The following is a 72089-nucleotide window of genomic DNA, read 5'->3' as shown; positions in this document are numbered from 1 at the left end:
ATATCAACCATTATTATATATAATTACAAATACTCATATAGATTATATGTGTATGTATATTCATTTTATATAAATTATTTTTTAAAGAGATAAAAATTTCCATAATCTCTTAAACACACAATAACTTCACAGTACAAAAATGCATAAATGTCTCACCAGGTTACATCTTTCTGCATAGACTTTTGAAAAATTTTGGCTATCCTTTGCATAATTATTATAATTATGTCATTTATTAGGAAAATATGTTAAAATTCTACTTTTTTAAAGATAAGTAATATCTTCCTTTGTCAAGTTCTCTGTGTGTAGTGCCTTAGCATCTACTGAGTGAGCATCACAATAGCACATACCAATAAAATGACCAGGGATGATGCTAAAAGTGTATGTTTGTAGACTGTTTTTGTGTGTGTGGCCAAAATATACTAGGTTGGGTCTTCCATCTAATATTCAACAGACTCATGAGGTAAGTGACATATTATTTCATTTTGTACAAGAGTAAACCAGTGTTTGGGGTTCTGAAGTAACTCTGTCTGAATAACTGATAACTCCTCCCCAGTAGTAACCAGGGTTGAAAACACTACTTTACACACCATGTTGTAAAACTGTTGACTGAAAAACACATTTTTTATTAATAAACACATTTTTTTAGTTTATCACATTAGTTATTGCTTATCTGATTTATACATTTACCAAGAGGAATAACTGCCATTGATAAATCATTGAGTGGCTTATCTTTAAGCTCCTATTTCTGTTTAACTTATAAATACGCTGAGAAAATTTAAATTTGTATGAATCGACTATGTCTACTTCCTGGGAAAGGTCAAAGACAGAAACAGATGCCAATGCTGATGTGACTTACAACAGAATAAGCCTCAATGGAATGAGCCAGGTGGAATGTCAGAACAGTATAAATTCACTGGCAGCTTAGAGACTTAAAGATAGAATTTTAGGAAAAGAAGGGATGTGGAAAAAAATTTGAAGACATGTCAAAGTCAAGTTTACTTTCTTTGAAAATTTCTTTCAGTTGGTTACATACTCAATGAGCTTTGGAAAATGCATATGTATCACTTTTAAAAATACAAAAAGCAGAGCTGAGAATGTAGCTCGGTAGCAGAGTGCTTTCCTAACAAGTACAAGGCTCTGGGTTCAAACCCCAATATCACAAAAAAAAAAAAAAATTAATCAATTGATTAAATTATAATTTAATTATAATATAATTTCAATTTAGAAAATTTCACTCTGATTCTTACATCATGTCGATTATTTCAGTGTTGGTACTCTTTGTAGTCTGTTAAATTTAGAAACACAAATTATTCTTCATATATCCTTCCACATTTAATACTCAAGCTCTTTGTGACAGTGTACAAATAAACAGAAAATGTGGCTTACCAGAATCCACAGTGGATTAGGAAATATTTGCAGAAAATTGATAAGTGAATTCTGATTTCAAGGACCAAGTTTAAATTCATAATGGAACTTCCAGTCTAATGATCTCCAAAGATAGCATTAATATTTATAGTAAGTCATTTCCAACAAACTTCTTTGCTAGCACATTTTTGTTTTGTCCCATCTAGAGTAGAAATTTGTATGGATATTCCTCTTTGATTGGAGAGTGGAAAATGAGAACTGTTCTAAGTGGAAGATGTCTTGACTGAGAGGAAAAAGTATCATGTATCATGTTGTTGCAATAGTTTTATTGGTATTTACTATATTCTCGTATATTAAGTTAAGGTCCTTTTCATAGATACAACCAGAAACCATTCATAGAATTCTGTCTGGGACTTGAAATCCATGAAGGTTGGGTAACTCACTTTGGAAATGGGCAGACAGGTAGGCAGCTCTAAAGTTTGGGAAGCAAGAACTGTGACAATATCCCAAGAGCAGACTGACCATGACCTTACCATGATATTACCACTTGGAAGGAATGGAAGTCCATGTTTTCAGCTAATGGTTCTGTAAAAGATTACTGTCTTTTTCCCTTTGCTAAACATTAAATTCTGGAGAAAGACCTGAAAATTTTAACTGGGGTTATCCATGCATTTAAAGGGAAAGGAAGGAGACCAGTCTCTTGATTATAGTTCCAGCAGACTCTAGTCTGTGGGAATGAGAAATTTCCCTAAAGCTTATTGGATTCCAGTTGGGAAATGGACTCTGGATGACCAAAAGATCCAAACAGCTTCTGCCTGAGGAAACACAAGCTATGGTAAAGTAGGGAATATGGACAGAAAAAGCCAACCTTTCTGCATGCTTTGATGAAAGTTTTGGTTATTTCTTACTATGAGCATTAAAAATAGAGCCTACAGGGCTGGGGATATAGCTCAGCTGGTAGAGTGTTTGCCTCGAATGCACAAGGCCATGGGTTCAACCCCCAGCACCACAAAACAAAACAATAATAGAGCTTACAAAAAAGGATGGGCAGTAAGGGCTCTATTCATACTAAACCAACAATATAGAATTACCTGGGTCATGATCTTGTTCCAAGAAAAACATAAAATCTATTAAAACCTGAGTAATTTAAAAGAGGTATACGATAAAGATGACTCTTATCACCATTATCAGAATTGCTCTAGAAATTCTGATTAGTAGAGCACAGTAAGGAATATGCATAAGAATCATTATTAAATCATTATTATTGCAAAGGAGATAAAACTTAGCATTATAGATAACATCAATATCTATAATGAAAACCTAAACAAGTCAAATGGAAAGTTAAAATAAACTTTATTATATACCAGCAATAATGTTTACATAAAAACAAAATGATTTCAGAAATTTATTCAACATTTAGAAATAATCCTAGGGGAATATGTTGGAGCAAATGAACCTCATTTGCTGTAAAGGATAAAAATCTCTCAAAGTGCTTTTTTTATTTTAAAATTTTGACACACTGGTCTCACAGGTAAATAAATTCAAGGTAGTGTTTTAAAAAGAAGTGATTAGAGACAACTTGTCTTACCACATACTAAATTAAAAGGTCACTCATAAAGTTTTTATATGTATTAGAAAAACAGTCTAGCCAGATCAATGAGACAAAATATAGTTCTGAAACAGACTATAATAGATGAAAAGATTTAATATATCCCCAGAAGATCATCAAATTTGTGAACAGACATGTATAGGTAGGAGTGTGCATTTTAGTTTCATTTAAAATTGGCCACCTTGCCCTAACTCACTTGAGCAAAAATTGCTATTATTGAATAAATTCAAATTCCTCATGATACTTAACCTGAAACAAACCATGTAAAGTCTATGTAAGAAACAGTTCAATTGCAGATCAATGTATATAATTTAGAATGTTTCCCATTTCCTATTAAGGCACATTTTTGGAAACCACTATTTGTTCCTCTTTTTTTTCTTTTTGTAGATACTGTTTTAGTAGGCATGGTGTGTATATTCTGACCTTAAAATAAGTTACCTTGTTTTATTCTGGATATATTTTGAGTCCACCATGCAAGATATAACCTTAAAATATGGTTAAATCCTTTCAGACATTTTCATGGCCTCAGTAGCAAGTAACAGACAGAACATAATTTAACTGTTATTATTTAAGAAATTAGAAACAACTGAAATAGTAGATGATAGGGAAATGGTTATAAAAATCCTTATACACAAAAAAGATACATGCAGTTGTCCCTCAGTATCCTTGTGGTATTTGTTTCAGGATCTTCAGCAGATACAAAAATCCATGGATGTGACATCTCCTATATAAAATAGCATAACATTTGCTTATTATCTGTGACATCCTCCCATATACTTCAAATCATCTGTAGATAACTTGCAATAGCTAATACTGTGTAAATGTTATGTAAATGGTTACTATATTGACAACTATAATAATGAAAAACCAAAAACATCTATAAGTGTTCTCTACAGGCACAATGTTCTTTTTCCACAAAATTTTTGAACTAAGATTATTTCAATCTGCAGATGCAGAACCTGAATATATGGAGGGCCAACTGTACATATATGACAAATTTCTATATGTAAATGTGACAAAATCATTCCAATTTGTATCCCCAAATATAGTCTTATAGTTTCCACTACTGAACCACTTAGTAAGGTACCACTGTCAACTCATGGAAGTTCACCTAAGGGCAGGAGAAGTTCTTTAGAAGAAGAATTCTCCTCCTCCTCCTCCTCCTTCTCCTCCTCACCACTACCCGCCTTTCATGTTGCTGGGGATCAAACTGGAGCCTTGTACATGCTAACCAAGCACTTTTCCACTGAGCTACAACCTAGTCCTAGGAAATGTTCTTTAAAATGTAGGTCCTTAAATACTAGGTTTTCAAAATTTGTGTATGTATCATAAGAAGGGCTAAGATCGCATCTACCATGTTCCATATAAGAGATGATAAGCATAACTTGGCTCACCATAAGTACTTTGACTCAAATAACAAAAGATCCATGTAGTTAGTGCATTTGGTTGTAATGTTGTGTTCATGAACTGGATCACCAACCATTTTGCAATAATAAAATTATTGTGGATTTGATTCTAAAAATAGCTTACACCTAAATGAATCTCTTTGAAAAATTTTACCAAGTAGAATTGTCTTCAATGCTCTTCTGAACCAGGGATAGAAAAATGCATAAACCATTGGATTAAAAGTAGAGTTCAAGTAGCCAAACCAAATGAATGCATCATTCAAAGGGGGTAGAATTGTGTAGTTCAGGAAAGGATCCATGACTGTGCACACAAAGAAAGGGCTCCAGCATATCAGGAAAACACCCATCATGATCCCTAATGTCTTCGCAGCTTTTCTTTTTTTGTTTTGTGAAATTCCATTTTTCTCTTCTAATCCAAAGTGAAGCTTCTGATTTGTATGATTAATTGATCTTGCTTGCCCTTTAGCTATGAAATATATTCTGTAGTAGACACACAACATAACAGACCCAGGTATATAGAAAGAAGTCAGAAAGGCCAATACCCCAGATGTTTTGCTAAAGACAACCGAGCAGCCCCCTGTGCAGTGAAAATGTTTATAATATATCTCTTCAATTCCTTTGAAGTTTAGCTCCAGAAAGATCATTCCAAATGCAAAAATAGCAGGAATGCTCCAACTAATGAAGATCATCACAAGAATTACCAAGATATTGATCCTGGCTTTGTATCTCAATGGGTCACACACTGCATAGTAGCGGTCAATGGAAATGAAGGACAAGTGAAAAATGGAGGCTGAACTCAGCATAATGTCAGTGCTAGTGTGAATTTTACAGAAGAACTCTCCAAAATACCAGCAGTGCTCAATTGACCTCACCATGCTATAAGGCATCACCAGGCACCCCAGCAGGAAGTCCACAATGGCCATGGAATGAATGAGCCAATTAGTAGGGGTGTGAAGTTGCTTGAAATGTGGTATGGAAATAATGACTATCAGATTTCCAACCAGAGTGATCAGAATTATCAGTACCATTAAGCTGTACAATGAAGCACGAACATGGCTTGACCAGTTGCTTTTCACACAGGAGATATTAATTATATTGTTGCAAAGGGGCATCATTCCTGACAATTCTCCACCAAGTTTATTTTTCCCTTTGTGTGTCGCATAATCTTTTTCCAGATCCATAGTTCCTTCTCCTTTTATTTGCACATACCTATCCCAGAAAGATGGGGGGGGGGGAGAGAGAGAAAGGGTAAATCAGCAATTTGATTCCTTGCATTTTTAACACACTTACCCATAGCTTCCTATTGATTATTCCTATTGAAGAATAATCATTTTGGAAGAAGCTTTATTTCCAAGTTCACTTCAATTCAATGATTTTTTGAAACTGCTAGTTGGATCTGGACATTTTGCTAAAGCAGAAAGCTGAATTATTAGGTTTAACTATATGAAACCTTCATGTTTACAGATCAGAGGTCAAATGATGATTATCATCATACACTTTGATATGGACCCCCCACACTCACTCTTTCCCTTTTTTTCCTTCTTTCTTTTACTTATGCTATTTGTCTAAAAAGCCAGAATCTAGTGGTGATGCTTACATTCTAAAGGGCAGATACAAATTGCTAGAAAACTTACAAGTAAAATATATTAGCAAAAAGAAACAAATGTTTTAAATGTGTCTGTTATGTAGAATTAAGACCCACTAGTGCAGGCTTTTTGTGTTTAGTCATATATAAGATTCTTCTGATAACTGATTATAATGAAAGAAGCTTGCATAACTTTGTTTCCAGTTTGCAAAGCAATTCTACATATATTCCAGTCATTATTTCATTTAACATCTTGTTTACTTATCTGTAATATCAACATCATTCCTTGTGAGAAAGACATGGTATGTTTTGTTAGCCTTATTTCCCTGGCAGGAAATTGAGGTCTAGTTCATAAAAATCATAAAAACCGGAATGTGATCTGAGGTCTTATTTCCTAGTTCAATCTCTTTTTTCAACCTGTAGAGTTTTTCTTTGCATTGTAGAAGGGATCAACTAAAATAAACTAAAGAATATTGGGATGTAAATTTTCATATGAGAATTTATGTCTTAAATAACAAACTAACAATTAAGTGATTTTGTGGTCCTATCTATTAAGGAATGTTAATATGCAGATCAATCTGTGGTGAGAAGTGATGCGTCATGGACAAAAGATCCCCAAGAGGACAGTAGGTGAAGCTGACCTTTGACACGGGCTGCAAGCAAGTCTCCCAGACCTCTTTTTGTTTTTATGTTTTTTTTTTAAAGCTCTGAAAACCTTTACTTTTTTTCATGAAATCCCAATGTATAAAACAGGTAAAAGGAAAACTTCATCAAAATAGAGATGTCACCTTCTGCTAGGATTCCTCTTCAGAGATCTTATGAGACTTAGTTTGAAAATGTCCCTTTTGTTTTTATAGAATTATGTTATTTTAAGCCAAATTCTGAATGCACAGGGGGAAGAAAGAAGAGGGGGGAGGAGAAAGGAGGAAGGGAAATAATAGAGGAAAAGAGAAGAGAGGAGAGGAGAGGAAAGCTCCACAGGAAAAACATGAATTTCTGGCAATCACTGAAGCCCTACAACCATAACTATGTTGTGAAAGTGCTAGAAAATTGCAACAAGTCTCAGAATTCCAAGGGTATGCCTTTCTTTTCATCTCTTCCCCTCTCTCTGGGATGATGGTTTAGATCAACACCACACAGAAATTTAAATTTGCCCAAACTAGAATTGGAGGAATACAATATTTAGGTATAAAATTCCTATTTAATAAATTTGAAACTCCTCTCTCCCAATTCGCTACCATCTTCTATTCCTGGAAGAAAACATATTCATACAAATAAATGTGTAAGATTTACTTAAATAGACACACAGGCTTATTACAAGACAGAACAAACAGCTAACTAAAACTATTAGATCATTTGAACTAAACAGTATTTGAATTATAACTAAAATTTAGATAAAATAATGATGGCTCTTTTTACCAGGAAATTTAACTAAACTCAGTTACTCAAATTATATAACTTCTATTTAGACTCTCTTTTAATGATGCTATTAAAAGAGTATTCTAGTATTGTATTTTTTAAAAAAGTAGGGTTTTATATCAGTGGTAGAATGCATGGTTGGCAGGTATAAGCTATGAGCTGGATCCCCAGCAATGCAAAAAAATAAAATAAAAATAATTTAAAGAACTATGTGAAACCCTAAATTGCGGTTTAGAAGTGCTTGCTAAGCAACATGGTATTGGCAACAAAACAGGCATGAAGATTAATGAAATAGAAGACACAGAGACAAACCCACATAAATACATTATCTTATACTAGACAAAGGTGCAAAGAAATATACATTGTAGAAAAGATAACCTTTTCAACAAATGGTGCTTGGAAAGCGGGAAATCCATATGTAGCAGAATGAAATTTAACCCCTATCTCTCACCTTGCACAAAATTCAGTTCAAAGTGGATCAAAGACCTAGACATAAGCCAAATAGCCTGCACCTACTAGAAAAAAATGTAGGCCCAACACTCCAATATGCCAGCTTAGGAACTTCCTGAAAAAGACCCCTAAAGCACAAGAATTAAAATCAAGAATCAATGAATGGGATGGTATCAAACTAAAAAGCTTCTTCACAGCAAAGGAAAGCCTTCCAAATGGGAGAAAATCTTTACCACCCACACCTCAAACGAGGCTTTAATTTACAGGATATACAAAGAACTCAAAAAACAAATAAAATAAATAAATAAATCAGCAAATGGGCAAAGGAACTAAACAGGTGCTTCTCAAAAGACGATACATAGTCAACAGATCTATGTAAAAGTCTTGAACATCTGTAGTAATTAGAGAAATGCAAATTAAAACTACACCAAGATTTCACCTTACTCCAACTAGGAGTTTACTCATGCTATCTCTTTATTCAATTTAGAGTCCAATATTTTTTTGACATTATCTTAAACTCTCTCTTGTGCAGCTGAAGTTCTCTGAAGAAGCTGCATGTATCTGAAGATTCTGCCGACTGTTTAAACTTGGCTGAGTTGAGCATCATGGTTGGAATGTTGCTTGTGCAGAGCCAAAATCACCTCAAGCTATCTTAAACCCTTTTAATAGCCTTTTCTTTCATCTTCTGCATCTGATCTAATATCCTCATGACTACTAAGTAAACCTCTGGGAATGTATCACTTGAGCTTAGCAGGCTGCTAGCCCCCCCAACCATGAAGCTAAGATTGCTATAACACTTCAAACCTATTGAAGAGATTCTCCCACTCTGCTGCAATCACCTGATACTCCTACCCACTTATCTACCAAATGTATTGATTTATGATTTGGCTTGTTTTTTGGCTACGAAATTTCATGATGTAACCTCTTACAGTGGAATGTGCCTTTCAGGGTCACTTGAATCTGTGTTCCCATGCCATGGTCACTCATATTTGATTTAGGACAAAAAACAAAACTAAACAAACAAACAAAAACAATTTTCTTATTTCCTTTAAAGTGGAGTTGCTATTTGATGTCAGCATTCAAAGACAATCCCTCCATTTTTCCTGAGTCCCCTATCTCTTCAGTGGTTCCCTTCTTGCAAACTATTTTAAACCTACATCTCCTCCTGATTATCACCTGTTTCTCTCCTTTATTATAAAAACATCTTTGAGTCATTTATACTCTCCATTTCCAATTCTTCTCCTCCTATACTTTTAAATCTACTTCAATGATATTTTTGTCTTCAACATTCCACCCCAACAAATCTTAATAATAAATTATTCTAGATTACTAAACCCAATGGTGAATTTTCAGGCTACATCTTTCCTGGACTCTCAGGTCCTTCTGAAACAATTCCTTTCCTTGGATTCCAGGTCAGTACCCACTACAGTTCTGCCACCTCTCAGACTGCAGTCAGGCGCCCTTCCTGGTTCTGCATCTCACCTGCTCTAAGACTTGGTCCTTGATTCCCTTCTATAACTACTCCCAAGGTGATCTCTTACTGTCTTGGCTTTGAATTATTCTCTATGCTGATGAGTCTCACATGATCCTCCAGCTTTGACTTCACCACTTAATGCTGGACTAGGGTTTCCTGCTTGCTAGAGGTTACCACCTCCTAATGTGTCTAAGCATGCCCTTGAGCTCCCTCCTAACATGTGCCTAGCTCTGTAAGCTTCTAGAAGATAGCAGCTCCATTCTTGCAAGTCCTCTTGAAGACTTTACCTCAGATGTAACAATATATCTGATCTATCAGTAAGCCATTTTGGCTCTTCATGGACAATAGATCCAGAATCAGTCCACTAATTATTTCTATTATGACTGTATCCAAGCCACCAACTGTCAGATTATTTTAATAATCTCTCCAATAGTTTCCTCTCTTCTTCTCTTCTCTTCACAAAGACTCTCCCCAACACAGCAGCCAAAATTGTCCCAGGAGCACATATATTTTTTAATGTCAATTCTCCCAGAAATAAAGGAATAATAACACAAAATACATTCTCAGAGCCAATACTGGGGCCTGGCAGCCATATGTCCCTATCTGGTTGGAGGCCAAGGAAAGCTGCACAGTGATATGCTATATCTATTCCTGCCAGTGTGAAGATCACAGGTCTGATGCAGTTTCCCCTATAACTTGATCTCATCCTACAATGTGTTTGTGTGTGTGTGTGTGTGTGTGTGTGTGTGAGGCTTCATCCTGCTGATGTATAATTTTACATATATCAAGCTTTGTATATGAGTATATATAGCTTTTTCAGTTATAAGTGACTTTATTTCAACATGAATGAGCTGCTACTGCTATTTTTATAGATAAGGCCACAAAGAACTAAGAATCTAGAGTTCTGTGATTTGTGCAAGGTAGGTAATTTTTTTCACTGATATCTAGGGTACAGGGTCTGTAAAATAATTTTGAACTTACAGGAAAAACCAAAAAAGCTATAAATAATGCTTCTGAATGTCAGGTATAATTATTTTTAGGAAGACAACTTTACTGGATTAGAGACATATAAGATAAAAGAAAAGGTTTCTCTGAGGCTATATATTTGACCAGCTGAAATTGCTTATTCCTTCCCCCTTCTTTTCTAGTTTACTTTAGATTCTTGACTTGAGGACACAGTTCCAAGACAAGAAGGACTGTGTTTGTCCTAGCCTCATCATTCTTTTATGACAGGTGAAGGCTGGGAATGAATTTCATGGAATCTGAAGTCAATCCTATGTTAATGTGGGTATTGGGGTCAGTGGCTGGATAGAATTTACCTTAGTGTGACTGCATTATTAAAGAAATGTCTCTTCTGAAATACACTGAGAAACCTGTGCTCATAAGTCCTAATTTTGCAATGACCTCAGTAGACAGTGTCATAAGTTAACCACATTGATTTTTCTTTCTTGACATATTTTCTAATTGACTCCCTTTGTTTCCACCTATTTGTTCTCAAGGTTTATTTTTCTCTAAGTTACTCGATTGTTCATAAATTGTAATTCAAAGAAATTCTATATTGGGGCTGGGGATGTGGCTCAAGCAGTAGCATGCTCGCCTGGCATGCATGAGGCCTGGGTTCGATCATCAGCACCACATACAAACAAAGATGTTGTGTCCACCAAAAACTAAAATAAATATTAAAAAATTCTCTCTCTCTCTCTCTCTCTCTCTCTCTCTCTCTCTCTCTCTCTCTCTTAAAAAAAAAAGAAAGAAATTCTATGACCCTACTATGTTATTGGTTCACATTTTACTGCTCATTGCTAACTACTATCTAACAAGGACCAGTTCATAGCTCAAAGGAAACCAATTGCAAACAAATGTCCTTGATCCAAACAGAAGCTAGATACAATACATGGTTGGCTTGTTTGAACTTTTGTGCTGTACTGTGTGTGTGTTTAAGTAACACTGATTTTCTTCTGTGTGCTAATTTTGCCAATACCGCATAATACAAAATTTGAGACAAAGATATAGGGCATGAGGTCTTATACAAGGATTTAAATTTTTGTTCTAGAACTTTTTTAGCTATTCTGTACTTGCTTTCATAAAAAAATACTATAAAGGGTATGACATCATAATTGATGTGGTGTTGGGGGGCATTTTATGGGCCAAAGTATTAGGAGCCAAGACTGAAACTAAAGTTTGTATGAACCCATATATATTGTTTAATGATTTCTTATTGATCCTAGATAATTACAAAAAAAAAAATATGGGTCTACAGAAAGTATTACACTCACACTTTTGGTAAACTTAAAGTTTGAGTTGGTTTTGTCCATTGGTAGCCATTGGAGCATCATAAAGGAAACATTGGCCACCAGTGCAACTCACTGAATCTCTGATGCTCAAAGGAAACAAAGTATACTAGAAAAAAGTCACACACAGTAGATGAGTCTATCAAATAGCCTAGAATGGAAAATATTTGTTCAGAGACACCTGTCCCTAGCTGCTTTCTTCCTGCAGATGGTGCTGGAAATCCGTTGACTGAATTTTGTTCAGAACAAGGAAAAGCTCCAGATATTAACATGCCCTTACCTGGAAGAATAAATGTTAGCACAAGATTTCCTGAAAAGGTGTTTCAAGTCCCAACTGAAAGAGCAGTGGTAAAGGCATGGCTGAACTTGCAAATCTTGTAAAATCCTACCCTGGATGAGTATTGTAAGCTGCAGTGTATACATTTCAGTGTTGCTGGGGAAATGCAGACTGCTGAAATGTGCTGGTCTTCCATGCTCTGTGTGGCTCTCTTGCTCTCATCTAATGAAAGACAGCTGGTATGTACTTTCACTTGAAGCTATCACAATCTGGAATTTAACTTTACAATAGGTATAGTTTAACCTCTTCCTGCAAATCCATACCTCCAAAGTAATGGGTAACAGGAATGCAAATAGACTGAATAGAACTTCTCAGAAACATGGAATCCTTCAATTTAATGGAACACATTATACAGATCAAGGAGAAAGTGTTGAAACTGTAGGATGTTAAATGTGGAAAACATGTCTTTGGTGACTATGAACAACAGTTCCATATATTAAGGGATTTATAAAATAGAGCACTAAATGTTCTTTTTGAAAAAATAAAAAAGGTTTTTAAGAAAAGTGTTGGTTGCTGGAGAAAGGTATGGGGATTAGGATCTTAAGAACTGGGAAGCTTAACCATAAAAAGACCATAATCAGATCTATGCAAATCAAACATAGAACTGGGTTTCAAAAGGAATATGACAATAATTCATGTGATATATACAATGCTTATTAAATATAGGTTTTGAGGGGTGGTAAAGCACTTGCCTAGCACGAGTGAGGCACTGGGTTCTATCCTCAACACTACATAAATAAAATAAAGGTATTGTGCCCATCTACTATAATTTTTTTTTTGTAGTTGGACACGATACCTTTATTTTACTTATTTATTTTTTTGTGGTGCTGAGGATCAAACTCAGGGCCTTGCACATGTGAGGCAAGTGGCACTACTGCTGAGCCACAACCCCAGCCCCAACTATAAAAAATATTTTTTAAAAATAAATAAATAAATAAAGGTTTTTAGTTGAAAAAAGTAAATTTAAGGAGACCTTAACATCAGCCTGGAACTAGAGCTTTAATCATCTCAGTACCCTCCAGTTGTTATCAGGGTTGGTGAAGGCTCAATAAGTTATACTTCTTCTTTGAAACTCAAGAAATTACAACTAAATTTTGGCCCATTGTTCTACCAGCATTTTTTTAAACTTTAAAATGCTCACACTGAGTGACTCAGCAACCATTCAGTGTGGTGGTTTTTATTAGAATAAAAGCTAAAAGTGCAATAATCTGAACTTATATGTGACATAAATAAGTACATATTTGGTACATATTCAACAAGATGTTGTATAGTATAAGAAACAACAGAAATATGTCAATGATATCTTAATAAGCAAAAAAAGATACATATATATTTATATATGTATGAATTTTTTCCTAAACATAAAAAATATGTATCAAGTGGTATACTCCAAATTCTCATTTCCTGTTTCTATAATACAAATTTGAAAAGAAAATGGAAATGGACTTAATAATAATTTTATTCCAAAAATAGTTTGTAGGTCTGTAACTTAGCCAGTATTTTATTAAAACATTAAAGGCACTTTTGGGAAAAAAAAAACTTATTTTTAAAGAAGAAAAGAGATAAAGGGCAGGAAAAACAATCTTTTGCCAAATGCTTAAATCATGATTCTTTTTATTTTTTTTTAAGAAGAATATCCTATGATTTATTTGTCCTATACTCTCCCGAACTGTGAAGGTCAAGGTCAAAGACCTAAGGAAATATGAAATCTAAATGTAATATAGAATTCTAAATGGAATTCTGAGACAAACAAAAAGGACACTAGCTAAGAGCTAAGGTGATCTAAATAAACTATAGAGTATAATAAGTTAATAATAATGTATCAATATCAGTTCATTAATTATAATATATTTACCTTCTGATGAAGAAAAGGTGAAGAAATTGAAGCATAAAAAGATTAGGATGCTGAGGGAATAAAGTCCATCAATAAAATATTGTGATCCTGGCATCATATTTTAAATCTGGATAATTTCCTCCATCTCTCAGACATATGAAGGTATAGTAGCAGCTCCAACAACACAATCTTTAGACTCTCAAAATAGTTCTTTTGATATTTCACTGGGAGACAAGGGCAGAATAGAGTATAGGACATTGCAGGATTACCTTTATAAAAGATGGAGCTACTTTTTCACACATGTGTAAGGAGAGGATAATTCTGAAGATACATTCTTTTCATCAGGCTCCGTTTCTGGGGCAATTGTTAAAATCAGACTGTTCTCTTTTACTTGTGGATGCTAAACCAAAATGAAGGAAGTTGGAGGGGAACAATAGAAATTCATTGGATTAGACAAAGGGAAACAAAGAGATAGGAGCAGGGAGTGGAACAGGAAAGATAGTAGAATGAATTGGACATAACTTTCCTAGCCTTTTATTTGTATACACGACCAGGGTAAATCCACATCATAAACAATCTACAAGAGTGGGATCCTAAATAGAGTAAGTTATACTCCATATATGTATAATTTGCCAAAATATTTCTACTTTCATGTATTACTAAAAAGAACAAATAAAATAATAATTTTTTTAATGCCAACATTTGGAATTCTGCAACATACAGGTAGTAGTTGGACCGCTCCAAAACAGTTGTATCAGGATGTGTAAAGACCTCTTGAGTTAAGTTGGAAGGGGGATTTGAGAACATCTGTTTTGTTTTGTTTTGTTACTGTTTTCCATTAATCTTTCTAGGAATATATAAAAATATTGAACTTCACTCTCTGTGGGTAGTTAAAAACTAAAGATATGATTCTTGAGATGAAACATTACCAGAAGCCAACCATCTCCATCACAAAGAAACAGGAAACGTAGCAAAATCTATTTGTTTATAGACCAACAATAAAACAGGCAAAAAATCTCCAGCAGTACCATGGTAGTCTATACACAAAAGAATTTCTGCTATTTTAACATGCATAACATAACTTGAATAAGATTTTTGTAATTGTTTATGTAACTAAAAGATATTTATGCAAGTTGACCTAATATAGAGCATGTAAACACAAAGACACACACACACACACACCCTCAAACAAGAAACCATTTAGGATTTTTCCCACCAATTAGTATTTGGACAAAGATGACTTCAGTTCTGTACTTTAGTAAATAGTAGTGTTAAGATACATTATAGTTTCAAACTCTCTAAAATTAATCTCTACAAAACCTTCTTGTATTAACTTAAAACTAGCTAATGCATATAACATGTTTCTTTATTTACAAAAAAAGTAGACAAAGAAAAATATATTTCAAAATTTTAAATTTCCTACCTGTCCATAGCTGATTTTTTTTAAATTTAAAAATCACACCTGAAGCAATTTATTTAAAAATATACAACTATTTTTAGCTTGGCTGACTAAAGTAGATATTTAGTAACTAAATTACAGAACACTCATTTTATCTTTTTACTAAACACAGTCTTGCATCTTAATTTATAAATAAGTAACAGACCATTAAATATTCTCATTATCTTTAGCATTCTCCCTGTAAATAAAAGACTAGTCCAGGCCTCTGGTTTGTCTCCAGAATCTGCAGGAGCGTTCAGACCTACCTTCTCTGGCAAGAGTGGACAGAGCCTGGATGAACTAAGGGCAGCAACACTGCTTGGACCAGGCTGTCCACCTGTGTGTCCTATACCTGGCTAGAGCCCACTGCTACTTCGGGAGAGGCTGCAGTTAACATAGACAGAATGACGCAAATATTAAAATCTGAAGATAAGCTGATAATAAATCTTTCTGAAATAAGCTAACAGAATGTTATCAAGAAATATAACCGGGAGGAGATTTTATTATAAACCATCATCAGGAAGCCAGCCGTGCACAAGCTAAATAGAGAAGGTAAATATTGCCATTACTTTAAAAAAAAATAATTCCAAGCGTGGGCCACCCATCCCCACAGTCATGATTGCTAATAGTATATAAATGAAAACACAGGTCCATTAAACCTGCCTCAATTGTTGATTGATTTGAAAGAAAAGTAATCTTTCATTAGACATTTTCATAAAGGAAATGAGCACTTTAAAAACCATCCACTTTCAAAGAAGATGAAGTGTCCATCAAATGAAAACTTTTACAAATTAGAACGTACTTAAACTAAACATCTTATAATTAGAAAATATTTTACCATAAATAAGTACAGCTATGCATCAATAAAAAATAAATATGTTAAAATACTTTATAGCATTGGCTTTGAAAATTGAAAAAAAATTCATAACCTAGTCAAAAAAATTTTTTTTTTTCTTGACTCAATACACATGTAGGTAAAACAAAAGCAATTTTTTTCATTAAAAGTAACCTTTATTTAATTTACTCTGATATTTTCTTCTTTTTTTAACTACTGGGGTTTATAAACTAATAATGTAAGTCACCACAATTAGATAAATCTTGCTCTAAAGATTTTAATCACAAATATTTAGTCACAAATATTTTTCCCATTTGCTTTTTAATTGCTATATACAAAATTTTCAAAATGACTTTCTTTTTTAAAAAATTTTTTCATAGATAGACAGTATGTCTTTTATTTGCTTATTTTTATATGCACTGCTAAGGATTGAACCTAGTGCCTCACATGTGCAAGACAAGCACTCTGCCACTAAACCCCAGCCCCAGCCCCAGCCCCAAAATGACATTCTTATATATGGATTCAGAACCTTCAAAGTAGGAAAAATGAATAGCAAGCAAGGGTAGTTTCTCATCTATTTATTGCTATTATTCTGCAACAGGAAATAATAGGATTGTTATGATAGATTGCCAGTCTCAATGTCTTTGCTTCCTTAGGGATAGAAGGTACTTTCCTACCCTTCAGGCCTGAACTTTGCTCTTTTACTTGTCTTTGCTAAAAGAATCTGAATATAAATAAAAATGTGCCAATTCCAAACCCAGGAGGACTGTATATTTCTGTTCCATCACCATAAGAAAAACATATACTTTTGTTAGTCCACTTGTCCAAGAAGGATGAGAGCCCTGAGAGCCCTGTGGAACAGACTGGGACACGAGGATATAGAGCATGTGGCAGAGCCACTTCTGCTGACTCCACAGGTTGATCAGTTTAAGTTGCTATTATTTTTTGATACTGAGTTTTGGGATGTTGTGTTATACAGCACTACCAGGCGTATACTTAACTATGTCAAGTATAGTTCTGAAACATACCATTGTAATCTACTACTCTGTTCTCTTGCTACTAGTGAGACATTGGCATCCCACAATGTGCCACTTGTGGTCTAAATAAGTGTTATTAAAAGAAGTCACAGCAAAAACAAAAGCACTAAAAGAAATTATTTCTTACTATGTGAAACTGAATTTTCCCTAAAGTGAATAGAAATTCTTCAAAACCTACAGATGTTAAAAATTGGTTTAAAACATTATCCCAAGTTTGGTTTATGGTTAAAAACAGTACATAGACAATCACAGTGTTTATTTGAAAATGATTTCAGTGTTTGCCAGAATCATGCAGGTACCTGTCATTATGTAAACGAGTTTTCTTTGCAAGCAAACACATACCTCATATGTTGGAGTTTTAACTAAGCTCTAGGAAATTGCAGCTTTTGTCTGCATTAATGTTTTGTAGTCTAAAAGAGTTTCTGGGAAAACACAGATGCTCAATAAAGATTGAAAGAGATTGAGTTATTGAATGAATTCATTTTTCATTTTTAAAAGTTTTTAAGTCAAATGATTGCACTGATATGGAATTCTTATAGTTCTCTTTGGGTTAATATCAAAACTGTACTAGAAGTCAATCTTTTCATTTTGTGTACTGTTGTTTTTTTTTTTCTTTTGACTGGAAAGTTTATTTAATTGAATAATGATGGCTCTTTCTCCCAGGAATATGGAAACACAGAAGCAGATCTTACAGTACAGGAGAGAGATTGCTGAAAGGAAAATGAAGGATGTTATGGGAGCACAGAAGAAGAGTGGGAAACCACACATGGCAGCCAGGAAAGGCTTCACACATGAGGTCACATGGAGCTAACTCTGCAGAGTGTCTCAGACTTCACAACACTCCTACATTTAGAACAGAGAAATATGAGCAAAAACTTTATACTTCTTCTTTTTTTTAAGTGAGAGAGAATTTTTTAATATTTATTTTTTTAGTTTTCAGTGGACACAACATCTTTATTTTATTTTTATGTGATGCTGAAGATCGAACTCAGCGCCCCGCGCATGCCAGGCAAGCGTGTTACCACTTGAGCTACATCCCCAGCCCAATATACTTCTTCTTAATAAGTCTATTTCATAGTGGACTATTTCTTCAGTTAACAACAATCATCTTTTTAAAATATATTCTCATTCCAGCATTATTTTTATCAATAGAAGTATATTGAGTAGATTCAAAATAAAACTTTTCTCTCCTTCCAATTAAACACACACAAACACTTACCCTCAAATATAATAAAAGCTAGAAAATGTCTTCATCCTCATTATCCAAGTTAATGATTTTCTTTATCCCAACAATCTCATTTGCAAAGAATAAAATCAAAGTATCTTGGTTTCTACTTGTAACAACTTAATATCATTTTCATAAATGATATGTATTTATAGGTATGTTAATGGCATTATCAATACTTATCTTTAGAAATTATTTCTATGTGAATAATAATTCAAATTGATTCCTTTCTATGAAAGATATTATCCTAAGAGCCTAAATATCCTTGCAAAAATCAAAAGAAATAGATACTATTATTTGTGCTTTACAAATTATGATGCTTGAGAGAATTTTAAATGGCTTTTCCAACATCATAACACTGGTGAATGGCAAGCCAAAAATCAAGCTAATGATTGCCTAATGCCCAAACTTACACCACTAAAGATGATTTTTTTGCTGCCTCTAGAGACCAGTTTTTAAACATTTTTAAGCAGCTGATTATTGAAAAAGATTGTGATGGCACATACCCACTTAAGAAAGGAAAGAAAAATTTTGTAAAATGAACTAAGAGAAGATGGAATTAATAAAGGCAATTATTCTCAGTAGTGTTATTGCTTTCTATATACATTTCTTCAGTATGAGATAAAGATATTTAAGAAAGGTGAGAATAGGTCTCTCCCCTGCACAGGCTACAGTGCAGCAGTTTGCAATGGCAGAGATAGGGTGGGTAGGCTGTAGCATCTGGCAATGTCTGGAGATGTTTTTTGTTACCACAACCAGAAAAAGGTGAGTGCAATGACTATATAATATGCAGAGGCTAGGAATGCTGTCAGACACATAAGCAGGATGCTCACTACCTTTATCTGGCCCCAAATGCTAGTAAAGCAGATTCAAGAGATTAGAAATATATATATATATATATATATATATATATATATATATATATATATATATATATATATATAGAGAGAGAGAGAGAGAGAGAGAGAGAGAGAGATTTTCCAATATATATAAGAAGTATATATTATTATATATAAGTAGAAATTCTTCGAGGATTATATCCACTGACATTAACAGGCAATTTAGCACAAGTTACCTTATAAAAAGAGAATTTTTGGATAACAGAATATTATCAGGGGAGAAATTCAGGATAAATTTAGAGCTTGTTGCACTCTAATTGAAGGTGTTGGTTTCATTGGAGGATTAGGATGTCAACACAAACACTTAAAATGCGTTGAACTGTTAAAAAGCATCTAGTGAAAGCAGATGCACAGAGCAGAATGCACCTGGCACAAATATTGACTATTTTCCAGTGTAATGAAGAAAAGTACCATACACAACCAGTACTACACAAACCAAATCATTACAGATGGTGACAGATGGTGAAATGCATAATAAAGAATTAGAGTGTGCCTTTATATTCAAGAAGGTTTTCAGGGGCTAGGGTTGTAGCTCAGTGGTAGAGTGCTTGCCTCAGTACCACATAAAAATAAGCAAATCAAAATAAAGATAAAAAATAAAAAGAAGGTTTTCCTTACCATACAAAGAATGCATAAGATTGTTTTGTGAAATAAATATCTTAAGCTTTGTGGGCCATAGTTCTGTGACAACTATTCAACTTTGCCATTATAACATAAAAAAAAAAAAACCACAGTCAATAGTATATGAATGAATGCGGTTGTGTTCTAATAAAACTTTTTTAACAGCAAATAGGATTTTGCTCCTGGAGACTACAAAAGAAATACTATAAGATTTTCTACCACCAAACAAAGCAAGAAGATGGAAATTTTAAGCCATTTTGCTGATATCCTTTTCTCCATTCTAAAACTACAGTAAGCAAGTAGTATACGAAGAACATATTGCACACACACACAAAAATGGCTGATTGAACAAAACTGAAGAAGCAGATGTCAATTTTTATAATTGCATTAAACATTTACATATGGGGTTGGTAATTTTCTGTTAACATAAAAATAAAATGATTTTTATCTAAACACAAAACTGCATATAAACTACTTGGTCATGGACATGGGTTATTTCTCTGAAAATGTTCTGGAAGTGTCTCAGGCTTCAGGAGAATAACTGATATGAGGATCTTCCCCTTTCCTATTCACCCCTCACTTTTTTAAAATATTTTTTTAGTTGTTGATGGATCTTTATTTTATTCATTTGTTTATATGAGGTGCTGGGAATGAAACCCAGTGCCTCACACATGTGAGGCAAGTGCTCTGCCACTGAGCCACAACTCCAGCCCCTCACTCCTCAATTTTTAAAACATTTTTATTTGCTCTTTTTGGATGGACATGACAGTAGAGCATATTTTGACATATTGAACACACATGAATTATAACTTTTCCAATTAGGATCCCATTCTTGTGGCTGTACATGACGTGGAATTTCACTGGTCATAGTTTCAAAGATAAACATAGGAAAGTTATGTCCAATTCATTCTGCTGTCATTCCTAATCCCATCCCCATCTATTCCTTGTCTAATCCAATGAACTTCTATTCTCGCATCCCCTTATTGTGTGTTACCATCCACATACAGAGAGAACGTTTGGCCTTTTGTTTTTGGAGACTAGTTTGTTTCACTTAGCATAATATTCTCCATTCCATCCATTTACCAGCAAATGCCATAATTTCATTCTTCTTTCAGGCTGAGTAATATTCTATTGTGTATAGATACTATACATAGTTGAACATTTTTTCATATATTTGTTGACCATTCATATTTCTTCTTTTGTGATGTGCCTGCTCAGTCACATTGTCCATCTATTTATTGGGCTATTTGCATTTTTTGATGTTGAGTTTTTTGAGTTCTTTGAATACCCTGGAAATTAATGCTCTTTCTGAGGTACAGCTGGCAAAGATTTTCTCCTATTCTGCAAGTTCTCTCTTCACATTCTTGATTATTTCCTTTGCTGTGAAGAAGCTATTTAGTTTACTACCATTTCTTGATTTTACTTCTTGCACTGTAGGAGTCTTATTGAGGAAGTCAGTTCCTAGGCTGACATGATGGAGAGTTGGGCCTACATTTTCTTCTAGTAGGCTCAGAGTCTCTGGTTTGATGTCTAGGTTCTTTATCGATTTGCATTGAGTAATAGGGGTTTAATGTCATTCTACTAAATATAGAGTTCCAGTTTTCCCAACACCACTTGTTGAGTAGGCTATCTTTTCTCCACTGTATGTTTATAGCACCTTTGTCTTATGAGCTAACTGTATATATGTGGGTTTGTCTCTGTGTCTTCCATTCTGTTTGATTGGTCTTCATGTCTGGGTTGTTTTTTTTTTTTTTTTTTTTTTTTTTTTACAATATCATGCTGTTTTATTACTACAGCTCTGTAGTATAATTTGGGTCCGGTATGTGATGCTTCTTGCTTCACTTTTGTCACTAAGGATTGCTTTTCACGCCTCAATTTTTACAGTAAAGCTAGTGAAGTTTTGGCCTGATACCTGCCCACCTCTCTCTTTCCTCAAAACTTCTCCCATGTCTTTCCATTTGAGAGCTCTTCTTTTTAGGGACACAGCATGAATGGCTGTCCAAGGACCAAGTGCTCATCAGAAAAATGAGTATGACTATGCCCAAAGACATTTCCCATCATAGCACATAAGCAAGCCACAGGGCCTTCAATGAGACAGAACTGTGCTGATGAGAAAGTGGTCTTGGTATAAAAGCTGCAGCATTAAGTGCCTGAATTATGTGGCATAGCCTGGTATTTTCCAGGCTCAAGTGTTTCCTGAGACAGGACATACACATGGTCAGCTGACAGCTCTAACCTATTGTAGAGAAAGATGATTCAACAAACTACCAGAGCTTCCAGAAATGTATGAGAAGATAAATTCCCTTACTTCCATTTTTAACTTCTTTTTAGCAAGTGACCTATACGTTTTGTTAGGCTTTCAAAGCAGCGTGATATTGTGAAGCTATTGTTGTTCTGAAATGAGCATCCAGTGGACTTTGTGGTAAGCAATCAAACCCTTATGGAGTGCCTAGTCTATGCTAGACACTATATGTTGTTTTGTCACATTTAATCCTCATGCCAACCCCAAGAGACTGGAAACATTATTCCCATTTCTACTAAAGAGACTGGTTCTCAAGGCACCCAAGGAATTTGATCTCATGACAAGTTGGAAAGCCAGAAATCAAAGGTAGGCCTAACTCCAAAATTCCATCCTTTTGGACTGCCATTTGATTTTCCCATTTGTGAAAATGACCAGACTCATCTTTAATGAGCTCAGTTCAAATGGTTCAATTTTCAAGATTGTGATCAGTTCTGGTAGAATTAAGAGAAACAAGCCTCTGAACTTGTAATATAGAGAAAATGAAAGGGAATATACCTCCTATGTAAGGCAACTTTATATAACCTGTGTACTTCTTGACTACAAATCAGAGTAAATTTTAAATTTCCTTAATTTAAAGTTAAGCCTCAGTGCAGTTCAGCACAAATAACCATTATGATTAACAAAGTGTATAAGTGCAGAAGATTTCAGCCATGCCCTGAAGTGGCCCTGCAAAAGAGAGGAAACTACTCTTAGGCCTGGAATCTTACAGCCCCTGGGTTGATTCACTGTGTAGAAAATTTCATGTACATCTCTCAGTGAAATAAAAATAGTATATTATGGTGATATATATGTAAATATCTTATTGTATCTGGAACAGTCTTATTTAAATATCTTAGCGTATTTGGAATCTTTACATGTACAGGGCCTAGCACTTAGTAGAAACTTGGTAAATAATAGTTATGGAAGCTAATAATAATAAGGAGACTAGAAAGCAAGGTGGCATATCAAAGGTGTGTTCAGTTCAGAGTTATGAGGAAAGACCGAATGTTAGCAATTCTTATTTATCTAAAGTGCTTTTGGGGAAACAGGTTGACTAAACTCATCCCAACATCTCCACTTTTGAACCTCTCCATGATTATCACAGGGTAGATCTTTAGGGGACTGTCTTTTTATCCACTGTTTGGTCACCACAAATCATAGAATGTCATGTTACCAAGGCAGCTTATACATTTCAGGAGATGTTTTTTCTCTTTCTGAACCATTCCTAAGAAACTATAGCTTGAATGTTAATTTCTTAGAGAACTTGAATCTCTGACTCAGCCGTGATATATGGACATCTACCTATAGAGGGCAGTGTTCTACAAATTTTTCTAGTTTTTTTTTTTTTTTTTTTTTCCAGCTGGGTTCCTCCTCCAAAAGACAAAGAATGGAATGAAATGACTTTATCTTTCTCACCTTTTTATTTTCTCCTGTAAGATGGAAAAGTGAGAAAAACAGCCACATTGATAAGAGTGGATTTCCGACAGGGTCTGTCAGGTCCTTCTCTGGTTTTAGGAACTCCTGTAGAACCTGGACATCCTGCTGTGCAGTGTCTGCAATAATAGAGGATTAATAAGCAAAAATAGGAGGGTATAGAGGAGAGGAGAAGTGAGGGCAAACAGGGAAGGAGAAAGATAGAGGGGAAAATAGAGAGAGAAGGGAGGAAGAGTATGACAAGGAGTTTTAATGACCCTGTACCAGTCACTAGGCTACGGGTATTACATGAAATCCCAAGTTTATTTCCACAAAAACTTCAAAGGATAGAAACTATTTTATAAACATTGTTTTACAATGGGATGAACTGAGAACTAGATAAATTAAGTTACTATTAAGGGCAGCAATGGAATTTGATTCCTGATTTGTCTGACTTCAGAGTTCTACCTCCTAACTACCACCAAGAATTTGGAAAGGAAAAAAAAAAAAGTCCTAGAGTCTAATTCCTCCCACAGATCCTCCAAATATCTGGGTAGGGAAAACTGAGATTACTACATTAATGAGAACTTTACTTATCCATCTGTCAATAGGTGGGCTGGGGAATCTTATTAACTACATACTAGGTAAATGAGATAACATACTAATTATAATTTCCAAAATAATATTCATAACTGTCTTAGTCACCAAAAGTATTCCATTTTTAGCAGAAATCTCTGAGGATAATTTTCACATCTCTTTGTTAAAATTAAGATATGTATAGATACATAGATATAGATATATATGCACATACATACACATACATATATACATACTTAGGGAGCTATTTTTAGGCCACTGATTTTTTTTTTTTGTACAGTGCTTTTATAATCAATGTCTATAATACCTAGTTTCCTGGTATAAGTACACACAACTGCAGTCTTTTCAATTAATTTTTACTCATATTATGACATCAAATAAGCCTTTAGTTAATTATCTTTGATAGGGCAAGGTGAGATTTTTATCATAGACAGAAAGGGAAAAGTCAGTTGATTCACAACTAATTTCATTAAGTCAACATCATAGTCTGTCAAAATAGCACATTTGTGATACTAACATCTTCATAATTCAATTCAAAGCCTATCCAATTAACATTTCTACAATACACAGTGCCCAAACATTATCAGATAATTTACCACCATGCTGACAGGTGGGTCCTGTTTACTTTGTCATGTTGTCACAGTTTCTAGAAAGTATTGATGGCTAAATAGGGGGTTCAAGCTGATAAGAGCTTTTGATGTGTTTCTATAGCTCGATCACTATGGAGAGTGATTTCAAAACAGGATTAAAGAATTCACTCTTCTGTTCACAGATGCTCCTAAATTTACTTCTCAAGTCTGAAAAACTCCCATTCTTTATGTTACAATATTCTCAAGGAAAATTTTTATTCTCTGTGCCACGTTGACAGATAAGATCAACTTTGATTTTTATTTCAGGACATATATATATACTTTCATATTAATCCTGTACTTTCACTTTAGCCCTCACTCTCTATTCTCTCCAAGTCTGAAGCAATTAAAGATAAAAATTAACTATGAGGAATGTGACATGTCTCTCATATGAAAGGAAAAATAAAATTGAAATTTGACATTAATAATCATTGAGCAAGAAATCCGTGTCCAGTACTTAACTCAATCAGTACTAACATTGCATCCTTCAAAAAACATAAACCAGCCTTGCATGGCTCTATGAAAGAAAAAAAAAAGAATAACAATAATAATAGCAATGTACAATGGTAGATAAAGCATTGAACATGAAGTTAATAGATTCTGGTTTGAGGATTTATACACATTTTAAAAGATCTGAACTGAACATTTTGCTTTCTATTGCAAAGTAGAAAAAATGTGCTACTTTGTGAAATTAATATAAAAGTATGTACAAATGTTTAGTAAACTATGAAGTATTTACAGAAAAATGTCAATGATACCTTTATATCCTCTCAACAAGCAGATATAAGTAAAATAATCTTCAGGTCCATGGAAAGGGAAGGGAATGGAAAACCCTGACCTTAACCTTTGCCTTGAAGAAAAAGGAGATTACAATTGACGTGTACTTGAGGCTGACAACAAAATAATGAATCAGAAGGTAAGAAGTACAATGTTATTACAGGTGCAAAATAAGGGCAACTCACGGAAGACATTTAACATTTGTAAAGTAATTTCTGCAAGCTGGATTTGAAGAAGAATGCAAGATACATATCTTTGAGAAAGTCACATTCAGTGATAGATATTTCTAGCACTCAACAGCATTTATTAATCTCTTCCCTTTCCTAGACCTACAATGGAATTATACTTCTACCCCAGTTGCATTTGGCATGATCATATGACCTGCATTAGCCAAAGAAATATGACTGGAAAAGATATGTATCATTCTGTATGATAGGATTCAGGAGGGAATGTACAATTTCACAAAATTCTTTTCTCATGCTCAAGAAATTGTGAATGCACTGGTTTTTGTTGCTGTGGTGGTGGTGGTGGTGGTTTGTTTGTTTGTTTTGTTTTGTTTTTGTGTTGCTGGGGATTAAACCCAGAATCTTCCACATGCTGAACATGCACTCTACCACTGAGATATATATATATATATATATATATATATATATATATATATATATATATATATATATATATCCCCACTTTGGAAGCAAATGTTGATAAGGAGGTTACATAATATGAAAAAAGCCTGTGATCCTGAGCTATGACCCAGTGGCAAATTGCCCTGGAAATAACTTCACATAAGGAAAACATTTTTGTTGTATTAAGCTATGAGAGTTTTGGTATTATTTGTTATAGCACCATAACCTATTTTATGCTAAACAATACACATTCTAAAGAGAAAGTATGGCCCAGTAAAAGAGTCTATACATATGAAGTAGAAGAAGCTTGGCATTTTATCCAAGTTCAACTATTTATCATTTGTTAACCTTGAATATATTACTCAACTCCCCTGTACTTCAATGTTATTGTTTTAAAATAAATAAAATAGTGCTTGCTTAAGGGCAAGTTGTTTTGTTTGAGGAAGTGTGTGACTTTAGCAGGTACTTGAAAATTCTTGTTATTATTTTTGTACCTCAAAAATAATAGAATGCACTTGAAATATTATAAAAACAAATGTAGTAATTCTTGCCAGGGCCACGATACACCTAAGACATGCACTGAGCAGAATGCTGGGGTCTCTCAAGCACAGAAAATAGTGACTATACTTTGAGGATATGAGAAGTTAAATATGCTCTGGCTTCAGGATATTAGGATAAATGGGCTATAGAATCCTGCAGGGGTATTTTTTAGTTTATAATTGTTCATTTTCCCTTTTTTTGTAATTTTGAATATTTTGCAAAATCATGGGTTCAAGGCAAGAAGGAGCACCTTTCACTCCAGCCAGTAGACACAGGCACTTTGGAATCTTCTCCAAGGGCAGGGTGTTCTTACGATCTTAAACTTCTGTGGTTTTACTCTTAATTTTTATACCAGTGTATTTATAGAGATACAAAAAAAAATTTTTCCAGAAACCCAGAGTGAATTGAAATGAAGAAAATGTCCCAGCCTGGAGTCGCCATTCATCCCTCTCCTACTCTCCACTGCCTCCCTAAGTCTCTGTTGCAGAAACTCTCAAGCTCTTCCATCATCAGAGAAGTACATTTGTAAATAATAAAGAAAATGACAAAAGGCTGGATGAAGAGCCACAGCCAATGACTCTCCAGTCAGCATTCTTGCACCCCACCTTATGGCACAAAATTCCAGAATGTGTAAATGGTGTCCTTGTAATCATGGCCCCCACATTTCCAAGAGGCATTCAACTGCTCAGCTGGCCTTTCTGTACTGGTCCCACCACCTGACTTCCATCCACCCCAGTGTCCTGTCTCAAAACTGCAATCAGAACTTCATCAGTCTAGGTCAGTGTTGTTAGCAAACCACCAACTGCAGGATTCCATTGATCCTGAGGGCGTTCATGTCTCTGTGGGGTAAGAGTCAGGCCAGAAAGATCTTGCTCTCCAGCACTCATGCTCAGGAAATGTTTAACTTTAATGTTTAAAATTTACTTGTCCCGAGTGATGAAGAGACAATACCATGGTCAGGTGCTCCCAAATTGCAAGAGGCTGGAGGAAGTGAGATTACCTCACTTGTTGAGCAAGAGAACTCAGCCTTCTGTGTACACACGACAGGCACATCTCCCAGTCAGATGGCATTTCTGAGGGTTGGCCTTTGAAGTGATCCATGGTTTGTTTCCTATCAGCATCACACCCAAACAAACCTTTTTGTCATAAGCACTTTTCTAAAAGTATAAACACAGCTGGCCTATCTTAATCTCCATCCGTGTCCAAGTTTGGGTTCCTATGTTGGTTAGCTTTTTATTTTGTGATCAAAATACCAAGAATGACTTAAAGGAGGAAAGATTTATTTTGGCTCACAGTTTCTGAGACTCAGTCCGTGGTCAGCTGGCTTTGGTCTTGTGATGAGGCAAAATATCATGGTGAAAAGGTGTGGCAGAGCAAAGCTGCTTAATTCATAGCAGCCAGGAAGGGGGCAGGGGTGTGAGAGGGAGGACCTCTTACATGATATAGTTCTCAAAGGCACATCCACAGTAACCTACTTTCTCCAACCATGCCCCACTGCCTGCAGCTTTTGCCCTCTCCCAGTAACCCATTCAGCTATTAAAGGACTAATCCACAGATGAAGCCAGAGTCCTCGAGATACAATCAGTCCCCCAAAGTCTACCTATGAACACTACTGCATTGGGGAGCAAAGCTTCAACACATGTGCCTTTGTAGGACATTTCAGATCTAAATCACGACAGTCCCCACTTGTGCTTTGCAGGTGTGTGGTCATCAAGGTGAGGACATACTTATGCGTGCATGTATCAGTAAGCAGGTGGTCTTTTGCATTGCCATTTTAAGAAGCTCTGTCTTTTAGATTTTAAAAAAAATGCTATGTTTTTATTGGATTTTGGAGCACTCTCATGGGTTTTCTTCCTCTTCCTTTTTCTTTACCCCTTCCCTTTCTACATTGTAGAAATTAGCCCTTTTTCACTTTTAGTTTCACCAAGAATTCTGATAAAAATGATATATACAGTAACTGCACTATTCTGAAACACTATTAATTTTGGGGTTACTTTGTTCAAATTTTAAGTTTTGATGATAACTGTCTTCAAATGTAAAGTGCTATTTACATTTACTAGGTCCTAGTCTTACTTATTATATTTTGGGGTCAGAGGAGGTGGGTAGCAGAGATTGAACTCAGGAGCACTCGGCCACTAAGTCACATCTCCAGCCCTATTTTGTATTTTATTTAGAGACAGGGTCTCACTGAGTTGCTTAGCACCTTGCTTTTGCTGAGGTTGGCATTGAACTCCATCCTTCTGCCTCAGCCTTCCAAGCCACTGGGATTACAGGAGTGCCCCACCGCTCTAGGCTCTTATCTACTGGGTTTCATATTAATTATATCATCTCTGGGATAGGTATGATTATTATTAGAGCACAGATATATTTTTCACAGTCTGTCCTTAAAGCAAAAATTCTATTGTACAACTAAAACCTGCTGCCTAAGTATTCCTACTGGATGCGGGATATTGTCCTTGTTTAAAACTTTTATTGTCTTTACAAAAGCCATAATTAGAGTAATGCATGGACAGAAAATTAGCCCCAGAACCTCTACAGGATAGAGAAGCAAAGGAAATGTGGAAAACCAGATGTCAGTTATCAGTATGAGAACCAAATCAGGTGTTTCAGGATAACTTTTGATATCTAACTGACTTTTTCAATATTCTTCTTGATATTTAGAGAACTGAAATTATTTGAGTCAGTTTTTTTTTCATTTTTTACATATATATTTTCATAGATTATTAGAAAAAATATTGCTGCTTTTTAAAAAATCATTTAATTAAACACATATAATAATGTATTTAAGACTCTTTTCCATAGCAGTGCCATTTGATGAATTAATAATTCTGGAAATTCAACCTTACTTAGACCAAAAGTAGAGATTATTAAAGTTCTTCAGCACCACTAAAGCCTTGAGATGAATCTGCAACCCCAACCACACATTAACGGCATTTCCAAGAATGACCCTGAGTCACAGGGGCCACCACAATGGGACAAAACCTGGGACAATGAAATGAACCTCAGGATGTGATAAACAATTGCCCCTTTGTCACAAGGCTTGCTGTTTCTCTGCCTTTGTGCTCTTTTCCCTGACCTGTCATGAAATTCTGATAAAACCACTGAAGCAGAATAGTTACACAAGATGAAATTGTTCCCGGGGATAAACTGCCCAGCTTTACTTATTTTTAGTCAACTTAAAATCCCTCATTTGGGCTGGGTGCAGTAGCTCATGCCTGTAAACCAGAGACTCAGGAGGCTGAGGCAAGAGCATTGCAAGTTTGAATTCTGTTTCCACAATTTAGCAAGGCCCCAAGCAAATTTGGGAGACCCTGTCTCAAAATGAAAAACAAAAAGAACTGGGGATGTTGTTCAGTGGAAAAATGACCCTGGATTCAATCTCCTATGCCACTCCCTGCCAAAATCACTAATTTGGGAGGTCACACAGACAGCTGGGAAATACATTATTATTAATTTCCCTCGTTGTTTGCTACAGATAGCACCTGTGATGTGTGTGTTTTCATAATAATGGTTGTGGAGGTTATGTCTCAAGGAATTGAAGGCCACTTTTGCTGAAAAACACAGACTCTTCCTTTGGGCCTGCAGATGTTTGATGGGCAACTCAAATGGGATGAAAATGTTTGGCCTGTTTTCATGTGAAGTTTGTTCCCTTTGGTGCCATAACTTTTTGATCCGATTCTACTTGGCTTTGCATGTAGATATGTCGATTGCTCATGGGGGCTGGTATGGATTTTACTGCCCCAGCTTTGTGGGATTTTTTTAGTAGATATATCAGCCCAAGCACCCAGAGTTTTTCAGCCCCATTATAAGACCCATATCCAGCCACAATGCCAGGATGTTTGCCCAGGATGATGGCACCAGCTGGCAAAGGAACTAAGAAATTCTCAGGACAAGTTGACTTACCGCCTGCTGTGAGTGGACCCACTGAGGAACCTGAGGAGCTCAAGGAAACCAAGGAGTCCCAAGTCAGAGTGAGGCAGCCATGGTGATTCCTACCCTGGATTCTTATGTTCTTGCTTGAGAGGATTACAGGAAAGACACAAGACTGAGTAAAAGAGGAGCAAAGTTTATTAGAAGGGATAGGAAATGGGAAAATGGGGACACACTCAAGGGACATTGTCGGTCCTCTCAGAGACGAGAAGTATGATGTTTTAGTCAGCTTTTTGGTTTGTTTGTTTGTGTGTTTTTTTTTTCCCACTGTGACTAAAAGAATAGTTTTAGAAGAGAGGAAAAAAAAAAGGCTTATTTGGGGGCACACAGAAGAGGTCTCGGTTCATAGAAGGCCAACTCCATTGCTCTGGGCCTGAGGTGAAGTAGAACATCATGGCAGAACAGTGCGGCAGAGAAAATTGTTTCAGAATGTCACACTAGGAAGAAGAAAGAGAGAGAGTGAGCTCCCCTCACCATGAAAAAAAAATATAAACCACAAAGGCATGCCCTAATGGACCGCCCCCCTCCTTTAGCCACTCCCTAACTGCCTACAGTAACCACCCAGTTAATTCCTACCAAGGGATTAACACACTGATTAAGTTAAGACTCTCATAACCCAATCATTTCACATCTAAACTTTCTGCATTGTCTCACATATGAACTTTAGGGGAGCACCTAATATCTAAACCATAATGAAAGCATGCCCCTTCTGCCCTCTAGTTTTACTGGGGGTCCCAGGGAAGTTTCCAGAGAATCCTCCCCAGGTCCATCTCTTGACTTTTGACTGACAACAGGATTGCATTAGACTTCCAAGTCTCTGCTGTACACAGTAAATGTCTGATGGAACTCTAGGTCATTTTGTCCCATGCTGACCAGTTCTAATTGAAACCTGTTCTGACAGATTTTATGATTAGAGGAATTATCCTTGTCTCCTGGCATTCTGGAACCTGGTCTTTGTAAGGATCACAAACATCTCCCAAAGATAATTTCTGTTGTTCTTATTGCCATTTCTGGCCTGCATTTCTTCAGCAGATAATAGGTTATTATTAAAGGAATATAACATTCTATTGATGTAAGCCAGACAGGGCTGCAGGTAAATTGTTTTTTTAAAAGAAAGCATGTCAGGGTAGGCGCAGTGGCCAGTTTATAGAAATATCCCGCTACCTTCATGTTTCCACTGCTCACATCTGAGTCCTGTCACACCCAGTGATCTGAGTCTCACAAAAGAAGAAACATCTCTTGGAATCATGCCTCTGACTAATGGAAAAATGCCCAGGCTTTAGCCCACTAAGGCAAATAAAATCAATAAAGCTCACATCCCCCTCTGTTTGGAGAGGAGGCAGGTCCCTTGATCAGTGTCCCAAGCAAAGTAATGCAAAGCCCTATCTGCCTTTCTTTTCTGCCCCTACGTCCCACCATTTTGCACCATATGGTGGGGGACAGGCAGAGAGGGAGGATGGGACGTATTATTGTGGTAGGACTGCCACAACAAACGACCACAGACTGGGTGATTTAAGCAACAGAAATTTACTTTCTTATGATTCTGTGGCTTAGAAGTTGAAGATCAATGTGTTGGTAGGTGTGGTTTCTCCTAACGCTCTCCTTGGTTTTCAGGTGTTCACAGTCTTCACCTGTGCATGTCTGTGTCCTTATTGACTCTTCTAATATGAAAACGAGTCATATTGGATTGGGGTCCACCTTAATGATCTCATTTTACCTCTTTTAAGACCATATTTACAAACACAATCACATTCTCAGATATGAGGTGTTAATGACTTCAATTTATGAATTTTTGGTGACATATTTAGCCCATAAGAGAATTGAAATTTGATGTTTATGTAAATAATAAACACAGCAAACAAATAAAACCATTGAAAATCTTAAGCAGAACTGAGTAAGAGATATGTTATAATAAAAGTGGCAAGAGATTCAAACTTCTTGTAAGTGAATTTTGTAATGGTTTTATTGTGGGTTTGGTTTTTTTAAAATATTTTTTTTAGTTGCCAATGGACCTTTATTTATATGTGGTACTGAGAATCGAACCCAGTGCCGCACACATGCTAGGCAAGTGCTCTATCACTGAGCTATAACCCCAGCCCTTGTTGTGTTTTTTAAACATAATTTTTATTTCTTTTGCATAAAACATTCATGATATTCATTTGGCACAAACAATCCAGTTCCTAGAAAGACCAAAAATTAAATACAGACAAATTTTATAGGTAGATATTAATAGATATTATATTAATCTTACATAATCTGCTGTGTGTGTTTGTCTAAATAAAGAGAAATATTAGTCATTTACTTATACCAGAGGCCACTGTTAGCAAAAGCTATTTTTAAGATTATCCCAAATAAAAGAGAAAATGTAAATATTCTACCAACATAATGAGAACACAATAGGTTTTATAACTACTAACATTATTTTTACTGAATATGTTGAGAGGTCAGGTGACCCATTTGATGCCAAATCCTTCTCGTACACCCTCCCAAAGAGAGTGACCGTTAACAGAGGTCCAGATGTTGGCTTCAGGCTAAACAAACGTCCATCACTTGACACCTGATGAAAACAGAATAGTACACAAGGTCAACCTTTAAGTCATATAATTCCACAACACTTCTAAAATACAGTACAACTGAATAAAGAAATAATTTTTTAAAATACTGGCTGAATTTTGTTTCCTTAGAAATATTTGAAGGCCTGGGGTATAGCTCCCTGGTAGAGTGCATGTGCAGCATGTGTGAGGCCCTGGGTTCAATCTCAAGCACCACAAAAATAAATAAATAAATAAATAAGAAGAAACCTTAGAAATATTTGAAATGTTGTTTGTTAAACAAAAATAAATAGAAGCTATGAAATTGGCACTCGTTCATTTATTATTGAAATGTCTATTTCAATTTGTTAAAATTAACTTACCTGAGGAAGTATTTGTGAGTTAATAAACATAAAACAATGGATTTGGTAGTATGTAAGAGACATATCTAGTCCTCTCCAACAAAATAAAGATTGTTGCAAATTGTCAGTAGTGATTGACCCATGGGAGGTTTGAAATGAACATCAATCATCCCCTGCCACTTATCACAGTCTCCTAGCCTCTGTATGGTCCTCCCTCACCCTAGAAGTTGTTTCTGCCTAGAAAGGGAAGTGAGACGGGAACCTATAGGAAGCATCAGTGGAATAATGTGGCTGAGAAGAACACTGGCAAAGCAAGCAATTTTTTATAAATTTTAAAATTTTTGCTTTCTTGCCAACACCAGCCACTGATGAATTCTCTCTTCTTCAGCTTTTTTTCTTTCCTTTCTGCCTATTGTCACACCAGATCTTGACCCATACAACTGGAAAGATTCCCTTAAACTTCCCTAGGCCATCAGTCCCCAGAGATCCAAAGGGACCTGTGGTAGGACTGGTCCTGCACTCTTCTTGTTGAATATTCTTCCTAATCAACAGAGCTTAAATAGTCCAGTTTTTTTCCCTAGAACTCCTCAAATGAGATTTCTTTATTTCTTTTCAAGGACACACATTATTACATTAAGAACTTCCAGGTAAGAAAATCAGCCCGCTCAGTATCCTTCGTGATCCCCCAAATAACCATACCTTTTTCAAATGGAGACTTTTATGGTTTTTGGAGGCACTTGGGGGTTTTGAGGTCAAAAAGTACTTCCTCTTACATGAAATTAATTGGCAATATCAAGCAAAGATTGTTACCTGAAATTCTTTAGGTGCAAGCTGAACGTCACTCAGCAATACCTCAGGGAAGACATACTGGGTTCCGAAAGTGCCACTGAGGGAGAACGATTCAAACCTAGTGGAAGCTGTGTCAACTGAACCACCACAGGTGTGCAAGTCAGTGGTTTCACATTTCAGCAGAGTACAAATCTAGAGAAGTAATGCAAATCAAGAGGTTATAGGAAGTCGTGATGCACATGTAATTAGCTTTCTCTAATCATTGCACAATGCTGAAACATCATGTTATACACCACACAATGCTTACGTGTTAGTCACATTTTAATATAGAAGCAGAAAAAATTTTAAATGAATTGGTTAGTTTAATGCTAGCTGCACTAAAAATAAAAAGTCATAAGAAAGTCATTTGAAATACTCTGTACTTCAAAAATAACTGTGCCCCCTTAGTTGGCAAAAATAATGTGTTTCTTCATAGAGTTGCCATGTTTATTTCTGAATAATGAATAGCTAATGTACCCATCAATAAGATAAGGACTTTAGGTTCCAGTGCTTCCTGAAATTTGCTGTTGAACAGATAACCACATAATACGAAAATCGAATATTTGACCATGAACAACTATATCTTTATTCTTCAAGTTAGCAATGTTTTCAATTATCAAGAATGTTCCATATTTTAAAAATATTTAATCTCAACACTAGTGAAACTTCTTATTGCTTATTTCACATGATGAAAAAAAAAATAGGGTTGTAATGAGCTGCAAAGTTGATCTAGAGACAACCTCCATAATCCAGAAATGTCATGTCTTTTATTTCCGAACACAGACTGAAAAAGTCAGTTAAGTTCTTCTCCCATTATATGACATGGTCATTTCAATGTAAAAATCTAACTATATAACTCATTTCACCATGCAGAGGGAACATTCCCTCTAGGGGGATTCACAGTCACTTAACTCTATCTGCAGCATCTTCTAAACCAATATCATTTCTTGCCTGACTGAAGCATTAGTCTCTAACTGGTCTCCCTAATTTGCATTTTGGCAGATAGAAGGCAAGCACTTCAAAGCAAGTGTTAAGTGTCTTTCATGTTAAGATGAGAGACAAATAATTTTCAAGTATGGGAGAATGAAAACACACTTCTATTTTGTTCCCTTAAAATCCTATAAAAAAACAACACTAATTTTTTAAAAACAAGAAAATCCTTTGAAATCCTATAAAACCAACATTAATTTTTTAAAAGAAACAAAAGGAAGTAAGGATAGAAAACAGGAGGACTGACCATAGTATAGCTTTAGAATCTGCATTTGATGCAAAAAGTGGTTACTAACTGACTCAACAGACCTCTGAAAGCCACATCCTAAACTGGCCAGTGGCGAAAGGCAAGAATCAACCATCTTCACTTCAGAATGCCCAATAGATTGTATCACTGGAACCTAGGTACTAGGTAACTCAAGTGTGCATAAAGTTGTGGGGGCCAAATTAAGGAAAATTAGTAGGAAGTTGTGAAGAATGCCTTAGATACTAAGATAGGCCACAGTCCCTCCCCTACTCTGGTAAAAGTTTGGGAATTTATTTTCAGAGAGATAAAGCAGATGGTTTTTACAGGGAGGTATGAAAGATGTGGTTAAAAGGGATTAGATGAATGAATCACAGTGAATATTTGAAACATCTCCCTCAGCCATTCCCCACAAACACCTTGCAAAGTCATTTCTCTGAGACGGCTCCAATGCAATTATTAATTTCAGGAGAAACAAAGAGGAAAATAATATGCAGCCAACGCTTCCCTCTGAATATTTGCATAGTCATAGTAATGCAAATAAAAGTATAGTGGAAGGATGGCAAATGGGATGCAGGTAGAATGATGTAGCAAAGCTAAGTGTTCATCTACCAGAGCAGAATATAAAAGATAATAGCTAAAAATGGTGAATTTTAAAGAACATAAGTACTATTAGGAAACATGAATTGGATTGTAATAAAAAAAATGAGTCAACTTCTCTCTGAAAAAGGGAGCTAGGTGGATTATGGATGACACAATTGTTTTATCACATTTTTTTAGTGCTCTTCATCTTCTTAACTATGTGCATGCAGTACTTTCTTGAAGATAAATGAAAAAAGAAAAGAGAATAAATCCACATGGCCAGGTGCAGTGGCAGATGCCTATATCCCAGCAACTTGGGAGGCTGAGGCAGGAGGATCACAAGTTCATGACCAACCTCAACAACTTAGCAAGGCCCTAAGCAACTTAGTAAGACACTGTCTCAAAATTTTACAAAAAGGGCTGGGGATGTGACTGAGTGGTTAAATGCCCCAGGTTCAATCACCAGTACCAAAACAACAACAAGAAAAAATAATCATTTTGGAAGTAAGACATAGAAAGACTTGGATATGGGAAGAAATGAAGGGATAACAGAATTTATCCCTTCATTTAATTAGGACAAAATTTATGAATAAAACATAGCAGTAGTGTATAGAAATATAGAGAAGAGTAAATTCCAGAAAAAACAACAGCTAAAATATTGACAAGTATTTGCCCCCTGAAAGGGGGAGGAGGCAGACTCAAAAGTGAACTAGAGTTTCATAAACCTCCAGTGCTATGTGTCTTTTTAATTATGCCCATGAATTACTTTGATTAAAATGAGTGAGGTAGGGAGGGCTAGAACCAATCCAGGAAATAAAAAGGGACAGGACATCTGGCATATGAAAAGGACTAAGGGAGGAAAGAAATTGAATAGGCAGCTACTTGCAATGTGGTTGGTATTGAAACCTGGTGGTGTTGCTCTGGTGATGGAAAGGATAGGTTGCGGTTATTTTTATTGGCAATACTACTAATAAAATAAACATTTATTAAGGACTTTTTACATGCTGATATTAATGCATAACATGAATTTATTAAATCAAACTTCCTCAAAACCCTATAAAGAATTATCTCAGAAAAAAAACACCATATGAGGACAAAAGGCAGAAGGTGCTGAGAGACCCAAGAAAGATCCAGAGAATATGCTGTTTTATCATCCTTTTTGCAGGACTAGGAGAGGTTCCGCAGTAGTGTACTCTAAGTTTGCAGGTACTTTTCCTTTGCAGCATTTGTCACAACTAAAACTAACTAGTAATTTTCTTTATTTTCTGTGCAATGACTGGCTCCCCTTAGGCTTATGGGGATTACAGCCCTCTTACTCTTCTTAACATCCCCATCCTCTAGCAAGTGCCTAAATATAGCAGGCATTGCATAAGAATTTGGTTGAAGACAGTGAGTCCACATATTATAGGTGAATAGCTAGAGACTTAAGGAGGTTGAAGGGTTGGCTCGAAGCCAGGTGGCTACAAGAGATCACCCAGGATTTTACTTCATTTTTTTCTTTTCCATTCTTCCTTCTCCTTCTTTTTCTCCTCCTTTTTTTTATTTTTTTATTTTTAAGTACTGAGGATTAAACCCAGGGGTCCTGAACCACTGAACCATATTCCCAGTCCTCTTTATTTTTCTTTTTAAGACAAGGTCTCACTAAGTTGCTTAGGGCCTTGCTAAACTACTGAGGCTGACTTTGAACTTCCTCCTGCCTCAGGCTCCCAAGCCACACCTCACTCACCTCACTCACCCAGGATTCTGATACCAAAATCTATATTCTCAATTTGCTAATCAAACTTATGCATTTTATTTTTGGTTTTTAGCAGAGTTCTTGGTCCCTAATTCCTTACACTGTTGGAGAGTCGAAAGCCCCAGAAGTTGGTGGTTTGGAGGACTGTCACAGTGGAGGGAGGTTATAGAGGGAGGGTACAGATAATAATTTAAAGAGGAAAAACTCCCTTGGTAAAGGTAATTAATTTCTTTCATTTGCCTATTCCTTTTTCATTGAATTGCTCAATAATTCTTTAAAATATGTAGGCTGCTCCCTCTCCCACTCTTTTCTAGCAACTGCTCCAAATCTTTTCTTCCTTCAAAGACTTCTTCAAGTCGTTTATCCAACCTTTTACCACTTTAGAATTCTTCTTTAGAATGCCACCACTTCCTTTTTTGCCCACATCCTTAAGTCTTACGAAATTGTGTGTATTTACCAAAGAATACATAGAAAATTTGTGAGGCAATATGGGGGTTTATTTCATGCTTACCTCTTTGTCTTTTTCTTCTTTCCCTTAGTTAGGAAGTAGTTTTTAGTAATACCAGAGATTTTTTCCTAGCATAATATAGCATCGCAGACTATGAAAGAATATCAATATCACACAATACCAAAGTTCCTTATCTTCAACACCAATATCCAAAATTTTTTGAAAATAAGAATTTTTTAATAAACCATTTGGCATTAAAACCAAAGTGGAATTAATTAAACTCTATAATCTAGTTATTTAGGCTATTTAAGGTGAATATTACCATGTTTTCCAACAGCTAAACTTATATGCTTGATGCTGGATATTGTCCCAGACTCCGTTGGCTATATGTTCACAAGACATAGTCTTTGTGAAATTAGAAATTTCCAAATTCCAAAATGTGTGGTACCAGCAGAGGTAGCTACCCAGCAATAACAACAGAGAGCTCGGTTTTACTTGACAGACCCAACCCACTACCCAACATTAAGAAGGGATTTCTTGATGATCCAAGATTATAGACCAGAGGGAGGCAGCATTCTGTGCCGCTCTGTGACCTGGGACTCAACCAGTGAGAATACTATTTCTCTATGAGTGATATTCCTGATCCCTCTCAGGAATCACAGTCACCATTCCCATGCAGGGCTCCAGGCCTCAACGTCAGAGTAGGTCTCCCAACTACTTGCCCATGCTGGACTACCAAGTGCCCAAGCAGGACCATAGGCATCAGCACCCATGCAGAACTTTTGGCCACACACCTGAACAGAAATCCCAGATGCCACTTCTATGCAGGATACCCAGCAGCTACCCACATGCAAGAACTCTGGCCGCCACTCCTGTGTGGACCCTCATCTACCAATGTGGGGCTCCCCCAGTGGCCTCCATCTTGGGACTCTGCAGCAACAGAGATAGTCCCCTACAAGCGGTGCCTTGGCCTGCCTGCACCAAAGAACTTCACATAGGCTCTTCACACAGCTGAAACCACACACTGCATGCCACGGAGCTCTCTCTGAACACATTGTCCATGTCCAACGCTATCACTGGGATACCCCCATCCCAACTGACACCCCATCACTGAAAGCAGATGCCTCCATCTTGGAGCACCATCATCACCATCTTTAGTGGGAGCAACTCCCAGTTTGTAACTCTGCCTTGGCAGGTACCCAGTTTCTTTTCTTTTTTTTTTTTTTTTTGTTATTGTTGGTTGTTCAAAACATTACATATTTCTTGATATATCATATTTCACGCTTTGATTCAAGTGGGTTATGAACTCCCATTTTTACCCCATATACAGATTGCAGAATCACATCAGTTACACATCCATTGATTTACATATTGCCATACTAGTGTCTGTTGTGTTCTGCTGCCTTTCCTATCCTCTACTATCCCCCCTCCTCTCCCCTCCCCTCCCCTCTTCTCTCTCTACCCCCTCTACTCTCATTCATTTCTCCCCCTTGTATTATTTTTGCCTTTCCCCTCACTTCCTCTTGTATGTACTTTTGTATAACCCTGAGGGTCTCCTTCCATTTCCATGCAATTTCCCTTCTCTCTCCCTTTCCCTCCCACCTCTCATCCCTGTTTAGTGTTAATCTTCTTCTCATGCTCTTCGTCCCTACTCTGTTCTTAGTTACTCTCCTTATATCAAAGAAAACATTTGGCATCTCCCCCCCCCCCATCCCCAGCAGCTGCTAACCTGGCACAGTGACACCTTGGTTACCTTCACCACCCTGAGGGCAGAGATACCAGCTAACAACAGATGACCCCACCTATTGGATGAAAGGGGAAGCAGGAAAGATACTGATCTTCAACCAAATCAAGCCTTGTTTCTTTGAGATTTTTTTTTCTTTTTTTTCTTCTTCTTTCCTATTATCCCACATTCATACCCCCAACACATGTGAAACCAAGTACTTTGCATGAATTAGGATTTTGAGGTCTGGGACTTCTGAATAGTATATTACAGTTGTGTTGTATATTCTTGTTTTTTCCCCCACCAATTTTTACTATTTTAACTTTTTTTTTCTGAATATATATCTGTGTTTGTTTTATGTACTATACTGTCTTCCTTCTTTCTTGTCTACCCAAAATTACTTCCTCTCCATTCTCTTCTACTAACCTTCTTCTTTTTTTTTTCACTTTAAAAAATGTTGTTATTAGTGCTTCCTAGCTATCCATGATAATTACTAACCTTCTTCTTTACATTTCTCTTCCACACTTCCTAAGATACAATAACTCTATAACCTCACCTCCTACCTCCTCAGCATATCATCCTACATATTGCTCCCCATTCTTTGTCTACCATCAGAAACTGTAAACACTTTTACAAACCTACTGATTATATTGTAGATAATAATTGAATTCACCATTTCTGTACATTGTGACCCAACTGTAAACATATTTATAGCAACTAATTGTTTCTAAGGCTGTATATTGATTATATTGGAATTTGTTAACATTGTCCTTCACCTCAAAGGATAAGTATTGGAGCCCCACTGAGACACTATAAGCCTGTAGGGTAAAAATGGTAATGCCTCAGATTCACAGTACTAGAAGGGAAGACATAAAAGAAATATGAAAAGACAAGGTAAGAAAGTGCACCAAATAAATCAAAATACCACATTATTAGAATCCATGGCCAGAATAACACAAGAAATTACAAAGAAGGAGTTCAGGATGTACATAATTAAAAAGTTCTGTGAATTAAAGGATGACATAAGAGAGCAAATACAGGCAGCAAAAGATGATCTTGACAAAGAGCTACATAAATAAATACAGGAAGCAAAATATTACTTCAATGGGGAGATAGAGGTTCTAAAAACAAACAAACAGAAATCCTTAAAATGAAAGAAAATAAACCAAATTAAAAGTTCAAATTAAAAGCATTACCAACAGATTAGACCACTTGGAAGACAGGACCTCAGACAATGAAGACAAAATGTATAATCTTGAAAAGAATGTATACCACACAGTGAAAATAGTAAGAAATCATAAGCAGAACATTCAAGAAATATGGGATAGCATAAAAGACCAAATTTAAGAATTATTGGGATAGAAGAAAGCATAGAGTTCCAAACCAAAAAATGAACAATTTATTCAATAAAATAATATCAGAAAATTTTCCAAACATGAAGAATGAATTGGAAAACCAAATTCAAGAGGCTTACAGAACACCAAATGTACAAAATCACAACAGATCCACACCAAGATGCATTATAACGAAAATACCTAACATACAGAATAAGGAGAGAATATTAAAAGCCACGAGAGAAAGGAACCAGATTACATATAGTTGGAGAACAATTAGATAATGTACAGGTTTTTCAAACCAGACCCTGAAAGCTACAAGATCCTGGGAAAACATATATTAAGCCCTGAAAGAAAATGGATGCCAACCAAGAATCTTATATCCAGCAAAATTACACTTTAGATTTGATAAAGAAATAAAAACCTTCAATGAAAAACAAAAGTTAAAAGAATTTACAGCTAGAAAACCTGCACTACAGAATATCCTTAGCAAAATATTCCATGAAGAGGAAATAAAAAACAACAATGACAATCAACAGAGGGAGGTACTACACAAAAGGAAAAAGTAATCAAATGAGCAACCAAGTCAAGTTAAATAACAAAAATGGCTGGGAATACAAATCATGTCTCAATAATAACCCTGAATGTTAATGGCCTAAACTCACCAATCAAAAGACATAGACTAGCAGATTGGATTTTAAAGAAGACCCACAATATGCTACCTTCAGGGGACTCATCTCATAGGAAAAGACATCCACAGACTGAAGGTGAAAGGTTGGGAAAAAATCATACCACTCACACGGACTGCAAAAGCAAGCAGGGATTTCCATCCTCATATCAAATAAAGTAGACTTCAAGTTAAAGTTAACCAAAAGGGATAAAGAAGGACATTTCATACTGCTCAACAGAACCAGACACCAACAAAATATGACAATTATAAATATATATGCCCCAAATAAGGGAGCATCTCTGTTCATGAAACAAATTCTTCTCAATTCAAGAGTCAAATTGACCACAACACAATAATTTTGGGTGACTTTAACACACCTCTTTCACAACTGGATAGATCTTTCAAACATAAGTTGAAAAAAGAAACTATAGAACTCAATAATAAAACCAATAACTTAGACTTAACTGACATATATAGAATATTTCATCCTTCAACAAGCGAATATACTTTCTTCTCAACAGCCCATGGATCCTTCTCTAAAATAGACCATATATTATGCCACAAAACAACTCTTAGCAAATACAAAAAAGTAGAGATAGTACTCTGCATTTTATCAGATCATAATGGAATGAAATTAGAAATCAATGACAAAATAAAACATAAAAGCTACTCCAACACCTGGAAACTACATAATATGGTACTGAATGAACAATGGGTTGCAAAAGACATCAAGGACAAGGTTAAAAAATTCTTAGAGGTAAATGAGAACACTGATACAACATATTGAAATCTCTGGGACACTATGAAGGCAGCACTAAGAGTAAAATTCATTGCATGGAGTTCATTCCTTAAAAGGAAAAAAAGCCAACAGATAAATGACTTAACACTAAATCTCAAAGCCCTAGAAAAGGAAAAAACAAATCAACACCAAAAGCAGAAGACAGGAAATAATTAAAATCAGAGATAAAATCAATAAAACCAAAATAAGTTGAAAAAACAAAAAGTTGGTTCTTCAAAAAGATAAATAGAATTGACAAAACTTACCCATGCTAATGAAGAAAAGGAGAGAGAAAACTGAAATTACTAACATACATGATGAAAAAGGAAATATCCCAACAGACATTACATAAATACAGAAGATAATTAGAAATTATTTTGAAAACTTGTACTCCAATAAAATAGAAAATATTGAAGGCATTGACAAATTTCTAGAGTCATATGACTTGCCCAAATTAAACCAGGATGATATACATAATTCAAAAAGATCAATTTCAAGCAATGAAATAGAAGATGTCATCAGAAGCCTAACAACCAAGAAAAGCCCAGGGCATGATGGATACACAGCCAATTTCTACAAGACATTTAAAGCTGAACTAATATGAATACTCTTTAATTTATTTTAGGAAATAGAAAAAGAGGGAGCACTTCCAAACTCATTCTATGAGGCCAATATCACCCTGATTCCAAAACCAGGCAAAGACACATCAAAGAAAGAAAACTCAGACCAATATCTCTAATGAACACAGATGCAACAATTCTCAAAAAATTCTGGCAAATCAAATACAAAAACATATCAAAAAGATAGTGCACCATGATCAAGTGAAATTCATCCCAGGGATACAATGTCGGTTCAACATATGGAAATCAATAAATGTAATTCATCACATCAATTGACTAAAAGATAAGATCCATATGATCATCTCAATAGATGCAGAAAAAGCATTTGATAAAATACAGCACCTTTTCATGTTCAAAACACTAAAAATCTAGGGATTACAGGAGAATATCTGAACATCATAAAAGCTATCTATGCTAAGCTCCAGGCCAACATCATTCTAAATGGAGAAAAATTTGAAGTATTCCCTCTAAAAACTGCAACAAGACAGGGATGCCTTCTTTCACCACTTCTATTTAACATAGTTTTTGAAACACTGGCCAGAGCAATTAGACAGAAAAAAGAAATTAAAGGGATTCAGATAGGAAAAGAAGAACTCAAATTACCACTATTTGTTGACAATATGATGCTATACCTAGAAGACCCAAAACATTCCACCACAAAGCTTTCAGAACTAGAAAATGAATTGAGAAAAGCAGCAGTATATTAAATCAACACCGATAAATCAAAGGCATTTTCTGTTTATCAGTGACAAATCCTCTGAAAGGCAAATGGGGAAAACTATCCCATTTGCAATAGCCTCAATAAAATAAAATACTTGGGAATCAACCTAACAAAAGAGGTGAGAGACCTCTACAACAAAAACTACAGAACACTAAAGAAAGAAATGAAAGAAGACCTTAGAAGATGGAAAGATCTCCCTTGTTCTTGGATAGGCAGCATTAATATTGTCAAAATTACCATTCTATCAAAAGCATTATAAAGATTCAATGCAAATCCAATCAAAATCCCAATGACATTCCTCATAGAAATAGAAAAGGCAGTCATGAAATTCATCTGGAAAAATAAGAGACCCAGAATAGCCAAAGCAATCCTTAGCAAGGAGAGTGAAGCAAGTGGCATCGCTATACCAGACCTTAAACAATACTACAGGGCTGGGGATGTGGCTCAAGCGGTAGCGCGCTCGCCTGGCATGCGTGCGGCCCGGTTTCGATCCTCAGCACCACATATAAACAAAGATGTTGTGTCCGCCAAAAACTAAAAAATAAATATTAAAATTCTCTCTCTCTCTCTCTCCCTCCCTCTCTCACTCTATCTTTAAAAAAAACAAACAAAAAAAAAAAACAATACTACAGAGCAATAGTAGCAAAAACATCATGGTATTGGCAGCAAAATATATGGGTAGACCAATGGTACAGAAAAGAATACACAGAGACTAACCCACATAATTACAGTTATATTAGGAAAAGGCTCCAAAAACATACATTGGAGAAAAGATAGCCTCTTCAACAAATGGTGCTGGAAATCAATATGCAACAAAATGAAATTAAACCCCTATCTCTCACCATGCACAAAACTCAAATCAAAATGGATCAAGGACCTAGGAATTAAACCAGAGACCCTGCGCCTAATAGAAGAAAAAGTACGCCCAAATCTCCATCATGTCAGATTAGGGCCCTACTTCCTTAATAAGACTCCTATAGTGCAAGAATTATAAATTAAAAAATCAATAAATGGGATGGACTCAAACTAAAAAGTTTCTTCTCAGCAAAAGAAACAATCTGTAAGGTGAATAGAGAGCCTACATCTTGGGAACAAATTTTTACCACTCACACATCAGATAGAGCACTTATTTCTAGGGTATATAAAGAACTCAAAAAGCTAAACACACATACACACACACACACAAAAAAAAAAAAAAAAAAAAAAAAAAAAAACCCAAATAACCCAATTAATAAATGGGCCAAGGAACTGAAGAGACACTTCTCAGAAGATGATATATAATCAACATATATGTGAAAAAATGTTCAACATCTCCAGCAATTAGAGAAATACAAATCAAAACTACTCTGATTTCATCTTACTCCAGTCAGAATGGCAGCTATTAAGAATACAAACAACAATAAGTGTTGGCGAGAATGTGTGGAAAAAGGCACACTCATACATTGCTGGTCGGACTGCAAATTGGTGCAGCCAACATGGAAAGCAGTACGGAGATTCCTTGGAAAATTAAAAATGGAACCACCATTTGACCCAGCTATTCCACTCCTCAGTCTATACCCAAAGGACTTAAAAACACCATACTACAGGAACACAGCCACATCAATGTTTATAGCAGCACAATACACAGAAGCTAAACTGTGGAACCAACCTATATGCCCTTCAGTAGATGAATAGATAATGAAAATGGGGTATATATATACACACTGGAATATTACTCAGCAATAAAAGAGAATAAAATCATGGCATTCATAGTGGAGTTGGGAGGAGGAGCATGGGAAGATTAGATGAACTCTAGATTGGGCAAAGGGCAGGGACAAGAAGGGAGGGGACATGAGAGTAGAAAAGACAGTGGACTGAGATGAAATCATTACCCTAAGTACATGTATGAAGATATGAATGGTGTGAATATACTTTGTATACAACCAGAGAGATGAAAAATCATATTCTATATGTGTAATATGAATTGTAATGCATTCTGCTGTGATATATGGCAAAGTAAAATTTTAAAAATTTGAAAAAAGAGGGCACTTCCTGATTCTCTCCTTGAATGAACCTGAGACTGAGAGAGGCAGAAAGATAGAACAAGACTGAAAGGGAAGACGGAGAGTTGAGAGACTGCTGTCTTACATGGTAGCTGGCTTTTTACTTTAAAAATACATCACACACAAAAAAAACCCCCACTATTTTTTAAATTTTATATGACTATACAGTACCATATATATGCTTCATATCTAACTTAATATGTTAATATACTATATAATACATGGCAATAAATATTATTCTATAATATAGTTTGTTCATCTCATTTTCAATTGTTGGACATTTTATACTTATATTCACAATACTATTTTTTCCCTTTCCTCTAGAACCTTAAAGAACTGATTAGGAGTATTGGTTCCTCCTGTATTTTCATCTTTTGCTGTTCTCTGCCTTAGACCTATACAGATAATCAAGGCTTTCTCATCTACTAGAAGAAAAAAAATTTTTTTCCCTGACCATAAGTCTCTGTTCAGCTCCTGACTAGTTTCTCAGACAAGGTTTCTTTCTGAAGTAAAATTATTCACCCTCCTTCTCTATATCCTTACTACCCTTTAACTTCTCAACCACTATAATCTGTCCTTTACTCTCATTACGAACAGAGAAAATTCCATCAAGACTGTACCTATTAATGCCCATCTGTAAAAATAGAACACAAATATGCCTCACAGTTTCCCACTTTGAAGAGTTTCTACATCCTTGGTATCCATTAGAGGTTTTTTTTTTGTTTTTTTTTTTTTTTTTTTAATTCTCTTTCATTGCTCAATCTTATCTGCAAGTTCCTATTTTTTTTGTTCATTCTGTGCCCCAAACACTGGAGCTTCAGAAAGCTCCATTTGTTTAGTATTTTTGAGTACTTCTCTGTATAGTCTCCTTTGTAAAGTCATTCTCTCTTGCAGGGCTTCTCCTGTTTCTCAAAAACAGTGTTTCTAAATCTAATATTTCCTAAGCATCAGACCCATACATTCAATAGCCTCGCTGGTGGTTACAGTTGAGTGGCCCATAATAACTTCAAGACCAGCAGATCCCTAACTGAACTCAGCATCTTCCCATTTCCATCCAATCTGCTCCTCTTGCATCCTGATCTGTCAGAAGCATCACAACCACCCAGCCACTATTTCCAGAAACCAGTAGTTTTCTAGACCCATCATTCCACTTTCCTGTTTCACATTAAATTAACCATTGAGTTCAGTTTTCTAAATATTTATCGACTGTATACTTTTTCCTTATTCCTACTAACATAACCTTGGTTCAGGAATTTTTTAAAAAAAACTATTTTAATAATCTATCTCATCTTTTTTTTTATCTTAGTTTCATTGTGCAGAGTATGCCAAAAAAATCTACTCCAAGTAGATCTGACCATTTTATTTCTTTGCTGAACACCTTCCAAGAGCTGACCAACACCTACAGAATAAAAGTGTGCCATGGAGGGGCTGGATATGTAGCTCAATGATAGAGCACTTGCCCTACCCAGTGCTGAGGTTCAGGTTTGTTCTCCAACACCACAGAAAGTAAAGGAAACAAAAGAAGAGATGAATTGCTATTAAATGTGTCAGGTTCAATCTTTCAGGATGTGATATTCCTTCAAGGATTTCCCCCACCTATTCTTGCTTCTCCTATTATTCCTTGGTAACAGCAAATACCTTGCTCTTTCTACACACCCTGCTTTTTCACACATCCAATTCCTTATTCATGCACTTCACTCCACTGAGAATTCCCTCCCACTCTTCTTTACATGGATACTAGCATCATCTCTAGAAACTTCCCTGGATCCCTAATTAGACTAAGTTCAGCTCCTTAGCACTTCTACAGCAAGGTGTGCCTTCTATGTTCTCTCACCTGTAAACCTGCACTGCAGTTATCTATCCAAATGTATGTCCTGAAATTCAATGAGAGGTACTTACAACACTAATTAAAGGGATCACTCCTGGTTTTTCTTTAGCAAAGTAGGGTAACCATTGGGCAGAACAACCTATAATATATTAAAAAATAACTAGGAAAGAAGACTATGAAATTTCCAATATATAAAAATGATAAATGATTGAAGAGGTGGAAATGCTTATTACCCAATATGATTAATGCATATTGTGTACTTGTATTGTATTACTATAATGTACTCCATAATATGCAGTTAGGGATCTGCTGGTCATGAATTTATGGGCCACTCAACTGTAACCACCAGAGAGGCTATTGAATGTATGAAGTACATTCCTGTTCCACATTAAATTAACCACTGAGTTCAGTTTTCTAAATATTTATTGACTGTATGGGTCTGATGCTTAAGAAATATTAGATTTAGAAACACTGTTTTTGAGAAACTGGAGGATAAGCTGTGCAAGAGAGAATGACATTGCAAAGGAGACTATACAGAGAAGTAGAGAAGTAGAGAAGTGCTCCAGTGTTTGGTGCACAAAATGAACAAAAGAATGCTTGTTTTAAAATAATATTTTTTAAAATAAAAAACTACAAAAGACACATGTGTTTCTCCTCTACCAAGAGACTAAATTCCTCAAAGGCAGGTCAATATTATTCATCTTCCTATAATTAGCAATGAATACGTACCCAGTATATGGTAGGAACTCAATAAATGTTTATGAAAATGAATAATCACTGGTATAGCACCAATGGCAGAGTAAATAAAATGTTTGCAATAGGCGTAGTTCCAGCATTCAGGGGCTCAGTCTCAAACAAGTATGTGAATAATATGACATGATGTGACTTTGATAAGTTAAGCATAGGGTGTTCTGGGAGGACATGAAAGAGGTACCCAACCCAGCTGGGGCATGGCTGTGGTACTACAGAAGTGTCAGGTAAAATTTCTTAGTGGAGATAACAACAGGAATGTTCTATGAGAAATTATTAGATGTGGGTCACCACAGACAAAGGAAATAAACTGCAAATGCACAAAGGCCCCACACACTTTTCAAATTGGAGATGGGAAAATGTCTTCATATTACAGAAGCTTAAGGCACATGTGGGTACAAGTGAAAGAAGAGGATAGAGAAACAGAAAGGACCGAACATCAAGACTGAGAGTCTGTTCTGCTTGGGAACTTAGTTGTCAATTTGTAGTCAGTGAGGAATTTTAAGCAGGAGAGTAATAAAATCAGAAATGGCATTTTATAATTTTTGTGATTGTAGCACGGAAAATGGAGTGAATGGATCTGAGACTGTCTACAGAAAGCTGTGTTAGAAGACTATTGCAATAATTTGAGTGAGATAGGATGGGGGCCAGACCAAGAAATAAAAGAGCAGAATGAGAGGAACATAGAGGTCACTTGTTCTTTGGGATTCCATCTTACCAAATTATAATAGCCCCTCTTTTTTAAATGTTGAGGATTGTGAAATATCTGATTTTTGAAGGAATAAACCATTCTACTGAAAAATCTCAGACAACAGCTTCATCTGTTTCCAGTACATACTTAAAAGTCAACTTTGTTATAAACAGGATAGGATAAGTGAACATATAGGGAAAATGTCTAAATTTGTTCAGGTAGGATATATCATAAGTATTTAATTATCCATTTTTATCTGCAATCTGAATAATTTTTAATGTTGGCACTACAAATAATGTTCTACTTTGATCCGATCTATTTAAAATTGTACTGACAACTAAAATTGCAAGATTTAAAAAATAAAGTGAGACTGCCCAACCAAATTTGAATTTCCAATAAAGAATTATTTTTAGAAAATATCTGTTCAAAAAAATGAAACATACTTAAACAATACTAAGAAATCATTCACTGTTTATCTTACACTTAAATTTACCTGAGTGTTTGTATTTGACGTTGCAATTTCTGACACCAAAAATTACCTGTAGGTAATAGCGCCCTTCAACAACGTGCAGTCCATCAAATGCTCCTAAGGCATAAACTTCATCTGATCTCTTTTCAGACATCTCGTAGCTTAAATGACAGCAGAGCTCTTTCTGACAAACTGTGTAATTTCCTGCAATTTCTGTGAGCTCCACAAAGGTGAATTCATCAAAAAAGACAGTGCCCTTGAATTCTTGGTTTCCTGTTGGGAATGCATGTATACTGCTGGCGTAAGAAGACCAATTCACTATGGAATGGGATGGGTGGGAATCCAGTGTTGAGATGATAAGTTTTCCCTCTGGTGTCTTCATATCATAATGAAATGCTCTAGGAAAATCAGGTGCATAAATACCACTTCCTGAAAGTAATCAGTTGGAGATGCCATTTAAATTAGGAAAGTGGAGAAAGGTTTCATAATGCTCATTTTAAACTCATCAGTTCAAGCCAACCTATGTATTTAATTAATTTCAATAAAATACACTGATGAGGGGGCAGAGATGAGAGGATCCAATAAAATGTGAAAATGAGAAATCAAGAAGGATGTAGAAGTGATGAATTTTGAAAAAAAAATAAAAAGTATGCATGCATTCAGGAAATAAGATCAAATAAATAAAATAAAATAAATCTGTAAAACAGTTTAGATTGAGATTGATCCTGAAGTGTGTCACCAGCTAAATGTTCAAAATCTAAGAATTGGAAAACAATTGTATTAAGGAGTAAATGTTAGTCATGTTAGTGTTCAAAAAACAATTTTCGTTTTTCTGATTATATCAAGTTTAAAAATCTTTTCGATATGTTTTTTGGTGTATTATAATTTGCATACTTATTGGTAGAATTCAAAGCCTATATATCTTAAAGAGCACATGTTACCTGTCATTCTATTTGAGGGGTTATGTAAATTAGATGCAAGGAAATTGACTCCCATGCCCATAGCCCAAGCTGAGTGGAACTCAACCGCTGACAAATGTGGCAGGACATTCATCCAAGCTGTTGGGAAGAGTATGGTGTCCACGTGGAGATCTTTCACCAGGGCAACAGCAGGATCATGGAAGAGAATATCAAAGCAAGTGAAAATGCCAAACTTTCCAAAGGTTGTGTTAAATGTCACCATCTCAGGCTCTTTGGGTGCATTGAATTGGTCTTCACCCATGAAAAGGTTTTGCTGTGAAAAACAGAAGATGAAGGGAAATGAAATTCTTTTAAGATGTGGGCCTGGACATCAGTGTACCTGAAAAAATGCAAGCTCACATCAATTTAACATTGCCAGTTTCACCTATCATGGCTGCCTTCATGGGAAGAGTAGTGCTTTGGAGAACCTGAGGCCACTCCAGTGAAATAGAGCCTTTGGCTCCATCTTCCCATTACAGCTATTTGTATGTGTATTCTCATCTGCAAAGACCATCTTGAATTTCACAAGGTAAAGAAGTAAAATAGATCATCTCTGTTTGCCAAGAACACTTAACTATTGCCTGTGAGCCAAGAGCTTTATTTTGTCCATTGTCAAGACCGAGTTTATCTGATAAGGAGTTTTTCATTCTTTGACTCATCAAGAGGGCAGATCTTTAAAAGAACAAAGCCTAAAAATTAACCTTATATTTCAATGTAGGTAACTCCTGCTGACTCTCACATACACCTACAACAAACTCATGTGCTCCCAAATGTACAGCAAATTATAAGAACTTACCAAACCTAATCATTACTTTCCATGTACACTTATTATCAATAGTAAGAGGGTTTTTGTCTTGTTCACTGTAATTCATTAAGCATTAAATAACTCAATTATTTGCAAATTAAATTTACCTTATGGTAGCGTGCCACCAGTTTTCCCTGAGAATCAAACACCACGTTAGTATTGTATTGGTAACGACCATCAGGAGGACATTGGGGCTCACTGGCATTGCATGACTTCTTGTCCCCTATATTTGCCACCACATAGATAGAGTTATTCTTGGCCAGGCAGCTGAGTCTTTCTTGTACTGGGTTGTAGCCAAATCTGGTATATGTTCATTGAAAGAAAAAAAAATTAATCAAGTTTAGTTTTTTATGATATTTTCAACTTAATTTTGCTTTTAAAAAAATTCAGAATGACAGTTGTCTGAACCTATCATTTGATATATACAAAAATGTTCTTAATATCAATAGGTAGAAGAGACATATTTAGACAAGAAAAGGGTTTAGAGAAAATTTGGCTGTAGAAAACTACTCCAGTGTAAAACTCCAAGCCATGTATTTTTTTTTCACAGCATGGATTATAACCTATAATCACATGTCCATTTATGTGTTCATCTTTCAATGTCTGTAGTATCCTATAGATAATTGAGGCAAAGACCTGCATACCCTGAATATTGAACCCATGCCTGACAGCAGCAAAGAAGCATTACAAAATATTTTGAATGAGTGAACCAAAACTTGTAACAAGGAGGATCCTGGAAAGATGGTGGAGTAGAAAGCAGAAAGCACCAGGGATCTAACTACCCAACTAGATAACAACTACACTGGTAGAAACCATCTAATACAGTAGTTTGAAACTCTGAACTCCATTCAAAGACTGCAACTTCCAGTGGAAGTTTGGAAGGTAAATGGTGCTTAATTTTAGTCAATTTCCCCCCTAAGCTCAGCAGTGGTTTCCCATCCCACTCCAAGCCCTGTGATAGGATGCTGCAAGTGTGTTCCTGGAGAAGTTTGCAGGCAGCTTGCAGGATCAGGGTGAACATTAAAACTCAGTCCTCTAGGATCAGGGATATGTTTTCTGATCAGTCCTGGTTGCTTCAGAGTATGGAGTTACAGACACAGAGGCAAGCAGCATTGTTGCGCACATATACATGCATTCAACTCATGGATGCAACTGCTTCCTCTAGGACCAAAGTGACTGCCAAGGTATTCAAAGGGCCTTCTCAAATCTCCTTTCATTTTTCCCTTTTTTAGGAGCCATACAGTTAAGAACTAAGACAAACAGAATCAGACCAACATATATGGGAATTTAGAAAGTTGCCACCCAAACTCAGGAAAAGGCACAGGTATAGAAGAGACTGAGAAGATCTTATGTTTATACTTCAAGCTGATCCTCAACAAAGGTCTGTAATAATGAAGAAGAAGAAAATAAAAATACCAAAAACAAACACAATAAACCAAGAGAAACTACCCCTGAAAAAGATCAGAGTCAGACCTACTAGAAAAAGACTTTAAAACAGTTGTCTTGATGGCATGGTGGTACACACCTATAATCCCAGCTGCTCAGGAGACTGAGGCAGTGGATTACAACATCAAGGCCGGAGAATGTAGCTCAGTGGTAGAAATGTGTTAAAATTAAAAATTAATAATTAAAAATTATGAGTATGTTTTGGGGCACACAATGTATGATGACAGAAATATGTGAAGTTAATAACTGAAATAGAAAAAGACAGATATGTATAAGAGCAATTTTTATGTTCTTGAAGTTAAATAAATTCAAATTAGAGTATTATAACCTTATGATGCTAAATATAATCCCTATGGCAACTACAAAGAAAACAGGTACAGATAGACACAAAAGAAAATGAGAAGGGAATTTAAATGTATCATAAAAATCAACTGAATACAAAATAAAACAGTAATGCAGGAAATGAGAAACAAAAAGCTATAAGGGATACTGAAAACAAAATGACACAGAAAACACCAAATTGAAAGAGATAAGTCCCTCCTTGTCTTTAATCACATTATATGTAAATGCATTAAACTCTCCAATAAAATATCAGATTGACAGAATGAAACTTCAAAAAAATATAATTCAACTCCACGCTGTCCCCAAGTTCCTTTAACTCCAAAGAAATAAATAGGTTGAAAGTGAAAGGATGGAAAAAGATATTTTATGCAAATGGTTATGAGGATGACTATACAGATGATCCACTATCGATAATGTGTAGTCATACAATTTCTCAATTTACAATGGTGCAAATGCATACTCACACAACCATTCTGTTTTTTATTGTCAGTACAGTATTTAGTAAATTACACGGGATATTCAACACTATATTACAAAATAGTCTTTATATTAGATGATTTTGCCCAACCATAGGTTAATGCAAATGTTTTGAGCACATTTATGTAGTCTAGACTAAGATACAATGTTCAGTAAATCTGGCCCACTAAAAGCATTTTTCACGTATAACATTTTATTTAATCATGACATAATCCCATCAAAAATCAAGGAGCACCATTCTTATTATCAGACAAAATAGACTTTAAGTCAAAAAAAGTTACAAGGTACAAAGAAAAATATGTACTAATATTAATATCCAGAATACATATAGCTCTCCTAAAAGTCAACAGTAACAACAATGATTCAAAAATGAGCAAAAGGGTTCAATAGATATTTCTCCAAAGAAAATGCACAAATGACCAATAAACACATGAAAAGATGCCCAGCATGACTAATCATTAATGAAATGCAAATCGAAACCACAAAGACATACCAACTTTACACCCCATCAGGATGGCTACTACCAGTAAATAATAATTAATAATAATAGCAAGAGTTTGTGAGAATGTGGAAAAATTGGAACCCTGCATACTGGTGGTAAAGTACCTGCCATTATAGAAAGCAGTTTATTAGTTTCTCAAAAAAATTATAAAAAAAAACTATTCCAATTTCATTTTGGAATATAAACCCAAAAGTGTTAAAATAGAAAGATATCAAAGATATGTTCATATACCCATGTTCATAGAGCAAAACAAGAAAGGGTCTATGGATGAATAAATAAGCAAAATATGGCGTGCACACACACACACACACACACACACACACACACACATGCATGCAGACATCATTCAGCCTTTAAAAAAAAACAGAAATTCAACAAGGATGATTGAGAACATTAAGTAAAATCAGCCAATCACAAAAAGACAAATACTATATGATTCCATTATGTAAAATTCCTAGAGTAGTCAAACTCATAGAGAAGGGAAATGCCATTCAGAAGCAAAATCAATTCAATTCATAATGAAAGTAATAATAGAATTCTGGTCTTTAAGACACTGAAGGTCTGGCATGGGAGATGGTTATATAAGAAATAATTATGATACAATGGAATGAGAATAAAGTGATTGATTAAGATAAGTAGTACTGAACTTTGTCAAAATCAAGGTGACTTTATCAGTAGCTATAGTATTTGGTTTGTGTGGTTTTGAGAGCTGATTCAAAACAGGAATTCCTAAAACAATGTTAGCCATGGTGCATTCAGAAAGAAGTGTTTTCACTAACATGATTCTCCCAGGTATGTAAAATATTGGCTTTCTACATTAATATTAAAAGTGCTATTTTAATGTTTCTTTAGTCTATTCCAGATTTAAGCAATATGCACAATTCTGCTAGATCACCTCCTAGGTTAAAATCAGCCTATACAACCAGAAAAATGGGGAGTTGTACTCCATGTATGTATAATTTGTCAAAATATATTCTATTTTCATGTATAACTAAAATGTGGCATACATACACAATGGAATTTTACTCAGCAATAAAAGAGAATAAAATCATGGCATTTGCAGGTAGATGGAGGGCATTGGAGAAGATAATGTTAAGTGAAGTTAGCCAATCCCATAAAAACAAATGCTGAATGTTTTCTCTGATATAAGAAGGCTGACTCATAGTGGGCTAGGGAGGGGGAGCATGGGAGGAATAGATGAATTCTAGATAGGGCAGAGGGATGGGAGGGAAAGGAAGGGGGCAAGGGATTAGCAAGGGTGGTGGAATGTGATGGACATCATTATCCAAAGTACATGTATGAAAACAAAAATTGGGTTGTTAACATACTTTATATACAACCAGAGATATGAAAAATTGTGCTGTATTGCTGCAGTCCGGCTGCAGCAAAATAACCAGGGGGTGACGAGCAACTTGTGTACACTGATACAGCAGGAGTGGGAGCCGTTTATTGTAGGACAGGAGGGGTACATATACGTTACACACAGCTTATCTTAATTAACATAAACTAGATATAGCAGTTAACCAATAAGAAATCTCCACACTTAATGTCTCGCTGACGTTACTTCACAAACCACTCCCTCTGGCAAAATGCCAGGCGCCATCTTGAATTGTTTATAGACCCTAACACTGTATATGTGTAATAAGAATTGTAATGCATTCCACTGTTATTTATTATTTATTTATTTACTAAAAATCAATTTTAAAAATCAGCCTAAGCTTTAAGGGTTTTAACACATTAGCCTCATCAACTATTTGACCAATGAAATAGGAAACTCATTCATTCCAAATGGACACATGCCTCTCTTTTGTGATCTGCTCATACAGTTTCAAATTACAAACGTGCACAGGAAAATATTTTTCTTTTCACAGGCAAGAATTTAGAGACTAAGATTTGGGTCTTGTTTCACCCCCTAAATACCTCCTTCCTCAGCCTCCCAAGTCACTGACATTACATTGTGTGCCACCACATCTGGCTGAAATGTGATGATTTCTAAGCCATTTTCTAACACTAATTTCTGTGATTTCACAATTCACATTTCTGATCAATACATCCATAATAATGAAAAACAAAGTATTTTGAAGCGTAGAGTTCACAACACATCTATGCAAAGTTTTCCCAGGCAAAAGAAGTTGATGTTCATGATTGACTTTTTCACATTCTCTTTCTTTACCTGTTAGGATTATTACAGGGGATCCAGTTCACTTGAGGGTCTGGGATATCCTCCAAGTATGGGTAAATAGATTCCCTGCTGAAATTGTAACCATAAATACCATCTTCTGGAGTCACAATTATATGTGCTCCCTGTTTAAAAAAATATATAGTTAATTAAAACATTTCTCAAATAGGGAAAAATTGCAAGGGGTAGAGATGCAAGAGAAACTGAATGGCTAACATCCATTTGGGTCTTTTCTTCCCCTTTCAATCTTACTTGTTTGTTTTCTACATTGATCTAATTTGTTTTCTTTTCCCAAATTCTTTAATCTTCTAATCCTGCCATTGCTGTTCTAGATAGTTTTTTCATTCTCTCAAAGATGTTAATAATTTTTCCAGACCATTCTCTGCAGTCATGAATTATATAACTACCTCTCCTGAAATCAATTCCTCCCTGAACTTTGGACAATTATTGTGACTACTGTGCCAGGATTGATTTATAACTCAAATTCTTTGTTTACTTTATCTTCTGCTCTAGCTTTCCCCTGCATGGCACCCTGAAAACCGGATTCCTGCTCCTATGAAGGAAGAGAGTCACACAACAGTTACCTGAATTGTGCTAAGGTTAGAAATACTGCCTGAGCTAACATGAGCACTTTTGAATTGGAGGGTCACCTTGAAGGTCGCTGTGATCTTAAAAGAAATAATTGGACTAATTGAGAAAGAGCATCAGATCTCCTGATAACCTCATGTTTTAATATACATAAGAATATACTGGGGCTCAGCAGTAGCACACTTGCCTGGCACATGTGAGGCAAATGGGTTCGATTCTTAGCACCACATATAAATAAATAAAGGTCTATCAACAACTAAAAATATATTTTAAAAAATATATATACATCAACAGATGGTATAGTATGTATGTGCCTATAAACTTCCTCACTTATTTCTGATCTATACCTGACCTATGAATATCTTATTTAAATCTTATTTGTCCAAACCACACATTTAAACTGCATGTGCTTTGCTTCAAACTTACGTCTTCATTTAACTCCAGGACTTACTGTTCAATAATACATATACTTTTATCCTATAATTAGAATGAAGCATGTAGTATATAATACACACTTGCAAGTCATTTGTTAACTTGAATCATGTTTTCAGATTATAAATTTACCTGAAAACCTGCAAACTCTTAAGGACACAAGAGGACACTGAGGCCATGAATACTCTGATAGTACCTGTTCCCTGACCCATCTATCCTCCACGCCCGTCTGTAGCAGAAAAAAAAGAATATGTTAAATTTATAGCAAGTTCCTCAAAGGTCTGCTATTTCTTAATGATGACCAAACCATTCCTTTCTTAGCTTTGCTCTCTTTGTTGGGAGTGTAAGAGTGTCCTTACTCTGTTGATTTTGAGAGTAAAGTGAGATTCTAACTGTAAAACAAAGGATCTTGGCTATCCTGATACATACATCACCCAAAATTGTAACTGACCCTGACAACATCTCTCCCCTGGGACCCTATCTTTCTCATAGAATCTAGCACACTGGAGAGATGGCAGAGATGGTACCTGATTTGCAGCTAACGTGATCGCTCCTTCCAAAACATCAATATTCCTGTTCATGAATGCCAATGCTTCTTCAGGAGACACTAAGGTTAGGGGGTCATCAGGCAGTCTCACTGCATGTTCATAAACAGCTGCGATAAAAGTATCCAAGGAGTTGACTTTTAAAACACAGAAAACCGAAATTGCCGCATAAGCCAGAAACTGAGTAGTAGTCATGCTGAAGTCCAAAGAGTACTGCAAAACAGAGTGTGTCTTACTATTTATAGACGAAAACACAAGTGGTCACATGGTTCCTGGGACTTAGTACTTTAAAAACTAAGTGCAAAGACTAATTTTAAGAAAACTTTGTGCCTTCATATTATCCTTAGGCAACAAAAGACCTTTTCATCCTTTTTGCAGCAATGATTAGGGAAGAGCAAATAAGGAAATATATTCATATTAGTTTGCCAGGACTACAATATATCACAATCTGGGTGGTATAGATAATAAAAATGCTTTGTCTCATCATTCTTGAGGTTAGAAGTTCAGGGAAGGTGTCAGCAGGGTTGGTTCCTATTCAGGTTCTGGGGGAAAGATGTGTTCCAGACCTCTGTCCCTGGCTATCTTTTCCCTATGTCTCTTCAGATGGTGTTGTCCCTGTAAATTTCCCCTTTTTCATATTGGCATCAGTCATTCAATTTAATGTCTACCTGATTCCAGAATGACTCCATATTAATAAATTGGCTCCCAACACTGTTTCCAAATAAGGTCACATTCAGAGGCACTGGACTTCAACATTACTTTCTTTGTGTGAGCACTTGAGTTCCAGGCCTCCTGAGTCACACAATAAACACCAGCTCCCTCTGCTTGTTGGCCTCCTTTGGACCTGCCACCCATCCAAGTGAGCAAGAAAGGCTAGATACTTTGGAAGGAGATGTAATGGTTACATAACAATGGATAAAAGGAATCTTTGTATGAGTCAATAAGAGGTTAAAAAATACTAATTTGAACTTCTTCAATTAAAAATATTAAATGAAGACCTCCCAATGAGTTTCCAATCCAATATGTAAAAAACTTAGCAATCATCTCTCTCATCCTCACCACAAGAAAAAAGCCAAACTACTAGAAAATCAACAAACTTTTCTTAGAAGCATCAGAGAATTGAGGTCATAGGACAAACTGTCGCCCTTATAATTGGAGAGACAGGCAAATACAGAAGACAAAAAATTAAAGGACAAGAGTCTGATGTGGAGCAAGTGCTCTGACCTGCAGTGGATGAATTGCTAGAAACTCAGCAATACTGGGCAATATTGACAGTTAAAACTCTTGGATGGGGTTATGGAATCTCTCTCTCTCTCTCTCTCTCTTTTTTTGTGTGAGTTTTACCTCTAGAAACCCTAGCAGATTCTCAGGGAAAATGGATAAATATTAGGGTAAAAATCTCACTGTGCTTCCTGCGGAGGAGAGGGAAAATAAGATGGTTGTGAAATATATCCAGAACACTCTCTTCTCTTCTCCTTAGCAAAAGCCTGCCCTTAAAGGAAAGCATATTACCAGGGCCTAATCTACCTGGGGGAAGGGACACTTCAAATCTATCTCCTTTTACCCTTCCACAAGGGAGGATAAAATCTCAGCCCCAGCTGCCTCTACCTGGTTCACGATCCTCCTAAGGATAGAAGAAAAAAGCTTAGATGCAATTGTGAAGTAAGGTTACAGCCCTGGCTGGGTACAGGCTCACTAGAAGAATGAGACCAATCATAGTACCATAGGACACTTTCCCTGTCCCTGAGGATTACCATGCTATCAATCCGTTTCTGACTTACCTGTCGTATAGGAGACTCCAGATGAAACACTGCACTTCTTGCAACACCATGTCCCACACAGGACCTGAGAACAGGAAGCACCAAGAGCCAATGAAATCAACTGCCTCTTGAATGGAAAATGGACAGCTCACTGCCTAGACAGAGGGAAGACCCACTCTGTCTGAACTTTGCGGACAGAGCAGCAGGTCCCAGAAGGAACTCAGAAGCAAGTCCTGCCAGTTCAAGCAGGGAGAACCAGAACCAAGAGAAGGAGCTGAGAACAGACTGAGTGGATTAACACTGCCTCTTGCACTTTGCCTGGTGACATCTGAAAAGCCATGTACACACTGGTGCACCTGTATATGTGGTGAAAGATTAGAAGTCTGCCTCTGTGTTGTTGCTAAAATATATATAAAATATATAAGTATATATTATACAAAAAATTTATAAAATATATAATCATGTATTTATTTGTAGATAATTAGTCATTGGAACTCCACGTCAATTTCCGATTGACCTTAATTTGCCTGATAAGTTGATTATGTGGTCAGAATATATATTCTTGACATAGGACTTAATAAAACTATTTTTGCATTTTTGAATGAAGCTCCTTAACATTATTGGTGGCCTTGTCACAAGACAAAATTACAACAATTTAGCTTAAAGATCTTGATTGCTTTTACTTTAAATTCCAGATTTGGGCAAAACTTCATTCCATAAAACAGAACAAGTGTTCCTGTGACCTGAGCAAAATAAGCTGGTTTTATAGACACAGAAGGCTGAAGAAAGAAACAAAAGGACAAAAAAAATGGGCCTGTCATTTCAAAGTTACTTTCCTTGTAAAGTGAGACAGAACAATATAAAAATAACTAACTGGTTAAGATCCAGTTATTTCAGGTCACTTCTTTTGTGTAAAGATTAAAGCAGAGAGATCTTTATTATACTACCAACTGAAACTGGTCTGTTTGAGAAATTTGGTTGTTATTGCTCTGATTCTGATTTTTTCCGAGGGTCAGATAAACAGTATAATTCCATTTGGTGACACTGAACTTTAGTAATAAGTGATTCCATTTTGATTTTTTTTGCCTGTTCTATTGGGGTCCAGGGCAGGAGTTTAGTCCAAAACAATGGTTTCTTGTAATTTCTATTTAACAGCCTAAATTGGCTCTCAGGAATTTGTTTGGTTGCTTGTTTGTTTTGCTAACCAAGGAGTTATATTCTTCATATCAGAAATACTAGATGAAGCCATGAGTGGCTTTAGTCTCCAAAGAAAGAGACAAAGGAAGGGACTCATGTCTGTGAACGTTGAGTTTAGTATGACTTATAAGTCATGGTAAATTAAATAGGAAATGAGGAGAGGAAGGGAGGAAAGCCAGAGGTGAAAGAAAATAAAAAGCATGAGTGGGTATTAAAAGATATGAGGTAAACCAACTTCAGGAGGAGTAGTTCAGTTGTTTTCTCATGGAAAGTAAGGGCTGAGAAATGACCATGAGATCTGATTTTTGAAACTTTCTTTGATAAAAAGAGTGCAGAAGTCTGCTTAGATAAGACCACATGAAATAAAGGTTGGTGAAGAAGCTGGGGCCATTATGCATAACCACCTTCCAATGGTGGTTTATGAGAAACAAGCCTAAGAAGGAAGCAGTGTAAGGCCATAAAGAGAGAATGTACCCATATCCCACATGGACAGAAGAAATCCTGCCACAATGCGGTGTCATCTAGGATCTAAGGGTCATGGTTCCTATAACAAGAATCTAAGAAAGATGGAAATGGGGATACCAAATACATTTTCTGCTGCTTAGAACATCTCTGGCTTCCTGGTACTGGATTAAATTATATTGGGTGGGAATAAATACCTAGGAGAAGTCTAGAAATGCAATTATCATACATTTTGTAGGGGTAAAAAGTATCTCTTAACTCAATGATCCTCAACCACCCGCAAGGACTCCAGAGAATCCATGTGCTCTCATGTGAGTCTCTTCCCAGAGGTAATCAATGACCAGCCAGGTAAAGGACTCAAAGAACTCGGAGAAATGCACCAAAAGTTATTAGGGGAAGAGAGGACAGGGTGGCCCTTTCTAAGAAAGCTCCTGGCCTTGCACATGCTGCAACAAATCTCTGAGTACTTCAAGAGGGCTTAATCAGAATTGGGTAGATCCTAAGTAGAAAAAAGTCAAGATGTAGTCTGAAGGAGATAATTTATTTTTATTTGCATTCCAAGTGTCTAATTTTCTTGCAAGTAGATCATAAGAATCAAGTAAACTACGATAAAAAAAAGATAGTGGAACAATTCTAATTAGCTACAAAATTGTTCATAATTACTTGAAGAGATGCCCTGATTTTTTATTTGATATTCAAAGTCCACCCTGTGTAACGACAAGTGACATGTATTAATTGGGGTTTATAGGAGCAATGAAAACGATAGGAGATATATAATGATAGGATAAAATGATAGCCTATATTTGATGTATGTAAATAAAGTGATAGTACAGATATCCTATGTCTTATATTATTTATTATATTGATTATAATAATTAGGACATATATGATACTGTTTTTCACAATTATAGAGACTGAGACATCTCAGGAGCTGACATTTATCTGCAAGCTGGGGACCCAGGAAGGCTGGGGCAATAGTTTGAAGGCCTGAGAGATGGAGAATAGATGATGCCAATTCCAATGCAATTTGAAGGCCTGAGCACCAGAAGCCAGAAGATCTACATTCTAACTGAAGCATTTGGGCAGAAAATCAGCAAAACCTTCGTCTGCCTTTCTGTTCTACTCAGGCCTTCAAGGGATTCATTGATGCCCACTCACATTGGGTAGGGCCATCTGCTTGACTCAGTCCACCAATTCTAATGCTAATCTATTTTCAAGACACCCTGGCATATAAAGAGAAAAATAATGTCTAGCCAGCTACATCCAGTAAAGTTAACACATAAAATTAACCATCATTGGATGGAAGCAATATTTGCCTACATTAGAAAAGTTGCTACAAAAGAATTTTTCTAGGCCCTCCTCCCACTTGAATATATGTTCAACTATACATACACAGACTTACAGGTACACATACATGAAATGAGTTTTTGCTGCATCAAATAACACACACACTGTCATAGTCTTTTTCTATTGCTAATAACATCACCAAAGCCTGGATAAATTTTAAAGAAGAGAGATTTATTTGGGCTCATAGTGCAAGGCCAAGGACCTACATCTGGTGATGGACTTCTTACTGAGAGGTGTAGGGCATCACATGGTTTGAGACAGAGAACATGTGTGCCTATGTGTACTGGTCTCCTCTTCTCATTAAGCCACCAGGAGTTTATCATGGAGGCTCCGATCCCATGGTCTTATCTAATTCTTATCACCTCTCAAAGGCCTGATTTTCCACCTTCTCAATACTTCACAGTGGCAATTAAATTTTTTAATTAAATTAAAATTAATTTTAATTAAATTAATTAATTAATTGTTGGAGGGGAAAACCATATTCAAATCATAGCATACCCATTGCTATTTTAAGACTTCTTTAGTTTATTTGCTGTTCCAATAAGTTTATGGCATGTATTCTGACCGGACACCAAGGGCTCTCTCTGTCTTTCCCCTGTCTCTTTGTCCAACTAATCCTGCAAGACCCTGGTGAAGGGGACCATTACAAATTCCCAGGTCCCTGTCCTAAGCGCAAAGGATCTTTTCAAACACTCCTCCATAGAGAGCCATAACTAAGACAGACAAAGGGACTCCACTTTGGCTCCTTAGACATCCATCTCTTGAAACCTAATCAAAGAAAGCAAAGGATTAATTCCAATGCAGAGCTTGGTTTCCAGCCCAGGAGCTTTGTTTCACAGCATTCCTCCTAATGCAACACAAGGTTGTAAAAAGTCAGCAGGATTTGGTATCCAAAGATTCAGCCTCTTATTTTGGGTCCAATAATAGAGGAACTTTGGGTGAAAGTGCGGCAAATAAATCCATTTCACAGGTGATCAAATAAGATAATGCATTTTTTAAAAAAGTGCTCTCTAAGCTCATGAAACACTATACAAAGTATTAACTCTTACAATCATTACAACAAATTCTCAAACTAAAACTCTCAAGAAATAAATCATAGATGTACCATTTTTAACTTGAACATTCTATACCATGCAAAGGTACAGGACATCAGTTGCCATTATCAGCAATCAATGCATCAATTTTCATTTCTCTGTGACTTCACTGTTGCCTTGCATTTCAACATCACACTTCTGGAAAAAAAAAAGGATCCCAACTCCTCTATCACAGCACAAAGATAATGTAGAACCACAATTTTCATTCCTCTCATTCCTTCCATAGGTCTTTAAGGTGTGTCTCATAGAATGTGAATGATAATGCTTCCATATTGTCCCTTTACTTTAAAGATTATCATTATGCTGTTCTACCACATCTGCACAAAGAAAGTCATCATCTTGAAAACCTCCTACCTTGTAATGTCTTTCAGGGACAAGTGACTGCTACCTAGGACAATCTGTGGGAAAACATAGCTTGTTGCAAATGTGATGCTGAGGGAGAACTCCTCAAACTTGGTAAAAGTTGAACCCATGGGGCTCCCACAAGTTCTCAGGGCTGTGGTTTGGCATTTAATATGCATATCTATACAGAAAATAAAAGTAGTCATAAAAATTTGAAAATATTCTCTCAGCTGAATTATTCTATTTCAGAATAGAGGAATGTTTTAGTTGCCTTTTAAGCAATGTTGTTTAATTTCAATTACAACTTACTTGTGAATTCTAATGCCAATTTAGTGAATCCAGATTTTATGTTTTTAGAGAAGACAAATGGAATAGAAACAAATTTTTAAAATCAGAGTGTATTTCACATAATCATAGCTATTTCAAATTCTAATTTGATTATTTCATAAACTGTTTAATTAAATATCTCTTTTAGAGATATGGCCATGTGGCTAAACTGGGTCACAATTGAAAACAGGAGACCTCAGTTGAAGATGATTTGAAAAACACTATTTGACCTGGTGGAAAAAAAAATGCACAGAAGTTTCATCTTTTTAAACTTAAACTTGACCTGCTAAGAACTAATCAATCTACTTTATGTTTTTACCTTGCCAAGAAAATTAACTCATTCTTGCTATGATGAAACAAATTGAGTGTTCTGGGTGAAAAAAAAGATTAATGTAACATTTTACCAATTTTGACTGACTCTAGCATAATTTTTAAAGAAAGGTAATGATGAACTGGAAGAAAAACTAATAATTATTAGTAATGCAATAAACACACTTATGTATGTTTACCTATAAGTAATATTGGCCTTCTACTGTGTGCAGTCCATCAAAAGCTCCCAGAGCATAGACCTCATCTACTCGCTTCTCAGACATCTTGTAAGATAAATGACAAACAGATCCTTCTGGAAAACTGTAATTTCCTTAAGTTCAGTGAAGGTTAATTCATCAAAATAAACCATCCCCAGAAAATCCTGCTGCTCAGAAGGGAAGAACTTGACACTTTTGGCATAAGCACTCCAGTCAAGGGCTGCAGGGTAGGTGGGATTGCTGAGAGGCCAAGACTTCTGTTCTGATAGCATCAATTGGCCACTCTCTGTTTCCATGTCATAATGATACACACTGAGCGCTTCTGGGGCATAGATCCTACTCCCTATGGCCAACAACAACAACAAATGCAAATATTAATTTCAATTTTATTTATTTATTTAGTGTGTGTGTGTGTGTGTGTGTTGCTGGAGATGGAACCCAGGCAGGGCCTTGTACGGGTCAGCCAAATGCTCTACCACCTCAAATTTTTTAGGGTGACATGCTACTAGACTAATCCCTTGTGAAATTAAAATTAAGTCATAAGCATTTTCAAGACAGTTAGGGAGATGGCTGTTATATTGAGCTGTGAAATTCTCATTTGTTTTTCTTATTCTTCCCTTTTCTGAGCAAATCCAACAAAAAAAATAGAACATTCTCCCAAATATGAAAGATAATTTCAGCTCTCCACTGATCTAGTTAATTTATTTTTGTCTGGGATTCCTTATTTTCATCAACAAACAAGTAGTCAGGAGGATAAGAGGGGAGCATGCATTACCTTGAACTTGGATACTTTAAAGGATAAACTCTAAAAACCTGAGAAGTTGAAAATGATTTTATCATCCGAATAAGATTTATTTCATGATAACAATAGATGTTGGCTGGGATATTTCTTTTAAAAAAATATTTATTTTTTTTAGCTGTAGATGGACACAATACCTTTATTTTATTTATTTATTTTTATGTGGTGCTGAGGATCGAACCCAGGGCCTCACACGTACTAAGCGAGTGCTCTACCTCCGAGCCACAACCCCGGCCCCGGCTGGGATATTTCTTAGACTGGCTCTGACTTTTTACTTATTTTGACTTCTCTGTTCCCCTCATATAAGATTGAGATAATGTTTGCTTCTTTTATTTACAAGAATGATGTCCTTAAGTAGAAACCAGTATTGTTATTAATTTTGTGATGACAGAATTAATACATGCATTAATCATTAAAGAAAATTGTGGCTTCTTTCTTACAGTCCCTGCCCTTTGCCTCTCTGTCTTCTCTGTGTAGTGGGTAGCTCTCCTGTTGCCATTCCTCCCCCCTGAAAATGTATGCCTGCTCCAAGTCTATCTCCTCTCACTCTTTGATCGGGACCAATGCCAGATGAGAGCCTCAGCAGCTTGGCAGTCCAGAGTCCCCTGATCTCACTTGTCACTAGCTTTCAAATCATTGCCATTTCAAGAGATGTCAATGTAACAGCCAAGCTCATTGGGGCTGGGGCTGCCGCATTTGGGGTGGCTGCTCTGGGGCTGGGATTAGTTTGTGCTTGGGAGCCTCACCACTAGTTATGCTAGGATCCTTCTCTGAACAAACAGCTCTTCTACACTACTCTGGAGTTTGACCCTAGGAGGCCCTGGGCTCTTTTGCCTGATGGTGCTCTTTCTCATCCTCTTCGCCAAGAGAAGGCACTACTTCCCCTACCAGTAGGTGCTCCTGTCTCTCATGACTCCTCTGCCCTGTATCTTCCTTTTCCTAAATCTCTCCATACAGTCTGGGAAAGTGGTTGGCTCAGGGTTTGACTGGGGGATGATAAATACTATTAGGAAAGGGAAGGGAAGGGGAGGAGAGGAGAAGAGATGGGAGGACAGGGGAGGAGATAGAAGGGAGGGGAAGGGAAGGGAAGGGAGGGGGAAGGGAGGGGGAAGTGTGGCTTGAAAATCAGTAAAGAGTTGCCAAGACTGTCACTGCCGCTATGTGCATGACTGGCATGAGTGACCTGTCATGTGCATGCTGGTGTTGTGGGTATTCGCAGCAAGCAGGTTGACTCCCATGGCTCTAGCCCTTGCAGGATGGAACAGGACAGCAGAGAGGAGGGGCAGTGTGTTGTACCAGGTCCTGGGATACAGAACACTGTCGACTTGAAACTCCTTCACCACCACCATAGCCTGGTTATAAGAAAAAAAAATGTCAAAACAAGTGAAGGTGCCAAACTTCCCAAAGGGAGTGTCAAAAGTCACAAATTCTGCATCCTTAGGGAAGTCAAATTGAATTTCAGGGGCAAGAAGATTGTACTGTTATCAAAAAGCAGAGAAGGGGAAAATAAGTACAAAGCAAACTGACAACAGATGTGGTCAACACCCATTAAAAAAAAAAATCTTTCCTCCTATGTATGTTGAATTGCTCATTTGAAACTGTTACACATGGATTTACATGACTCATGCCCACCATTATACCAATGAGGATTTTTCACTGTGACATTAATCAAAAAACTTCACTTTTCTCTGACCAATGAATGAAATTATATCTACAAGTGATATTTAAGATGTGAATATTTCTGTCTTAAAAATCACAGGATGAAATCTTGAATCTTATCATTTTCAGGTTATTTTCTGTATTCTTTAAATATCAACACTACTCCATATGTAAAGTCTAATGCATGTTAATAAAATAAACTTTGTCATGTCTCCCTGTGATACTGCTAACAAGTGAGATAGATTTAAAATTAATTTAGACAATGCAATAACTAAATCTTGTTAATTAGTAAGCCATTAGTAATTATTTTTCCACCTGATTATTGGTCCAAAAGTCCACTTAATCTCGGCTCAGGAGTTCAGCATATGCTTGGTTTGGGATTTTATTTGCCTGATGTATGCGTAGGTGAGCTCTGTCATGAGCTATTTCTCCACTCCTACTGGACATATCTAGTTCCTTCATTCACCCCCAGGTGGTAGTGCATTCTTCCTCCTTAGGTGAACAGCTCAGGAAACCATGGGACCTAATTGGAATCAAGGAATGATGAGACTATGGATATTCTCCCCTTGGATTTTATTCACAAGGATGTGAACTCTGTGCTCCAAAAAAGTCACAGGCTTAAGTGGGGAAGATCAATAGGAGTTTTCAATCTGGAGACAATATATGGGGTTTTCTAGAAAGAAAAGTTCAAGGAATTGAGCATAATCCCTAGTGGGCCCATGCCAGCCAGTCTTCAAGCCCTCTTGCTTGAATGAATTTGAAATAGAGACAAAAAGTGGAATGGTGGTTGCCAGGGGCTGGGTGGTGGGGCAATAGGAGTTACTGCTTAATGGGCATAAAGTTTCAGATGCGCAAGATGAAAAGAATTCTCGACAAAGATGATGAAAGTGATGGTTGTGTAACAATTTGAATACTGATACCACTTAAAATAGCTAAGATGATACATTTTGTGTTATGTGTACTTGTCATAATTAATAATAATAATAATAATAGGTATGAACTTGGTGTTGCTGTACTCTGTGGCTTCTAAAAGGAAAGTCACCCTGTCAACAGCTGTTAACAAAAGCAAAAAGGGCTAAAGGGACAGATGATATGGTTTGACTCATTGAGTGGCAGACTGCACCTGAAAGAAGATCTACCCTCATCATGACACTATTTGTTCAGGTACTGTTTTGGTTTGGACCTGGAATGTTCTCCAAACGTTCATGTGTTGAAGGCTTGGTTTCCAAAGCAGCAATGTTCAGATGTGGAGCTTTGTGAAAGTGATTTTATCATGAGGGCTCTGACTGAATCAGTGGGTTCATAACTGAATGGACCATTGGGAGGGGGTGGAAAATGTGGGAGGTGAGGACTAGTTGGAAGAAGTAGGTTATTAAGGTGTTCTCTGAAGGAGTATCTCTTGTCTCTAGCTCCTTCCTTGTTCCCTCTCTCTCTCTCTTTTCTGTAGTCCTGGGGGTTGAACCCAGGACTTTGCACATGCTGGGTAAGCACTCCACCACTGAGCAACATCCCCACCGGTCTCTCTCTTTCTCTTTGTTTACTTGCCCTCATGAGGTGAGCAGCTCTGCTTCACCATGTGCTCTTCTTCAAGATATTTTGCCTCTCCAAAGGCACAAAGCAAGGGAGCCAAGTGACCACAAACTGAAACCTCAGAAACTATGAGCCAAAATACATCTTTTATCCCTTAAGTTGATTTTCTCAGGTATTTTGTCACAGTGACAAAATTAGTTAGCACAGGTACCTAAGCAGAGAAATTCTCCTCTTTTTTAAAAGCCAATTTCTTGGCAATCAAATAAGTCCTAATGAAATAGATGGGAGCTTAGTATAAAATATTAACAAAATGGGCCAAAAAAAAATACTAACTCTGACACTAAATCATGGATGAAAAGGCTATTTCTCCTTTCTCAAAATATTAAAATATTTGTGAGGCTATTATCACATGTGCTTTCGTATTCTGCCATATTCTATTTTATGGCTAAATCAAACATGGAATCCTTCTTTTGGATTGAAATAAATTAAATCCCCTTTCCAGCTAAAATGAGTAATGATTATAAGATGCATCCATAACCGTTATCTTGCCAACATTCAACAAACAAACATGCATGTATATCTTGACTGACAAGAAAAAAAGTCAGTCAGGTTTATCTAAGGCAAAAGTAATTCTCACTTAATGGTAGTGGGCTACCAGACTACCCTCAGAATCAAACATCACATCAGCATTGTATTGGTAACTGCCATCAAGGGGATACTGAGGGTCACTGGCATTGCAAGGTTTCTTGTCCCCAATATTTGCCACAACATAGATAGAGTTGTCCTTGGCAAGGCAACTGAGTCTCTCTTGCATTGGTGTGTGAAATAATTCAAAAAACATTGCCTATGACTATATTTTAGTGATTTCCAGAATACCAAATGATACTTTATTTTCCTGCCTTTCTTTTGAGTTGTAGGTCAAGAATCAACAGAAGAGATTTTAAAACTCACAGGCAATATAGTGCTCATCTTCATGAAAGTTAACTTTTTGAATGTGCCAGACTCCAGGTTTCAGTGAAAAACTGAAGCTCAGAAGGGATGGAGGAGGCACTGGAGGAGGAGAAACACCACTGTCTCTTATAAATGCACCCAGGAAGGCAAGGGAAGTGTTTGAAATTTAGCAGATTCTTCTGTGTGAATGACCTCATGTATAAACCATAATCCTACCCATTTGCTGATAGGAAGTGGGGCAAGAGACACAAGTACCAGATGACAGGAAATAGTTGGTCCTGTGCGGGCCATCTTCTATAGAGAACCAATGCAGCATTATGTGGGGGAAATGTAAACAAACAACACTTCACAGTGCTGGCTCAGTTTTCTTATTTGTCAAATATGACAAATGAGACCTATCTTAGCACTCATAAGAAAAATATAGACCATGAAATGGCTTTTCAGAGTAATGCTAAATTCATCCATATTTGGAGATGTTTATCCTAGAAATAAGAAGGGAATGTGGTGAGGTGACAGCTAGCTTTAAATATTTAAAGGGCTCTCATTCAGGGATATGGGTCATGTATATGAATGTAATATACAATATACAAAGACCAAAGGAAGTTATAAGGGGGATAGATTTCAGTAGAAAATGAGATAATAAATGTTTGGAAACCAGACCACTGTGGGTGAATAATGGATTCCACTAGTCACTCAAAATTTCAGCATAACAAGGTGCAATCAGGTACCCAGTACAGCTTAATCCAAGTGGATATTTGAATTCCCACTGATATAATTATCATATACAAGGCCTTAAGCCTCTTTTTTTCTTGTAGTTAAAATGCAGAGTGATGCCTCATATCACTAGTGATAAATTGAAGATGCACAGTACAACAGAGACAGTATCTGGAAGTGCTCACTAAATAAATTACAGTAATAAACTAATTATAAGAAGGAGATCTAGCAAAGTGATGGCTTTATACTTTCTGAGGCTGTGCACAATCTCTCCAGGATTTCTCAGCCCCTCTGAAAGGTACAGATTAATGACTTATTGATTTAGACCTTTTCTTTTCTTCCTTTGGGGAAAAATCAGGAAATATTATAAATATTTATGTTCATTAAAATCTTTAATAAGTCCATACTTTGTTTAATTTTTCTTTTGTTGGCAAAAATGTCCAAGAAAACGTTGGACATGTCACCATTTTAAGTAATAGTATTTAAATTCATAAGCATGATCACGTTGCCCTTTATCAGGGATAAACATTACCAGGGAAAAAACTGTGCCTTTCTTTTCCAGTGTTATCATTATATTAAACACTGGGTTTCTCCTTATTTAAAACACAGACTATGAGCTTGTCCACTGGACTTGCTAAAGTGTCATTGGTCATTTACCTTCTCAAGTTAAAATAATCGTCTAACACTCCCAGTCTAATGGCCATCTTTCTCTTAGGAAAATTAGTTTTACCAGTCTAGACTAGTCAAATATAAGCCTTTTGAATTATGACAAATAGCAACTGCTTTCTGCTTTGAAAGTCTCATAGGCAAGTAGATGTGAATCATAGTTACATAGTTTCTGTAAACACAAAGTATGTCATGTTTACAGAATATCTTCTCAGTAGTGGAAATCCTGAGGCTTGACCCACATGGGAGATTGGGCATCATAGCAATGGGAGGGATTTGCCCTCCCATTGATTCCATGTGGTCAAAATTATTAAATTCCTCTTTTTATGCATATATGTGCATGTAAATTTAGAATTATCAAATGAAATTACTTTTGAAATTTTACCATTTAAAGAAATTACATAGGAACCATTTTAGAAGTAAACAGCTACACCTAATATATACTTTTCCATAAATATTTCTTATTCAATGTACA

General features: G+C 36.1%; 3 protein-coding genes across 4 annotated transcripts; all 3 read right to left on the bottom strand.

Moving 5' to 3' along the window:
* Positions 1 to 4472: 4472 nt before the first annotated feature.
* Taar1 (trace amine associated receptor 1) lies at positions 4473 to 5495 on the bottom strand. The gene has a single exon (XM_027938440.1). It carries the CDS (start codon positions 5493 to 5495, stop codon positions 4473 to 4475), a length of 1023 nt encoding a protein of 340 aa, XP_027794241.1.
* A 25243-nt stretch (positions 5496 to 30738) lies between these two features.
* LOC114095295 (pantetheinase) lies at positions 30739 to 58434 on the bottom strand. Of its 2 annotated transcripts, XM_027938488.2 has the most exons (8): positions 58222 to 58434; positions 56669 to 56799; positions 51836 to 52028; positions 50906 to 51197; positions 50035 to 50393; positions 34322 to 34492; positions 33036 to 33175; positions 30739 to 31055 (listed from the first exon to the last, which is right to left on the bottom strand). In XM_027938488.2, exons 1-8 carry the CDS (start codon positions 58432 to 58434, stop codon positions 31043 to 31045), a joined length of 1512 nt encoding a protein of 503 aa, XP_027794289.1. In that variant the 3' UTR covers positions 30739 to 31042. The 2 variants fall into 2 exon arrangements, with proteins under 2 accessions (XP_027794289.1, XP_027794288.2); XM_027938487.2 differs by lacking the exon at positions 30739 to 31055 and having other exon boundaries at positions 32819 to 33175.
* Positions 58435 to 63648: 5214 nt separating this feature from the next.
* On the bottom strand, positions 63649 to 70124 carry Vnn3 (vascular non-inflammatory molecule 3). Its single transcript, XM_027938439.1, is given in 8 exon segments — positions 63649 to 63692; positions 63695 to 63773; positions 64454 to 64479; positions 64482 to 64622; positions 65262 to 65381; positions 65384 to 65638; positions 67278 to 67572; positions 69921 to 70124. Coding segments are annotated over 8 exon segments (1164 nt in total).
* Between the last annotated feature and the right edge of the window lie 1965 nt (positions 70125 to 72089).

This window comes from Marmota flaviventris, chromosome 6, assembly GCF_047511675.1.
Source record: "Marmota flaviventris isolate mMarFla1 chromosome 6, mMarFla1.hap1, whole genome shotgun sequence".
NCBI classification, from domain to species: Eukaryota; Metazoa; Chordata; class Mammalia; order Rodentia; family Sciuridae; genus Marmota; species Marmota flaviventris.
Note: the sequence above shows the minus strand (reverse complement) of the source record. Positions and strands in the feature narration are given on the sequence as shown.

Excerpts from the sequence above, each read along its gene's own strand:
- Taar1 (XM_027938440.1), bottom strand. The coding sequence starts at position 5,495 with ATGATGCCCCTTTGCAACAATATAATTAATATCTCCTGTGTGAAAAGC.
- LOC114095295 (XM_027938487.2), bottom strand. The coding sequence starts at position 58,434 with ATGACTACTACTCAGTTTCTGGCTTATGCGGCAATTTCGGTTTTCTGT. Across the intron at positions 50,394-50,905 it reads CCCCTCAAATAGAATGACAG|GAAGTGGTATTTATGCACCT; the intron begins GTAACATGTGCT and ends GATTACTTTCAG. Across the intron at positions 34,493-50,034 it reads AAGGGCGCTATTACCTACAG|ATTTGTACTCTGCTGAAATG; the intron begins GTAATTTTTGGT and ends TTACTTCTCTAG.